This window comes from Diceros bicornis, chromosome 33 (assembly GCF_020826845.1).
Source record: "Diceros bicornis minor isolate mBicDic1 chromosome 33, mDicBic1.mat.cur, whole genome shotgun sequence".
Taxonomy (NCBI): Eukaryota; Metazoa; Chordata; class Mammalia; order Perissodactyla; family Rhinocerotidae; genus Diceros; species Diceros bicornis.
Window position 1 is genome coordinate 31,175,164 of NC_080772.1, and position 72,089 is coordinate 31,247,252.

Here is a 72,089-nt window from a genome sequence, read left to right on the forward strand (position 1 = left end):
AGTTTTCTAGAAACTGAAATTCTACTACTGAGATAATTATTGTCCCCATTCTGGTGAACATCCTTTTAAACTACTTTCCACGCTTATATTTACATACGAACTTACGTATGGGTCTAAGGACTATGGCTGTTTTGTTCAGCAACATAATTATGCCCAGTGGCCTTGGACTTACATAATACCACATCAACCTTTTTAATAGCTATCAATAATTCATTACAGACATGTGCCATAACGTATGTAAATAACCCCACACTGATGGAAGCCCAAGTTTTTTAGGCTTTTAAAGTGCTACAATAAACACCCCTGCACAGACATCTTAACAACTGTCAAGGAGAAATTCCTAGAACTGAAATTGCTGGGTAAAAAGATATATACACATTTTATATTTCGATACACATAGCCAAACAGCCTACCAGAAAAGTTATTCCTATCTACATTCCCAACTATATTCATTTTCCTATACCTCTGATGGGTTAAAAAATTACTTACCCACTGGTGTTTTTATGCATACTTCTCTGATTATTGGCCAAGTCTGCACTTCTTTTCATATGTTTACTGTTATTTCTTATGTGATTTTCTGATACATGTACTTTGCATATTTTCTTCTTCTACTAGATATGTGTTTGTCTTATAGATTGAGTCTTCTGTGATGAAATTATTAATGATATTAATGATCAATGATATTAAGCTTTTGTCTGTCATATATATTCCAGATTTCTTTTTCTTAGTTTACTTTTAAAAACCCTTGTTTATTATGTTTTTGAAAAACAAAGGTTTTATAATTTATATAGTCAATTCTGTTAATCTTCTCCTTTAAGGTTTCTGGCTTTTGTGTTCTGCTTAAAACTAGGTCTTTCACTCCCCAATATTATAAAAATACCTCCCTAATAGTACTTTCTTTTGGCACTTTTTACACTTTTGAGAGTGTTTCTGAAGGGTAGTCATGTGATACTAATAAGACTTTATTAAAATGTCCATTCCCTTTGCCAGAAATTCCCCTTTTAGAATTTATCTTAAAGAAATAAGTTTAGTTTAGTTTAGTTTCAGGGATATTCACTAAACAATTGTTTATAACGGCAAAAAAAACCACTATAAACAATGAAAAGTTCAACAATGGAAGACTGGTTAAATCAACTATCGGATATCCATAGCCATTAAAATGGTACTTAAAAACATTTAATCATATTAAAACATACTAATACTAAAAGTACAAATATGCTAAGATCTAATTCATAAACACTAAAAAACAATTTTAGCTAGGCACAGAAAAAGACAACTGTATTTACACCATGGTGATTAGTTCTGGGTATTGAAAATAATGGGTGATCTTTTTTCTTTTTTTTTTCTCCAAGAGCACATTTGAACAATAAAAAAAAAGTTTAAAATTTAGTGTAGCCTATAATTATGCAGATATAACATTGTTAAGTGTCTCATGTGTGTTTTAGTAGCTAAGGGTGCCTTAGGCTGGAGGGTATTACTGTTGTCTGCAACCTTATAAACTTTGAACAAATTGGTTAACCTTTCTGTACTTGGCTTTCCATTTGTTAAATGAGGATAATACTCCTTACCCTGATTTAACTCACAAGGAGGCTGTGTAAACTGTCTGTAATTCACTGTAAGCTACAAAGAAAATGGCGCTAATAATATAATTTTATAACTATATGATTATCATGGCTTTTTTTTTGCTTAAACTCTTTTATTGAGGTATGATTGACACAAAAAGCTGTATATATTTAATGTATATAACTTGATGACTTTGGAAATAAGTATAAACCCGTGAAACCATCACCACAATCTGTGCCATAAACATATTCATCACCTTCAAAAGCTTCCTACTGCCCACTTTATTATTTTTTTATAAGGACACTTAAGATCTACCCTCTTAGCAAAATTTTAAGTATACAATACAGTATTGTTAACTATAGGCACCACACTGTACAGTAGATCTCTAAGACTATTCATCTTGTCTAACTGAAACTTCGTACCCTTGACTATTACTTCTCCTTTCCCTCTCCCCCCAACCCCTGGCAACCACGATTCTACTTTCTGCTTCTACGAATTTGACTAGATTCCTCATATAAGGGGTACCATAGAGTATTTTCCCTTTTGTGTCTGGCTTATGTTACTTCTCATAACGTCTTCTACGTTCATCCATGGTGTTGCAAATGGCAGGATTTCCTTCTTTTTTAGGGCTGAATAACATTCCATGGTATGTATATATGATTATTGTTGCTTTTAATATAAATGCAATGGAAATATTAGCTCAATATCTTTAAAAAGAATATTTTTTTACTTAGCTACAGAAAAAAACAAGAACAGAAGAAAATGTTGCCTACCAAAAGAGACGGCAAGGGAAGTTAAATTATTCAACAATTTGAATAATTTACTAATTGCCTACTATGTGCCAGGGTGGGGTTGGGGTAGGAGAGTATAAGAGTGAATAATACAGAGTCTCTATTCTCAGGTACTTCATTCTGGTGGATGACACGTCAGTTCTACAGACAGAATCACAGGCCACTGTCCCCAGAACCTAAAGAGGCAAAGCTCTCACAGAGGCAAAGGGCCTCTCAAGGCAGTAAAGGACACTTAGGTTCAACCATTGAAAATCAGCTGAACCAGGTATAGGAGCTCAGCCTCATCACCAAGTCATAGCGGGAGATGATCAAGGTAACCTGCAATGGTTTTACATAGCCTAAAGTGAAATTAGGGGACAGACTGGTTGGGGATGCCCCATTCTTGAGGGGTTCCCCTGGTAAGTATAAAGGGGAATCCCCTTAAATATGGTAGAACCCCAACAGTAAATATAGGGGCTAGAGAGGAGAACAGATCCATGCTTGCTGGTAGGAGACTGGAAGGGGTGGGGGAATTCTTAAAAACTCCATTTACAGAATAGGAGATCCCCTTCTGTTACTCAAAGTTCCCTTGTACAGGGTATTCTGAGACATTTGTGAATACTATCCTCTTGAACTTTGTTTCTGATTCAATCTCCCTTCAGGGTCTAGAGGAAGACAACTGAATATACCTTTATACACATAAAATGATAAAAATATAAATACATACACACACACATACGTATACCCCACACTCACACTGTTTGGCTGTTAGGAGTTCAGTGGTCCTAGAGTCTACGTCATTCATTTGTACCACTTGACTCTGTCACTCATTCCTAATTAGTCCACGTTTAAACATAATTCCAGAGAGAAGACAATGTGCATCTAACAAAATACTTATATTTTGTATTTATTGTACTTATATTTTGTATATATTGTACTTATATTAAGATAGATGTCTGAGAAAAATACACTCCTGACACAATTAACACCATTATGGATTCAAACAGTTTTGGTGATTCTGACGTTCCCAGAAAGCAAAAATAATAATACTGGCATAAACTTATACAGTGCCTATTATGTACTTACTAGGCATATGAGACAAAAAGAAGCAAAGATATGAATTTAACAGTTTTGGAATGAAAACAGCATTTAAAGTTGAAATAAAAATTCTTAAGTCCATTTTCACTTCCCATCACTTTAAGCCTAGATAAGCAATTAACTTCAGTTAACTCTTACCTTCTTTTACGGGGGAAGCAGTGGTGGTTAAAATATAATAAATAATGTATTTATTTGCAAAGTGCCTGGAATTTTAAAAATGCATTAAGGATAAAGCACAGTATTATTATAACATTCTTCCATATATCACATAGAAGCACATATTATATACAGCCAAGCAGGCAGAATCCTCTCACTTCTCCAAGGTAAAAACTAGGACAATGTCAGAGATTCTGCAGTCCTAAACTTGCCAACAACTAAAACAAAGCAGGACAAAATTTTTAAAAAACCCACCAACTGTACCAATCTGAGGACCTATATCCGAATTTCAAGCTGTTGCTCACTGGTGGCCAGGTGAAAATATGATTATTACTGGAAAAATAACTCACAGCCAAAATCTTTTTGTGGCAGGTTAGTAGCATCATTTTTTACATTAAAATTACATTTCATCTATAAGGTAGAACTAATGTTTCTTGTTTGATATACAACACTGCTTATTTACACAGATATCAAAATTACAGTTAATTAAGTGAAAGTTGCTTTGAATGAATCTATACAATCAATAGTATATGCGAGTCTGGATGTGCATGTATGTATTTAGTCCATTTAAAAATAATTAAGACAAATGGTATTTTATAATATGTCTGGGGAAATCTGTTTTTTAAAGTTAATCTTGAAAAACCTACCATATTCAATATTATATATTCAAAGCTTTAAATATTGTTATTTTAAAAATAGAAATTCCTGAAGAGAACAGAATCATAAAACTAGAGGGCCTAAAAATTGTAATACATCCTTTTTACAAAACATAATATATAACTTTCCATAACATAGGTTAAAGCCTCTAACACTAGATAATCTCTAACTGTAAAGAGTTCATGTGTATTTCTCATTTTTCTATGCATATCCTTGTATTCATGAAAAAATGTATCCTGCCATATAAATATCCTTTTTTTCCACTCAATAATTATCTTGAACATATTTTATATTAGCTTGTGATGAGATGTTCAACATATTTCTTAAGAGTAACAAGACCCTTCATAGTTTGAGAACATCTTTCTTACCTGAACTAGGTTTAAATAATTTAAGATTCCATATTTTAAAACAGTAAAATGAGTCTGAACACTTTAGAATTTGCTAAATTTAGCGTCTTGAAATTTTATTGATTTATTTTTTAATTTTTTGTTTATTGCAGTAACATTGGTTTATTAACATTGTATCAATTTCAGGTGTACATCATTATACTTCTATTTCTGCATTAGCGTCTTGAAATGTTAAAAATAAGGAGCATAAGGGCTCTAAGTTGCAACACCTTTTTCTGAAAAACTCGACCAAGATGATGATGGTAGGAGTTTCATTTCCATCTTAATTTGTTCTTCTCATCATTCTAAATTCCATCTGCAACGTACACGGTTAACAAAAAACAAATCCTAAAAATTGATTCTTGCCTCTGAACACACCGTCTTCGGAGTCGCACACCACGTCCGTATCAGCAGACTCCGCCCCGCTCCTGGGGAAAACCCTAATATTTATAACGTTATGACATACTGTAATACTCACAAGGTGGTTGTAGAAGTATAAACACGACTGCGCTTATCTGATTGGCTGCTGGTGATGTAACACCCATGTCAATACTTCCCAGTGAACGCACGTGTTCGACCTTTTATTTAAATTTCCATTTCATCACAGCAATAAGACACTCGGGGCGGTGCGTTCTCTGCCAAACGATTACCGCCCGGGGCCCGAGGTGCGGCCCGGCGCACACAATGCCCCGGCCGAGGAGGTGTCCGTGGCCGCCAGCTCCTCGCGCCCCAGGCACCGCCTGGCCCCGTCTTTGTGAGGGGACGCCCTAAGTTCCCTGCCCCGGGCACCGCCACCCACGCCCAGCACCAGACGCGGCCGGAGCGCGCGCGCCGGCGGCACGGTCACCCCCGAGCCCCAGGTGAACTCGTGGCGCGGGCAGGGCGATGTGCGCCCCGGGCGCGGGGAGGTGCGCGCGGGCGGCGGGGAGGCGGCCGGCCCTGACACTCGCCAGCTGCTCGTCCTCCGCGAGCCCGGCCGCGCCGCGCACGCCCGCCCCTCCCCGGGACCCCCGGCCTGCCCGGCCTTTGTCCCCCGCCCCGCGGCCCACTTCCTTCCCCGCGGCCGCACCCCCGCCCCCGGGCCGGCGGCGCGGCCCGGCCCCTTTCCCGGTCCCCTGGCGCCCCCACCCCACCCCGGCCCAGCCCAGGCCCAGCCCCCCTCCCCCCGCCCGGCCCCCACCCTTTCCCCCTCCAGCGGTTACTGCTACCCCGGTGCATTGTGGGCGCACGGTCCGTTGTTCATTTGCCATTCGACCTCCGCCAGGGCCTGGTCGGACGGAAACGCTCCGCCGGCTTTATTGTCGGCTCGTTATGTGGCGGAGCGCGGCCGTGTAACGTGCCTCTCGGCCGCGGCGCCTCGGGAGCCGGCGGCGGCGTCGGGACTCGCCGGCGCGCCGGAGGAGGGATATCTGTCGGAGGGTCGGTGTGCGCGCGCGGCGTTCCAGCGGGGCAGCCCGGGGCCCCGCACTCCGCCGCTCAACTTCGGAGGCCCCGCGCGGCCCGGCTCGCCGCTCGCCTCCCCGCCGCCCGCCCCCCTCTCCGCGCGGGACGCTGCCCGGAGCGCCGCGGGGCGGGGGCGGAGGACGCGGAGGCGCCCGGAGGCGGCGGCCCGGCGGGCGGCGGCGGACGCGTGAGGCGGCCCCGGGGGCGAGCGCGGGCCGGGCGGCCGGGCGGGAGGGCGAGGCCGGGCCCCGCGAGAGCGGAGCGCCGGCGCGGGGGCGGGGGCGCCGCGGCGGGGAGCGCGCGGGACGCGGCCCGGGGCCGGGCGCGAGCGGGGCGCCGGGCGGCGGCGGCGGCGCGCGCCATGTCGTTCAGTGAGATGAACCGCAGGACGCTGGCGTTCCGAGGAGGCGGGTTGGTCACCGGCGGCGGCGGCGGCGGCGGCGGCTCCGCGAACAATAACGCCGGCGGGGAGGCCTCGGCTTGGCCTCCGCAGCCGCAGCCGAGACAGCCCCCGCCGCCCGCGCCTCCGCAGCCCAGTGCGCGGGGGGCCGACGAGGAAGCGGAATTGGAGGGCCTGGAGCCGCGGGACCTGGAGGCCGCCGCCGCCGCGCCGGCCGCCGACGACGCCAAGGAGCTGCTGCTGCCCGCCGACGCGGGGGCCCCCAGCTCGCTGGGCGGCGGCGGCGGCGCGGGGGGCCCCCTGCTCGCCGAGAGGAACCGTCGGACTCTGGCCTTCCGCGGCGGCGGGGGGCTCGGCAACAATGGCAGCAGCCGCGGGCGCCCCGAGCCCTCGGCGTGGCCCCTGAGGCATTTCAATGGGCGCGGGCCGGCGGCCGTGGAGCTGGAGCTGGACGCGCTGGAGGGGAAGGAGCCGGTGCCGGACGGCGCGTCCCTGAGCGACAGCAGCGAGGACGAGGAGGAGGGGGCGAGCCTGGGCGACGGCAGCGGGGCGGAAGGCGGCAGCTGCAGCAGCAGCAGGCGGTCGGGCGGCGATGGCGGGGACGACGCGGAGGGCAGCGCCGCGGGCGCGGGCGAGGGCGAGACTGTCCAGCACTTCCCGCTCGCGCGCCCCAAGTCCCTGATGCAGAAGCTCCAGTGCTCCTTCCAGATCTCCTGGCTCAAAGATTTTCCCTGGCTGCGGTATTCCAAGGAGACTGGCCTTATGTCGTGTGGCTGGTGCCAGAAGCCCCCCGAGGACGGGGCCAGCGGGGACCCTCCCCAGGTGGGGCACGACGAGCTTTCGCGAGGCACCCGCAACTACAAGAAAACCCTTCTGCTGAGGCACCACGTCTCCACCGAGCACAAACTGCACGAAGCCAACGCCCAGGTACGGTAGCTCCTGCTCCCACTTTTCAGACCTTTTAGGGCAAGATTTGTCCCCTTAAAACCACTTTCCTGGGTGAAGGCATCGTTCCCGTTGGGAGAGAGGTGCAGGGATCTTCCGCGTGGGGGTTTGGAGAGGCTGGGAACAAGTTTTCGAAAGTTATCAGCGTTGGGGGCGGGGAGGGGGGTGGAATGGCAATTTTCTAATCGCAGCGCTGAATTTGGCTTATTTTTTTATGACTCAGATTTCTTGGCCCATCAGATTAAATCAAAAGGAAAGTTTAATAAAGCGAGGTTGAAGGTTTTAACCCTAAAAGGTTGATTTTGCGGTCGAGAATTTTATTTGCTGTGATTTTAGAAAAGCTGCCTTATGTTCGTAGTCTTTTAGCGTGCTGGTGGAAGTAAAATCTGGCACATCTTTGAAGAATGAATTAAACAGTTTCCTTAAGGTTTGACGCTACCCTTTTCAGGAAAACATCCAACCGAGAAAATTCTATCATCAGGTCAGGATAATGTGAAATATGGGAGTAGTATGTAAATATAGAGGAAGCTATTTGGATAACACTCCTTTTTCTTGTGAATAATTTTACTAAATTCATCTCCGTTGAACTTCTTGTTGAACTTTCTTACCAAAGGTGTGCCTTTGGTAAATTATTGTAGTTTTTACTTGTTTCCTTCTACCCAGATTTCTGTGCTGAGATTTTCTATAATCCCTCTTTTCAAAAAGTTTCTTATAAATGCAGTTTACATTAAATTTAGCATATTAGAAATGTTTAATACGAGGTTGTTTGTATCAAGTAGTTGATTTAGACTGGTAGGGAATATATTTACCAAACTCCTTGAAATTGTAAGTTACAAAACAAGTAAGCCATATTTTAATTCTTAGTACTTGCTTTAATATTTCCAGTCTAAAGATAGTAGTCTTAGCATTTCAATAATCCCTTTTCAAGCCAAACAGATGTTGATCACTCCTCCTTTTAAGACTTGTAGACAATCTGTGGTGGTGGATGGAATTCATTCTTTTGTATTGGTAGCCGGTCATTGGTTTTAGAGAGGCAACTTTCAGATATTAGTCCCTCTGTATTTTTATTGGAGTGATCTTGCTGTTCGGAACTCTTATACTGGAGTTAATTAGGCACTATCCAGTAAGTCCGTAGCACAGATGTTTCTCAGAAGTTAAGGCTTTAAAGCATAGGGTTATTTTTCCCAGTGGACAGTGGCAATAGGTTTTGCACAAATTTTAGTTGCCTAAGCCCTAGAAGGAAGGTCACTTAAAAATATAAGGCCTAGAAAGCTTAAGTAAATTGTCCTAAGTCTTAGAGTCCTTAGTGACAACTGAGACTAGAGCCTATGAGGAATGTTGTAATGGAAAAAGAACGGGTTTTGGAGTAAATCTGGGTTCAGATCTCAGCTTTCTGCAATTACTAGCTTTGTGAGTTTGGGCAGTGGAGTGAAATAGAACTAACAGAAATAGAACTAACATTTCCTTGTCTTCCATATGCCAAACACACCTTTACCTTACTCTCCAAAGTAAGTTCCCATTTTACGGAAGAGGAGTCTGAGGCTCTAAAGGGTTAAGTAATGTATTCTTGAAGTTATTTAGTAAGATGATGGAGGTGGGGGACTTGTGAAAATGAAAGTGTACTTTTCTAAATAATGGTAGGTTGGTTATTTAGAAAATTTTAGAAACACAGAATGAATTTTCTTGTTGTACGGTGGACCAGTTTACTCCTCATATCAGCATCTTCTCTCCCTGTAGGCAAATCTGAATGGGAATGCAAATTATAATTAGCTGCTTAGTGAACCTGAAATCAGAGGAAGGGGAATTAGTTGGATAACCTTATAATAGACTTAGCATCCTTCTCCCCTAGGCATATATCTGGATCAGGAAATTCATTCCTAGGTAAAACCTTTTCTCAACTTGATCTCTGAATTATCCCTCCCTTCCCCTTTGTCTCTTTGAAACTCCCTTTTTATAGATACAATCTGCAGACCATCTTTCTCTTAGGACATTCCTTCATTAGACTGAAGACAGTATACTTTAGTAAGGCATGTTTGTCTAAGGCTATGTATTGGTTCCCTTGATTGGATTTTGGATGTTTCCACTCTGAACTGATCCTAATCATTTCTCTATTTTCATTCTAACTAACCTTAGTTTGGGGTGTTACTTTGCTGTTGACCCCTGGTACCACCTACATAATCTCTTTGTCTTGTTAGTATGAGTGACAGTTTCAACTGACTTATTTCTTCCTTTGGGCAGGGTTCAATTTTTTTTTTCCACTGCCCTGTAGCCTTTGATACCTGTAGGAGGCAGTATAACACAGTCTGTAAGAGCCTTCTTGGGCTTAAGGTTAGGAGGACCTGAGTCCTAATCCTCTACTTTCTTGGCAGGCAAATAAATGAGTTAACGTCTAGCTTCCTCATGTATGCAAAGTATATATGCCAGCACCTAATCACTTAGTAAACGATAATCATTATTGTGATCGTTACCCATTTTCATCGCAGATAACTGTCCTATAAGAAGATTGTGTGTGTGTGGCCTGGTACTTCATGTCTCAGTGTTACCAGTTCTGTCAGTTTGGGAGCCACTTTACCTCATGGAATCACTCTTGATTCTAGAGAGCAATCCAGTTCTCCTTTTTCGTACCTTCAGAGGCTTTAGCCATCCAGTTCTTTGAACATCCTGAGACTTTCTCATCATGCATGCAATTTTTCTCAGCTTCATGAAGAATATCTTGCATTAGTTTTCTCCTGCCTTAAAAGTATTGAAATGAGAGTCCTGAAGTTCTGCAGGCAAGAATTCAGTTTGAGGCCGGGGGCAGTTCATTCTATTTGCCTCACATACCCTTTTTTTTTTTTTAAATTTCAAGGAGGCTTGTTTGAGAGGAGTTGGGCCAGATCTTAGTATGTCACTAAGAGTTACCTTTCTTTCTTGGACTTTCTGTAAGAAAAGTCCTTTTTCATTAATTCCATGGAGGTAACCAAAAAATTGTAGCGGATACTTAAAAAGTTTGATATTTTTCTGTTAATCGGATGTTGGTTGTTAAGGAGTGCTCATGGGAGAGTCTAAATATGCTTTCGGAATCTGTTCTGAGCCTTCTATTTCGGAGAAATCCCTGTATTCTTTATAAGGATGTGAGTATAAGGATGTGCAGGACAACAAATAGTTTTTATTTTGAGTGACAACTGACTGTATCTTCATAGAGTCAAGTTCAGTGATTAGCTCATACAGGATTTGACCGTTTGGCTCAAAGGACTTTAAAATTGCTTTAATAATAGTGATTACCAGTGTATCTTGGTTTAGATCACTTTCTACCCAATTGTGAAATTTTTGTAGCCTAAATTACACATTCTGTCAACTCTTTGCAGTTTACTAAACCTAAAACAAGCACTTAAATGTGTTATTGTTATAGATTTAGTTATCTACTTCCCAGAAAGTAGACAGCTGAATTCAGATCAGTGATCTGATTGAAATTACAAATTGTAGTATGTTGAGGTCAGTGGCTAAAGCAAAGGTGGGACAGATGTACCAGCCCTCTTTGCATTTGGCAAAAATAAGGCTCAAAGGTTTGTTTTTAACAATTGAGGAAGAAAGTCTGAAAAACCTTCCACTAAGAAGGAGAAATAGATATTAAAGATGAGCCTATGGCCCATTAAAAACCATTTTGTCTAACTGTATAGGTTCTAACATTGATTGTGTTCGATTCAGTAAGAACGGGTTCATTCCCTTGTGTTTTTCAACTTTTTAGTAGTGTGTCTTGGACTATACCTTATAGTGTATCTAAGATTGGCTTCTTTGTGCCCTTTTAATTTACTTACTTAGCAGATGCAAGGCACTGGAGATAAACATATAAGTAAGAAATTTTCTCTGCCCTCAAGGAACTTGTAGTCTAGTGGCGAGAGACAGATGTGACAATAAAATGATAGATACCATGTTAGAGGTGTGTTCAGGTTATAGTGAGGACACTAAAGGAAAGAAGTCATCAGTTCTGCTTGTGAAGGTTAGGAGAAGCTTGTAGAATTGGCTCCTGAACTTAATTGTGTTAAATGAGAATAGGTGTTGAACAAGGAGGGGAGGGCACTCCAGGCACTGCATTTGGAAGCAGCACGAGCAAAATGGAAATTGATGTCTTGATTTGTCCGAGAAGTGGATAATTTGGTTGCTGAGCAGGATGAAAAATCAAGTTTGAATAGGTAGACAGACTCCAGGTTATGGAATATCTCTTAGACAGACTCCAGGTTATGGAATATCTCTTGTCACGCTAAAATTGGATGTATTTTATTTTGTTAACAAATGGGCAAACTATTTAGCAGTTTTAAAGAAAGGAAAATTATGATGAAACGTGTATATGTTGCTGTTTAGAAGCACCTGTGTAGTGTGTGTGGGTTTTGAGGAGAGAGCTGGTAATAAAGCATATCTTCGGTATCCAAAGTTGGCTGGATTTTATAATCGCCTGAAGATTTCCACCCGAGACCTATAGATTTAGAATTTCTGGGGATAGTACTCAAACTGCAAGAAAAGATGCCATCACTTTAGGAGATCGTAGAGGTTATCAGAGTATTGTGAAGGAGACCTTCTGTCTTTCTCTCCTGGCTGTTAGAGTTTGTTGGTACCACTAGCAGGCATCTATTGGGCATCACGTTTGCTGTGGCCTTGTTTGTCCTCATTCTAGAAATTGAATTTGATTTTTCTCTAAAATTTGGATTTGGAAGTAGAAATTGATGTTTTGTTCTTTCAATATACTGTTCCAGTGGGTTGCTGCAACAAAAGTAGTAAAGATTTTTATATTTTTAATGCTTTCAGTTTACACTTTGATATTTGTGTTGGAAATGTCTTTTTTCCTGCTAATCCCTTTATCAAAAGAGAACTATAATTCTAGGTAGGGAAGTAAATACTAATTACTTGTTGATTTTTAGTTAAATATATTTTCTTATCATTTATGGATTGACCACAGATGAGCTCATTGTTTACAACTGAAGTTCTCTCTCCCATTCTCCCCTCAGAAGTGTGGGGAGACTGGGTTGTGGTTTTGGATTCTCTACGAGTTGGTGGCGTTAGCTAGCTCCCTAAGCTAGAATGCTGAAGACTCTGTGATTCCCCCTCCCCATCTAGTTAATCCCTCAGATCCTGCTGATTCTTACCTTCCAAATATGTTTTCAGGGTCTGCCTCACCTCCTCTTCCTCCCATTAACATTGTCCCTCCTCCCTAGTTAGGGGCCTTGTTTCTGGCAAGTATGTTACACTGTTAACAGTAGCTTCCCCATGTCACAGTACCTCTAGTCTTAGTTCCCTGATATTAACCCTCCACTTTGCCACAGTCATTTTATATCTGCTAATCCAGTCAGATCACTGTGCTCCTAAAGCTCTGTAAGGCACCTATAACAGTGGTTCTTAAACTTGTGGGGAGTTCAGTCTCTTTTGATTATCTGATGAAAGCTGTAGACACTTACCTCCAAAAATATTCATAAGTGCATATTTGCATTTCTTGAGCTTTTTTTGGATCAGCTTGAAGTTCTTTCATAAATCTGAAATTGTGAGGCTGCTGTAGACCATCTTGGCTCTTTTTCTCATGCTGTCTTATGTGCTTAGAATGCTCATCCTCCCATCCCACTCTTGCATCCTTTAAGGCTTTGTTCAGATCTTTCTTCCAAAAAGCATTTCCCCCACCTCCAAAAAACTGGATTAGATACACCTGCTCTCTGCTGTCGTTCCACAGTTGTATACTCTTCAGTACCTTAAGAGTCCTGCCCAGTAGGGTACCTTCAAGTTGGGAACTATACTTACTCATTTTGGGTCCCCAGTGTAGAACCTGTTTAAGGTAGGCATTCATTTAATGCTTGTTACATAAACAAGTAAACTCAGGATTTTTCAAGCTTTAGTACCTTTTTCCTCATGAGTAAAATATTTACTATTTTTAGCCTCTCTGGAAATAAATTTGAAGATAATGTGTTATGAGGATTTTAACTAAATAGACACCTTTCCATATTCTCTTTAATTTTGGAAGAGTTAATTCTTAGATCTCCAATTGTAATTTTACTTATGGGCATCTTCACAAATAAAAAAATTGAGGACTTTTTGTATTTATAGAATCCCCAGTGTAACAAACTGTCTGATTTTAGAAGTCTGAATGTCCATTTCCTTAAAATCTCCTGGTTAGCCAGTTTAGACTAATGTCTGGGCTAAGTTGTGTTTTCCTTTTTGGGAAAGAGAATAGAAAAAGTTTCCCAACATCTGAAAGGACCAGTTCTGGAAATAGTTAAACCTTTTCATCAGTATATTTTTACTTATCGGTGATAATCTCATATTATCAATATACTAAGAGTGGACATGGAAAGATAAGGAACCAAAAAGACAGAAATGACTTGAGTTTTTTGGGACCTACTCTAAGATTTGTCTTCAGAACTAACAATTTCTTGATTTATTTGGTTCAGCAAATAATATTGGCAATTTAGTTTAGTTCTGTGTGCTTATTTAGCTCTGTTTTACCCAAATCCTCAAATAATACTCCCCTTGGAGAGTATATATACTCTTGACTTGTAAACCTTTCATTGTGAAGGGTATATTTAATAGATGCTACAGAAACATGGCATGGTGCTCTAATCAGTAGTGAAAAAGAAATTGCTGGTGTTGCTTGTAAAAGCCGGGAACATTACTGTTCTTGTACAGTAGTAATGAGAAAAAACAGTGGTTGAATAGTTGTGTTTGATTTGTATAGTTTGTGTTAAAATAGAATGGGCAGGTATTTTGATGGATAGGCTTTTGTCTGAGTTATTTTTAAAAATTAGGACATTTGGTCTGATAATGGCAAAGAATTTCAGAAATTGGGGCTGGCCCAGAAAATTCAGAACAAAGTGACCATAGCCTAAAATGACTTACTACCGTTAGACATGGCCACCTCCTTAAAGTGTTTTGAACTGCTTGATGTATAAACTTAAGGCAGTTCTTGACTTGTGAATGCTAATTCACTGCTTCCACAAACACTTCATGATGTGCTGCCAAATTTTGATCAGTGCTTACAATTTTTGCTTTTTCCGAGCTCGTACTGTTAGAGCAGTACCTGTTGGAACTTTGAACCAAGTGAGCTTCGCTGGGCAGGGACGGCACGCATGAGCAAAGCTTAGTTTCAGGCCTGCCTCGGAAAGATTCCTAGTTCAAGTTCGGAAATTTCTGTAGTGAATAGAGAGCATAAGCAGAGAGCATAAGCAAATTAGTAAAAAGTCTTATTCATATAGTCTCCTAAAAGGGAATCAACTAAACAGTATGATGCTTTTATAGAAAATTACACTGTAGCAATAATTATTATAGACGTTTTTAGTATTAGTTTAGTTCTACATCTCTTCACACAAGTCCTAAATATTTTCATTCCCCTTTGCTAAATGGTTTGAAATTTCACAACATACAGTTAATATACAAGATCTAAGGTTAAAACATCTTTTTTACCTCACTTCTTTCCTCCACCCGACAAAAGCAAAAATGTGGGACTTACTCATGAATTATTTGTTTTCATTATTTTACTCCAACCTTGGCTATTACCAGTTTTTGCTGAGGACTGGATGTTTTGGTAGGAGGATAAAATAGCTAATTTAGAGCATGGGATATTTTGGTGTGGTAGAGTGAGAATGTAGGGGAGGGAGGTGATGGAATATAAAGGCATTACGCATTTGAGGTACTGGGGGTGATAGGAGGCTGCCAAGGCTCAGTTGGAAATGAAAAAGAAATTCTCTGCTTTCCGTGCTTCGTTCTATAGTGATCATATACCCCAGATTTGCAGGGTTATCTACTGTTTCATTATCCCTGTGAAATACTAAAGTGTCCTGGAATTCTAATATTTTGGTTCTTTCAGTTGGCTTCTTATATCTGGAAGCAGAACAAAAATTCTTAGATGGACCATGTGACCTAGCTTAGTTTCAAAGAGTTGGGGTTATTATATGTATGGCCTCCTGTGTTCAGAACTCAGAATTAAACTTAATATTTTTGTAATTTAGCCATACTCATGATGAGGTTAAACAGAGTTTTGGGATTGTTTAGGAATCTCACCACCATTTAGAATATTGTTTCCATGAGAATTCTTTTGCAATCTTAACAGCTGCGTTCTCTACACCTGTCTATTTTTTTTTTTCCTAATTCCCCCTTCCTCTCTTCTCTCCAGGCATATCAGTCCTCCCAGCATTTTTACAATCTAATATGCATCTTTCCATGTTTTTCCCATGCTCATATATTCGTAGATCCGTATGTGTGTGTCATTATTTTATAGAAATGGCCCGTTTAAATTAATATTTTGTATCAAAGAAAATGCGAATTTTTAACACCCAAATAAGGTCAGCATTTTCAGTCATCTTTTCTACAGAAAAGTCTAAGCAATTTTTCTATTAGCAAAAATGATTACTTCAGTTATCTAGCTAAGTTATTAAACAGTGTGCCAGGCACTTCTCAAGGTGCTGCGAGGATATGTATCTCTGCCTTTAGGGAGCCTTAATTATAAACATTCTGGTACTGCTTTACAGTAAGAAAAAGACTCAGGGATGGTGATCAAGGCCATACAGTTAACAACTGGTGTAGACAGCATTCCGAAATCTAGATCGTACTCCTTTATTCTTGCTGTTATATCACACAACCTTTATTGTTTTATAGGACATTACCATAACTTGAGTGATGCTGAACAGAACTATAATGAATACTTACAACATTGATAAGAGGGGAAATTATAAACATTAAGAATTTTGAGTTCAGGAATTTTTACCTTACAGTTACCATTTATGACCCTAAAGAGAGAAGACATTTTGAAAGTCGATTGGGAAATTATATAACTGGATATTCTTGTAGTTGAAGCACATTTTCCTATTAGGGTCTTAACTTTATCTCTAGTTAGATTTAATTAACTTCATTGACCTAAACTATTTGATTCAATGTTCGCCAGGACTTAAAATTTGCCTTTTTAATAGTGTTAAATAGGATGAGAAGCCTGGCATATTGTAACTTGAATATTTTAAGTTCAGTCAGAAAGACTGCTGCATTCCTATCAGTTGAAGAGATAAGGCAAACTAATTTGATTCCTATAAATGAAAGTTTCTCTTATAAAATAAAATGCCCATTTTAATTTTAAATAATTCTTAATCCATGTTCTTAGCTTATATTTGGAAAGAATAACATGATACATGTTGTTTAAATGAAATCCTGCTGATCCTCATCCAGATGTGTTTGATTTTTCTTATAATAGCAATGGCTTGCACCAAGCTGTTCACTTCTTTCCTCTCGATATTTGGGATTGTGAACACTTCAGTCTCAAAATACATAATGATTACTAACAAATTAGGATATGATTAGTGCTTTAAAAAGTTATATTGATGATATTTGTTTTCTTGGTTTGGAGGCTTTAAAAAGTAAATAAAATTTAATATGTTTTCCATCCAATTACAGGAGTCAGAAATACCATCAGAGGAGGGGTACTGTGACTTTAATAGTAGGCCAAATGAGAACTCTTATTGCTATCAACTTCTTCGACAACTGAATGAACAGAGAAAGAAAGGTATTCTTTGTGATGTCAGCATTGTTGTGAGCGGAAAAATCTTTAAAGCTCATAAGAACATCCTGGTTGCAGGCAGCCGTTTCTTTAAGACTTTATACTGCTTTTCAAACAAAGAAAGCCCTAACCAAAACAATACTACCCATTTAGATATTGCTGCAGTTCAAGGTTTTTCAGTCATCTTGGACTTCTTGTATTCTGGTAACCTGGTGCTCACAAGCCAAAATGCCATTGAAGTGATGACAGTGGCCAGCTATCTTCAAATGAGTGAAGTTGTTCAAACTTGCCGAAATTTCATTAAAGATGCCTTAAATATAAGCATTAAATCAGAAGCTCCAGAGTCTGTAGTTGTGGACTATAATAATAGAAAACCAGTTAATAGAGATGGTCTGCCTTCATCACGGGATCAAAAAATTGCCAGTTTTTGGGCAACAAGGAATCTTACCAATTTGGCAAGTAATGTAAAAATTGAAAATGATGGTTGTAATGTCGACGAGGGCCAAATAGAAAACTACCAAATGAATGACAGTAGTTGGGTCCAGGATGGTTCACCTGAATTGGCTGAAAATGAATCTCAAGGTCAAACAAAAGTGTTTATTTGGAATAATATGGGATCCCAGGGAATTCAAGAGACTGGCAAAGCAAGGAGGAAAAACCAAACTACAAAGAGATTTATTTATAATATACCACCTAATAATGAAACAAATTTAGAAGATTGCTCAGTGATGCAGCCACCTGTTGCCTATCCAGAAGAAGATTTGTCGTTCATCAAGGAAGAACCAGGTAAATATTGTATATATAAAGGTATCTCATCAGTTTTCATTCTAATTCTAGTTCGATATAATCTTGAAGTATATTTTTTAAGTATTTTTTTCATTATGTAAGTAATACACATAAGTAATACTAAATGTGAATGTTAGAAGAGGAAGAATCACTCAAACAAGCACATAATTTTGGTATACCTTAGTTTTTTCTCTAGGCATGTATATGTGGGTTTCTCAAAGGTTGTGTTAATAATCAGGCATTTTCCTTTATTGTTATATGGCATATGGACTCTGTGTATAGTTCTTTGACTTTTCTGATCTTTGGCCTCGGTGCCCACTTTTTTTGCACCCAGTGGTGGGAAAAATAAAATCTTTAGTTGTAATATATATTCAGTTGGTCATTTTAGAACCTTTTTGAGACCTAGTTAACATTCTTTTTTTTTTTTTTTTTGTGAAGAAGATCAGCCCTGAGCTAACATCCATGCTAATCCTCCTCTTTTTGCTGAGGAAGACCGGCTCTGAGCTAACATCTATTGCCAGTCCTCCTCGTTCCCCCTCCCCCCCAAGCCCCAGCAGATAGTTGTATGTCATCGTTGCACATCCTTCTAGTTGGTGTATGTGGGACGCGGCCTCAGCATGGCCAGAGAAGCGGCGCGTCAGTGCACAGCCGGGATCCGAACCCGGGTAGCCAGTAGCGGAGCGTGAGCACTTAACCACGGGGCCGGCCCTAGTTAACATTCTTTACTCTAATTTTTTTTTTGTAATTAAACATTTAAGTGCTTTATATAATTTTGCAAATGATAATAGGATTATTCTTGTTTGTTTAGAGCTACTTACTGTTCTATTCTCACCATAAATCTTCCAGAAGCTGGAATATTTTAAGTTTGTCCTGCTGTCGCCTTATTTTCATTCTCATTTGCATTACTTGAGAGGCCTCTGAGACCTTACTTGTATACATTCCTTTGCGGATATATTGACAAGATTCTTAGCATATCACATTTATAGTGTGGGTTTTTTAAAAAATGGGGTAGGGGACCATTGTTGAAGAGTGTAAATAGAAAGATTTGAAACCTTTCTTTACCTTTAATTGCGTGTGCCTAAATTAATTTTATTTGAAGAAGCAGCCCAGTGGGTTTGAGGTTTTCCTATACAGACCCCAGACTGTCCACCACTGTCATTCATGATTTAATGTTTGTTTTGCCTCAAAGTTCTGTAACTGTTCAGTGTCTGATTTACATGATGTTGATCATCTGGGGATGGAGTACTTTCTGTTAAAAAGAATCATTGTTTTTAGTTCCCAAAGGGCAAAATGCCATAGTAATCCTGTGAAATGGTTCCTCTGGCTTTTTTAGGTTTGGGTTTAGTGTTCGTTGATAGAAATTTTACATACATTAAATCAGCATGCATGCATAATGAGTACTATTTACTGATCTTTTCCCTCACACTTATCAAGTCTTTAGCAATAAAACCTCAGAGGCAATTTCTTTAAAGTATTAAGGGTAGATAGACTTTCTTAACAGCACTTTATTTTGGCTTAATTTTTAATATAAAAGACCTTGAAGCAATTGTCAAAAATTTGAGCTATGTTATCTTTCTGCTACATAGATTAATCATTTAGTTAGTATGGTGGGAACCCTAAAAAACATTTAGTGTTTTTTTAAGTACATATACAACACACAATTTAAGGAATAAGCAGATTTTGGAGGGTAGTAGTTGATTGGCAAAACTAATCAGAGCTACCCCATTCTTAAAATTAATGCCCCATATAATTGGAGTAATTCAAAGAAAAGAAAAACACTAATATTGAACCCCAGTTTGCACTTTCAAAAATAATTTTACTTGCGATTACCCTAGCAAGCACCCCTAGCTGAGGTTGTATCAGTGGACTAGGTCTATCATAAATTAATTTTTGGTAGTCTAATATGCTTTCAGTTTCTCTCTTATATCTTATAATTTTAATATGTCATTGGTATCACTTTGGTAACTGATGAACCTTGCTTAACTCACAAGCTTGGTTGTATCAGTAAGGTACTACATTCCAGCTGTTAAAATTTTTACAACTTTTTAGTGCCTCTAAATCCAACTTCATTCAGTGGCAGAAAATGAGTCTTATATAAGAGTATTAGGGTTAGGACTTAATATGATATAGAGCCAGGGGTTGGCAAATTTTTACTGTAAAGGGCCAAACAGTAAATATTTTTGGCTTTGCTGGTCATAAGGTCAGTTATTTATCTGCCATTGTAGCATGAAGTCAGTCATAGGCAATATGTAAACAAATGGACATGAATGTTTCCAGTACTTTATTGCCAACCCTTGGAATAGAGCAGTGGGTCTTAATCGTGGCTGCTCCTGGCATCACTTGGGAACTTTACAGACCATGATGATTTGGTCTCTCCACTAGGGATTGCAATTTAATTGGTCTGGGATGTGGCCTGATTATTGGAATTTTTCTAAGCTCTACAGGTGATTATACTGTGAGTCAAGGTTGAGATCCACTAATAAGAGGAAAGAGTCCACACTGAGTCAGGATTTGAAAATGAGCTCTGCCGCTTACCCTCTATGTGACCATGATCAAATTAAGTTAAACTCTTACCCTCAGATTCCTCATCTTTAAAATATAGTACTTATTTTATAAGATTATTATGAAAATTAAATGATGAACATAAAAGCACAACTATCTTGGTCATCTTAGTCCCCCCCTTGAAGTTGGGAAACTATTGAGGTTATTTAAAGTCAGTTTTCCAGTGCAGTGTACTTTCTACCAAATTCTAGATAGATGGTCTCAGAGCCTCAGCTTGACATTTTGTTGAAATATTTAAAAAAATACTTTTGAAACAGCCTATTCCAGTGTAGGTTGACTGAGTATTAGGAAGTTATTTTATATTGAGCCAAAATTTGCTTCTCTTTAACTTCCTAATGCTGCCATTTTGAGTAGTAAAATCTGCGCCTAACCTCTAATCTCTCTAATCTACCTGATAACCCTTCAGATAGTAGACATTTAAAAAATTCCCCTAAAGTCCCCTCCTTCTAGGCTGAGTGCTGTACCTCCTACCTTGTGAATTCCAAACCCTTTTACTGTCTTTCTTATAGTCTTACATAGCTTGTTTCACCCTCAGATTTTGTGCACAGAATTGACTACAATTCTGCAGGCAAGTTCTGACCAATGTATAACACAGTGGGTCTGTGCTTACTAAGGTTAAGGCCTTTCTCAAGGTCATTCAGCCAGTAAAAATAGAGGCAGGTTTCATGTTGAGGACTGTCTCACATTAAAACCTTGCCATTAATAAACTAGTAGACCCAGGTTTTAAAAAAATGAGTCCCTTTTAAAACTTCAAACATTTTTATGAACCCCACATCACTGGTTATACTTTAATTTCCATTTATCGAGAAAACAGTGAAAAATTTCAGTAAAATAAATGCCTTTAAATGAATTTAAAGTTCTATACCTAAACTTCTGAAAAGTCATAGTGAATTATTCATTTAGTCTACAAGCAGTGCTTGGCATCGTATTTGGATTTGTGGATCCCTTGTAGGAACTGTGACTTCCCCAGATTTTTAAGCCTGCAGTTTGTAAACCACAGCTCTGAATGATGTTGTCTTCTTGCCACATGATGTTGAAGCTGGTGTTTGGATGCCTCATAAAGAAAGGTTTTAAGATATTGAGATAAGAAAGTATACCCACAGATATCAGGGATTTTATTCAGATGGTAGTTTTTCAGTCTTAAAGAGGCTAGCATATCTGTTATTTGACGCACCACTGGGATTCGCTTCAAATCATTTTTGATAATCATGAGGATACTTGAAAGTAGAACTCAGGAAAGGTGAGAAACTTCTTTTTTACTGTTTTATTGGGTTTATGGGATAATTGTCAGGAAAAACTAAATTCTGGGTAATAAAATAGGAAAAAAAGTGTCATTAATGAATTGCTGTGAATTTCAAATCATTGTCTTGGTGATTCACAACCGGAAAATAAATTTCAGCCAAATAAGGTAAATAAAAGTCTAAGATTAGAAATGAAATTTTAGAAGTAAAAATAATGCCTGAAATGTTTTAGAAAGTGTATTCACGTATGTTGTTGCTTTTAATCAGAACGAGTCAGATATTAATCCTGTTTTTGATCTTTTGATGCTCTGGACCCGTATGGAATATGGTTTTCTGAGTCTAGATTTTTATAATATTTATACCAGTCACACTAGCAGGTTGCACCCTTTGTAAATAACTGTACTTTGCATGTATATACATACATTTTATTTACATGCATACATAGCTCATTTTGAAACAAAGATTTTGAAATGGCTGATAAACAGACTAGCAAAATACAAATAAAATTTAGCAATAAAGAAGTTTTGTGCACTTGTTAAGGGTGTTAATATGGTGGCTCTAATTAAGCTTTTAATTGGCTCTAAGATACTAAGCAGCCTCTCAAAAGAAGGAAACACGCCAGGTCTGCAGGATGATAGACTTTTCTGGTACTGAATTCTGAAAGGAATTTATCCAGTGGGGTTTTGTTTAGTTGACACCATGTAGTATAATGGACAGTTTCCTCAAAAGCATTTTCTAGTAAATGCAGCAGTAGATTATATCATTAATTTTTATATTTATTTATTTGTTTGTTTTTTGTGAGGAATATTAGCCCTGAGCTAACACCTGTTGCCAGTCCTTTTTTTGCTGAGGAAGATTGGCCCTGGACTAACTTCCATGCCCATCTTTCTCTACTTTATATGGGTTATATGGGATGCCACCACAGCATGGCTTGACATGTGGTGCGTTGGTTCGCGCTGGGATCTGAACCTGCAAACCGCAGGCCGAAGCAGAGTGCGGGAACTTAACTGCTATGCCACCAGGCCGGCCCCTGATTTTTGTATTTAATAAAAGCTAATATAATTTTGTACAGATGATTGAAATTTTTCTTAATGCCATAAAAGTATTCAGATGCAAGGTGGTTTTAGTTGATTGAAGGATATAGAGTTTTTTGGTGTGTGTGTGTGAAGAAGATCGGCCCTGAGCTAACATCTGCCAATCCTCCTCTTTTTGCTGAGGAAGACTGGCCCTGGGCTAACATCTGTGCCCATCTTCCTCCACTTTATGTGGGACGCTGCCATAGCATGGCTTGACAAGCGGTGTGTCGGTTCGCACCCGGATCCGAACCGGCGAACCCCGGACCGCTGCAGCGGAGCGCGCGCTCTTAACAGCCCATGCCACCCGGCCGGCCCGTTTTTTTTGTTTTGTTTTGTTTTGTTTTGAGAAAGATCAGCCCTGAGATAACATCCAATGCCAATCCTCAATCCTTCTCTTTTTGCCGAGGAAGATTGGCCCTGGGCTAACATCCGTGCCCATCTTCCTCCACTTTATATGGGACGCTGCACAGCATGGCCTGACAATCGCTGCGCGCCCGGGATCCGAACCCGGGCCGCCAGCAGTGGAGCCCATGCACTTAACTGTAGCGCCACCAGGCTGGCCCCAGTTTAGAGTTGTTTTAAGTAAAAATTCTTTTCTCTGATCTACACTTCTGGTGGAAAAACAGCTTTACAACATTTGTAAATTTTTATTAATCTTTACTTTAAGTAGAGTTAAAAATCAGGTTTAAGCTTTTCATTTTCAATTTGTATAATTGCCATCTGGTTAAAGAGCATATAATTTGAGTATTTAGAAAACAAGTCTGAGAAAAGAATGCTCAAACTAAATATCCTTTAAGATATCCTTATGAGTATATTTGAAGTAATGAATTATTACTTCTAATTGCAGTAAACTCTTTAATTAGAGTTATCTACTAAACAGTACTTCTGCCTTCTGTGTTTTGGGTGATAATTAATATTTGGCGTTACTTTCAGATGTTTCAGAAACTTGAAATGCTTCCTACATGATCAAATTTTTTAAATTATTACATTTTTACAATTTTGAAAATTGGCCAGATTGATTTGAGACTTCCTAATATTTTGACCATGCCATATAAATTTACTGTATGAACTATTTAAAATATGTTTTAAAACCATGAAATTTGGGCTTTGGACTCAGTTCTGACACTTAACTAGCCTTGAGTGTATCCCGTATGATGTCTCTAATGGGAAAGAAGGAGGGAAAAATTTCATAATTCTGCATATTGAAAGCTGTAGAAACTACCCAAACCTTTTTCTTAATCATTTTGGCAACAAACCTGATACCCAGTTGGCAACAAAACCAGCTATTTGTATTTTTTACTTAATTCCTTATATATGAATATCCATATGTTTTGTTGCAGAAATACTGTTTTAGTTACAGCATGCTACCCTACACCCCACTGGGGGTGTTGCAGTTATTACTTTTCTAAAATCTGAAAATGTCTGCATTCTACATCTTACCCCAAGCGTTTCAGGAAACAGATTTATGGACCCGGATTAGTTTTCTTTCTCATGAGGGATTCCAGATGTTCTGCTCTACCTTTCAGGCGTTCTTTTGGTTGAGTATGCTATGAAGGATGAGCTACAAGTGATAATGTTAAGTCATTTTTCTTAGAAACTGTTATAGTCGGGTATTAAATGGTTTGAAGACCTGATGCTCATTTTAGAAAATAATTGTCCACCAGTAGTTAAAGGCTGTAAAATATACCAATACATAAGATTCTTCAATATTTAATCTTAAAAGGATGATAAGTAGGCAGCTACAGTCATGGGTTGCTGAACAACGGGGATACATTCTGAGAAAAGTGTCATTCAGCGATTTTGTCAAACGAACATCATACAGTATACTTACACAAACCTAGATGGTATAGCCTACTAAACACCTAGGCTATCTGGTACTAATCTTATGGGACCCCTGGCGTATATGCAGTCTGTCATGGACCAAAATGCTGTTATATGGCACATGATTGAATATGGTAGTAGGAATATTCTGCCATCTTTTTTTCGCTTCCTCTTTATTTTTCCTCTTCCTAGTGTTCCTTTCCTTCCCTGTCTGCCATATTTGACCCAAGAGATGGCTGTACTAATGATTATTACCTATAATTTAGGAACCCTAAGGAAATAGAATTTGTGGGCCGGCCCCATGGCTTAGCGGTTAAGTGCGCACGCTCCGCTGCTGGCGGCCCGGGTTCGGATCCCGGGCGCGCACCGACGCACCGCTTCTCTGGCCATGCTGAGGCCATGGCCCACATACAGCAACTAGAAGGATATGCAGCTATGACATACAACTGTCTACTGGGGCTTTGGGGGAGAAAAAAAAAAAAAGGAGGAGGATTGGCAATAGATGTTAGCTCAGAGCTGGTCTTCCTCAGCAAAAAAAGAGGAAGATTAGCATGGATGTTAGCTCAGGGCTGGTCCTCCTCACAAAAAACAAAGAAATAGAATTTGTGTGGCCAGACTAAAGCTGGGTACTGAAGAAGCCTTGTGTGGATCAGTTATAAAAGCATTTTTGTGACTTCTGCCTGCTGAGGGTATTAAGTTGTCTAAATCCTATAAGTGTCAATCTGAGCATTTTTATAAAACTGAATTTTTGATTTTTCTTCCTTTTTTTTTTTTTTTTTTTTGGTGAGGAAAGATCAGCCCTGAGCTAACATCTGCCAACCCTCCTCTTTTTGCTGAGGAAGACTGGCCCTGGGCTAACATCCGTACCCATCTTCCTCCACTTTATATGGGGCACTGCCACAGTATGGCCTGACAAGCGGTGCGTCGGTGCGCGCCCGGGATCCGAACCTGGGCTGCCAGCAGCGGAGCGCGAGCACTTAACCACTAAGCCACTGGGCCAGCCCCTGAATTTTTGATTTCTGACACAGCCTTAATATACTGGGGTGACCTGATAGTGTAAAATTTTCATTCAAAGCTTACTCTCCAGAAAAATATGTTATAACCAAATATTATTTTTCTGGGACTCCAAAGTAGCTTTCCACATCATAATATAAGAAGAAATTTGGTAATAAAATTTTTATTTAAATCCAAGAAACTAATAAGCATGCCATATGGTGTTGATGTCAAGATTGAGAAGAGTCCCTTACCTGGACCTTGTTCGCAATAGGATGGCTGTCGGGTAGAAACATACCCAGTGCAATGTGATAAATCTTAAAATAAGAAGTATGGCAGGGGGTGCAGTGGGAGGTTCCTGACTGCTCAGAAGAGTTGGAGGAAGCTTCATAGAGAAGGCAGCAACAGAGTTGGATCTCATATGGTGTAGCGGTTTGCCCAGAGAGGGAAAATGGCATTCACTGACTACAGGGTGGCAAGAAATTGGATAAGTGGTAAAAGAATAGAAAGAGGAGGGTAGTAGGGAGATGAGATTGGGTCAATAGGTTAGCACCAGATTGTGATTCTCTTTGTTTTACATGGTAATAAATTGTGAGTTTTATTTTACAGGCTCGGAGGCAATGAGGGGTTTGAACTAGAGATTCAATTTGTTTATATTTGTCTTTAACACAAAAACGTTTGGATGGTGTTGTTTATGGATTGGAGTGGGGAGTAACCTGGAGACTTGTTACGGCCTAGTAATGGCAGAAATAACAGCCTTGTTTGAGTAGTGCAAAGAACAACAGCGGAGCCTAGTCTAAGTAAGACGAGGCAGTCACTTGACTTGAGTTTGGGCGTGAATGGAAACTACTATTTGTTGAGTCTAGGCTGCTACAGGAACTGTTAAGTGTGCTTTGTATAATACATTTGCAACTGAATTTACTTTCCACTGAAAGGGGGAAAAAACCCGATCGAATGAATGAAGAGAAAACAGTCTGTACCTGTTTATGAAAAAACAAAAGACCTTAGTTCTGAAACTATTTGTCTTCAGAGAAGAGAAACTTGATGCTGGTATATTTTTTTTATGAAAGCAAAAGCTAATAGATCTTACTGTAGAGTCTCTTAAGAGTTTTTGTACAATGGCATTTTAGTTATTTCTAAAACCTTGATTTCTGATGTCCTCATATTTCATTCTTTTCATGAATATTTGTGTTTTAAGAAAATGTGGATTAGTCTGCACCTCCCTCATGTCTGATCAGGGAGACATTCTTCCCAACATAGGATGGTTAGCACTCCCAGGCAGGTGCTGGACTGCTCACTCACCAGATGGTTTGGAAGCCTTGCTGGCCCACTGTGGTCCAAGAGAATCCTGGAACCACAAGCACCAAAGTTAACCTCTCTGAACGACACCTTGAGTTACATTGCACTTTATAATTTACTCAGTATTTTCATATACTGATGTCACTTTTCATAGCAACCTTGTAAAGTGGGGAAATATTGCTACTCTTTTCCATGTGAAGAAAATAAAGTTATGATTTTTGGGGGGTAGAGACTGAGATTATACCATTCTTTTTAATTTTATTTATTTATTTATTTTTTTCCCCCAAAACCCCAGTAGATAGTTGTACGTCATAGCTGCACATCCTTCTAGTTGCTGTATGTGGGACGCGGCCTCAGCATGGCCGGAGAAGTGGTGCGTCGGTGCGCGCCCGGAATCTGAACCCGGGCTGCCAGCAGCAGAGCGCGCGCACTTAACCGCTAAGCCATGGCGCTGGCCCAATATACCATTCTTTTTAATCTCATTCTCTTTGCATTGCTTATTGATCAGGTGTTTTTAAACCCATGAGTAAAATATCATTTTTAAAAATGCAATACATGGTTAATCAGAATTATAAAAAAATGAATTCTAAGGAGGTTGCTTTAAAGATAGACAAGTGTATTACTATAAAGAACAGTGATAGCTGATGCCTAGGTACACTTAAGATTTTGGAGATGGTTTTATTAAATGAAGAGAAAGTTAATAAAGTGAATGCTGGTTTAACACACAGTATAGGTAAGGTTTAACTTTGTTCATTTAGTAAAAAAGTACATCAAGTATCATTAGGAAAGTTAGCTTAAGATGAGTGTACTTTACTTCTGCGCTCTTGTTTGCAGTACTGCAAATTGTACGGTTGTTTTGATTGCCTGCTGTGTGGCAGGCACACAGGTTTTGTGCTCATAATATATTATCAGGAGGCAGTGTAATACAGTTTGTAAATAGTGCAGCACTCTGCCACTAGCTTAGCTTAGTTTCCTCATCAAGTTGAGGATAAGAATTGTCTTACTTTTATTACATCAATAGATAGTGAAATTTAAATGAGATAGCGTGTACAAAAGGACTTACTGCTTGATGCGTAAAATCTGTGTTTTGTTAGCGTGTTCTTTTGGGGAGAGGTCTGCTTTTACCTGTTCCCTGGGGAAAGACCTTTGTAAAAATGAAAGAAATTGTATGTGGCTGATCATTTAGCCCTGATCATTTCAGTGGTATTACATAGCACACATATACCTGCTACCATTCAGAAAGGTAGCTGTTATCTTGTGAGATTAATGTTTTAATAGCTCTTCGAAAAGGTCTTTTGTTGTTTGCAGAGAGATCTTAGCCTTTTTTGCTAACTTTAAATGAAGTGAAAAGTTGCCATAAGAAGGTCATGAGTGTCACAAAAGCAAGTATATTAGAGTTTATTTTTTAATCCTATAGTTCTAGAGAAAAAGATGATTAAGAATTAACTGCTTTTGCTTCCTAGTGAAGCAAAATTCATTCCTGTATCAAGTTAATGGTTGGTTGCCTGGCTCTACCCACTCACATCAACATAACTGATAAAAAATGAGTTGCTAGGTGGTTTGGCGGGTTTCACATAAGGTGCAGCAGTGATGTAATTATATGTGTTGATTCCTGAGTTAAGCATGCTGTTATGTATTGTCATCCTGGAAGAGCTCGCCTATTTTGAGATTTGTTTTTGATATCAAGAGCCAAGTAGTTGGTACTGTTCAGAGATTTAATATCTGTTGCATGGGTGTGATTTTGGTTTAGAGAGGAAATATTGTTCCCAGGAAGAATACATTTGCCATCTAGTACGCTTTTATGTTGAGATGCTCTGTACTTGGTGTCTATGTAGGATTAAACATCACAAATGAATTCTAATACTTTAGAGGTAGAGTAGGAGACAGGAAATGTCTATGTTAAGAACTAGCTGAGGAACACCCTGTATTTACAAACTTTCTTGGCAGAATTTTAAGAAATATCTTTTGAACAGACTCTACACTTTAGAATAATGACTTTTTAAAAAAGATATTGGGAAACCTAGTAAAATTTTTGGATAATGATTTAAATGTTATTTTTTGATTATTGAAATACATTTAACTTTTCATAGGAAAACAAAGCCACTAAATTTCAGTTAACTGTTTTCAGTTTATGGATATGTTTTAGTGTTATCGTACACCAGAAAACTGAGAAATTAGTCTTCAAATACCATTAATTAAAACTAGACTAGTAATACAGGTTGCAAAGGGCAGAATATTCAAGCCAACATCTGACAACATTTGTTGAAGAGCCTTTTATTTGTCATGCATTGTGATAAATACTGGGAAAATAAAACCTAAACAGTATCCCTGCTCTCAAGGAACAGGTGAAGGAGTCTATTTACTGTTCCTGCTTTCCCCTTCAACTCCTTGTTCATTGTCCAGACTTCCAGCCCATTTACTGCAGGCAGTGACCTCCCGTTCCACTCTTCTGCTTTACAGAGAGTGTAAAAGCCAGTAACTGGAATGTCCTCAAGTGCCCGTCTTCACACTTCCCTCTCTCTATACTGGTTGTCTTTGCTGTCGCTCTGAAGTGCTCAAATGTATGCTTCTGGATACCAGATTGCCTAGGAATCTTACAAAATTGATAATTCCTTCTCTTTGCAGTTTCTTCAATATCTTTTAACTTCTCGTTTTCTTAGTGACTTCTTCCTTTCAGTATTTAAATATGTTTCTTACTTTCACCTTAAAACTCTTTTTACTCTTATTTCTCACTCTTTTACAGCCAGATTTCTCAAATTGTCTGTTTTGTATCTGGTAATTCATCATCTTCAATTCACAACATAAGCTACTCCTACTCTTTCACTTGCCCCGCTGATCTGCCAGTGTCAGTCTCCCTGAGATCACCAGTTGACCACCTGGGTGCTCAATATTTACTGAATGAAATGAGAGGAATGCACATTTCAGTCCTCATCTTGAATTTCTGGCAGCATTGTCACAGTGGATTACTTCTTGAAATACTCTTTTGCTGAAGTCTTTTTATATCCTTTTCTAACTTATGCTAGGATTCCTCAATGTATTTGTCATAGGCTTTTCCTCACGGTCTTATCGGCTCATTCCATTGCTTTATTTACCATGTATATTCTGGCAACTCAAACATTTTTATTACTACCTCAAGCACAGATCTATAGCCTTTGGTACTGAATTTCTCCACTTGGAAGCTTAAACGAAAAAAAATAATTAAAATTTTGAATGTTTGCCATATGCCAGGCAAAGAGCTAAGCACTTTTCATTTATTATCTCATTTGATCCTTTAAGTTTAAGGGTCAAATGATGCTGCTGGTCTAGGGACTACACTTTGAGAACCTCTATGTTAGAGAGGCAAAATAACCTGCTTCACAGCTGTCACACAGCTGGGAAGTGGCAGAGCTGAGATTTTATCCCAGGCGGTATCTAGAACTTATGCTTTTAACACCATCCCTACCTCAAACATATCATACTACCTCTTTCTTAGGCATGTCAGACTCAATAAGTTCATAAACTAAACTTCCTAAACCTCCTATTCCCCCCAAAACTGGTCCTCTTCCAGGGTGCCCTAGCTGCCATTAGAATAGGCTAGAAACGTCCCTCGGTACTATCCCCCCCCCCCAATATTCAATCTGTCGCCAAGCCCTATCAGTTCTTTTCCCACACTTCCCAAGTTCATCCACTTTCCTCCACTTGCCACTGCCATCAAGCAAGTCAAGGACACCATCTGCTCTCACCTGAAGCTTCCTGACTGGTCTCCCTATATCACCTCTTGCCCTCCATTAATTCAATTATACAATACGAAGAATAGTTTTTAAAAGCAGATGAAATTAAGTCCCTGTTGAAAATCCTTTTACTGCTTTTAGAATAAAGCCCAAATCCTTACCATGGCCTATGGGGCTCTATATGACCTGAGGATCATTTTATACTGTTCTCTCTCTCAGTTGTTAAGCAATTATGTAATCCTACTGGCCTCTTAGTATATAAGTGCCAGATCTGTTCAGTGATTTTGTGTTTTAAACTATACACTAGAAGCATTGCTGGATAGTATTCCATTGTATGACTATACTGCAATTTATTTGCTGCACCATAAATTTTTTTGTCTTTTGTGAGGGAGATCAGCCCTGAGCTAACACCTGATGCTGATCCTCCTCTTTTTTTTGTGCCAAGGAAGATTGGCCCTGAGCTAATAACATCTGTGCCCATCTTCCTGCACTTTATATGTGACGCCGCCACAGCATGGCGTGACAAGCGGTGCTTTGGTGCGTGCCCAGGATCTGAACCCGCAAACCCCGGGCCGCCACAGCGGAGTGCATGCACGTAACTGCTTGTGCCACTGGGCCGACCCCATAAATTTTTTTTTAAGTAAGTATCTGCTTATGTAAAGATGAGGAGTATTTTTTTGTTTTTGTTTTTTTACCTCGAGTGTTGGGAAGCTAGAGCAGCAGTACAGGATGGTGATACCAAAGATGAGTCTCGAATGGGAGGTGGAGGAGAGAGAGTCCATAAAAAAGTGGCATTTTAAAAATATCTTGAGAGACTTTTAATTAATTTGAGAGAGAAGATAGGGAGATGATAGTACCAGTGGGGTGATGCTAGATTTGTAAGCAGAAACCTGAATATGACTTGTGTTCTAAACTAAGGTATTTGAAGATTATACTGAAAACTGTGTGAATCATTGAAGATTTTAAGTAAAGGAGCAACTTAAAATATATGTTTTATGAAGATCTCAAATACAGCAAACGCTGTATTTTGGAAGCAAGGAGAGCAAGAAACGGTTTCAGTGGTTCACGTAGCTAATCCAGGAGAGTAGTGATGAGTGCTTGAGTTAAGGCAGTGGTAGAGAAATGGAAGGGGTGGAACAGATGCAAAGGAAATTAGCAGATTAGAACCAAAAGTATTCATCTCATTAGTATGCCTTTTTTATGCTGCCTCTCCACATCCTTTCCATATTTCAAGATTTACCCTTGGGAATTACCTCTTCTCTGAAGTCTTCCTTTACTGTTCTAGCTTTAATTGGTCTTTTTCACTTCTGAACCAATACAGGAACAGTAATGTTTTATGTATCCTTTTTCAGCCATCTTTTGGGTGCTAGACACCATAATTGTAACACTTGGCTTGTATTACCCAATTGTCTGTATCAAATATATGATATAGGTGGATACATATGAGGAAACTGAGGCACATGCTCACAAGTCAGTAACAGGTGGAGCTAGGGCACTAAATCACCCTGGCTCTAAAGTTCATTCCTATGTAGTGCACTGTACTTACCGCTGAGTGTGCATGTGTTCTTGTGGTTGAAAACCATGTTTGATGCTTCTGTGCCTTGTAGCATTAAATACACAGTAGATATTCAATTCTTGGAGATACCCTCTCTACTTAGTCTGCATAAGAAACAATTCCGAGAAAGGAATGGTGTTTTGGGTGATGGCTATGGTGTGGTTGTAAATAACAGATTATTCTGTATCTCCTTTTCAGATCTGGATGGTGCTCTACTCTCAGGGCCAGATTGTGATAGGAATGTGAATGCAAGTTTATTGGCTGAAGCCAGCTCCGGTCAAGATGGAAGTGATGCTGGTAGGTACAGTAGAATTTTAACAAGAGTACATTCAAGAGAATTTGAAGATTGGGCAATATTTGTATACATGTTTATTAAGGACCTACTGCAGTTTCTTTCCCTTAACGAAAAGTATTATATGTAAATACTTTCAATCTGTGGTAGACAGATTATGTTTATGATACACCTGGGAAGCCTGGTAAGTACAAATGGATAGGTGTTTCTGGTTTGTTTGGGGAGTCATTTGTTTCGAGTTACTAAAACTCTTAAATATCAAAAGTAATTAAACTACTAGAGCTTGTGGCTTCCTGCTAGTATATAGATGGAACGAGAAGGGTAATTAGGAGAATGGTTGGCTAATGTATTTTAATTAGCTTTGATGTAAAATAACAATATGGTTGTTGATGGCTATAGAAAATGTTAATTCTAAATAGTAATATTTGTATCAACTGTACTTTGATCAAAGTGTCCTGCACATAAAGGCAAAGAATCTATGAATATTCCAAAGAATAACATGAGTATGTGATGAGTGAATTAGAAAGGTGAAAGCTCTCTTTACAGAAGAATGCCAAGCTAATAAATATAGAATGATGAATTGGAAAAAGACCTATTTTGCAACCCCACAGGAGATAATTCAAGATCATCAGTGGATGTTAAGCCACTGTTGATGCACTTATCCCAAGATAACTGGACGAAAGCTTATTGTAATAGCGCATTCACATGGTCTCAGTATCATACAACAGGTCACTTCCAATTACAAGGGGGAAAAGATACCTTTACAATGAAGAGATCTGATGAACGTTACCATAACCAAGTGAATAAACTTAATACTAGTAATAAAAGAAACTGAAGTCACGTGCCTCCTGACATGATGCACTAGCTGGCACACGTCACCTATGTAGTTTTCTTGCCAAAATGTTTCTCCCAAATCTAATCGTAAGGGAAAAAAACAGACAAATCCAGCTAGCCCAGATTCTAAAATGTTAATGCCGTGAAAGGCAAGCATAGGAACCACTAGATGCAAGGAGACCAACTAAATGCATTATGTCAATTAAAACTTGATGGGTGGGGGACAGCTAGGGGTACTCTTTACAGAAAACTGCCAGGGGCTTCTGAATACAGTATGCGCTGACCAAAATTAAGCCATAATTCTCAAGGAACTGCCTTAAGGTGAATTCTCCTAACCGTCGAAAAGAATTTACAAAAATAGGTTTTGAAATCAGCAGTTTACAGATCAGCTCAGTTGAATTTTGAAGACTTTTTGCTTGCACAGAAAATCACTAATAGTGGGAGATTAAAATATTTTATCACATTTGCTTTCTTGGTTTAGAAATCTGGTTCAAGAATGGGTTTGTTGGGCTATGTGAATTCATATGTAAAATTTTAAATTTGTGCATATAAATGTTTTCAGTGGAGAATCATCCATATAATTTATCTCATTCTCAAAAAAGTAAACCCTTGATTTAGAGTCATTCTCTTTAGGGGACATTTTGATCCATTATTATTTTTGCATAAGCCTTTATCTTATGATTGTGACTTCGAAAACATTGCTTTCTTCTTAGTTTGCCATTATGGAATAATGTACCTAGGAGGGTATTACTGAACAGTAAGCACAATTTTGAAGTAGATCTTAATGATCCTTCAGTGTATTGAATTAGAAAGGCAATACCTTTGTTCAAATTGCTCTTATACTTCCTACAAGTAATCATAAGAATTTGGAGAGATGAAAGAAGTTTGGGATGAGGCTTTCTTAATTTGGGTTAGCATTTGTGTTCCAGATATGGTGTTTCTGGCTTGTTGATGAAAGACGAAAATTTTGGGATGAGGCTTTCTAAATTTGAATTATCATTTGTATTCCAGATATGATGTTTCTTGCTTGTTAACATGGATGCTTTTTATTACATCTTTATTGTACATTATCTAGAGAGATGGAATTTCAAGCATTAAAAATCTTGAATCCAGAATCTCAGATTATCAATTCATACCTTGTTTTAGGGCTATTCTTCTATCTCTCTATTGTTATATGTAGTGAATAATATTTAGTTGAGGATATAAGCATATCTAACATGATTTCTAATGTTAGCTTTCCAAGTATTTTGAGTAAGTCAAAAATATTGTGTGCATGTTAGCATTTGCTAGGTACCTTTATTCAACAAGTGATTGAAGGGGCTATGTTTTGGACCTTGGAAGTACTAAGGTAAATAAGAGAGGCACAGACAGTCCTTGCTCTCAGAGCTTTGTTTTGCCCTGATTTGGACATGAACTGTGAGTCAGAAAGCTCAAACTTTATTTGGAAATGTGAAACTGAAAATTGATAGATTCACCTTCACAAGCTACCACCCCATCCCAATCTCCAGCCCACACGTAGATATGGTGCTTCACTTTAGGATTCTGAAAACTTTCCCCCAAACAGTAATACATTATAGTTAAATTATGTAATTGTGGATTCAGAGGATTTTCCTAACATTAAAAAAAGTGGGTGAAGGTATCCCACATACAAAACAATTTGCATTAATAGTAATGAAGTGCAATTTTTAAAATACCTTAGAGACCTTTTTACATTGTTGGGTATTGATATTTTCACCAAAGAGGAAATCTTAATTTCTTTTTATTTTTAAGAGAGGCAATGTATCTGGCAAATAGACAAAGGAAAATGAATTCTTAGAAAGCCCATTTTGGCAAGCATTCTTTTATAAAATCCATGGTGTCCATAGGAGGAAAATTAATAAGTTGCTGCATGAGTAAGCTATGCATATATTCTGGAAAGGAGTGTTCCAGGCAGAGGAAAGAGTAAGTACAAAGGCCTTGATGTGGGAGCCACCGTACCATGGAGGAAGAGCATCAAGGCCAGTATGGTTGGCATAGAGTCACCAAGGGGCCAGTGGGAAGCAAGGGCTAGATCAGATAAGGCTTTTTGTAGGCTATGGGAAGCCTTTGGCTTTTACTGTGAGTGAGACGGGTAGTCCTTGCAGGGTTTTGAGCAGAGTGGTGCCAGGCTCTGATTTCAAGTTTTAAAAGACTCTCTGATTACTTTGTTGAGAACAGACTCCAGGAAGGCAACAGTGTGAGCTGAGAGACAAACTGATGACTACTGAAAATAATGCAGAGGCAAGAGTTGATGGTCAGTTGGATCAGGGTGGCAATAGCTATGGAGGATTCCGGATATATTGACACTGCCAAAGGACTCCTGGATCCAAGGAAATACATACATATTCGAGATGAAATTAACTCCAGAGGAAGATAATTCCTATCCAGCTAGTCTGAAGATCCTCAGGCACAAATACCCTAAGGGACATGACTATTCTATTTTGATTCTACCTTATGGATTTTCATTTATTTTAGGATGGAGTTAGAAAGAGAGGTTTTGATGAACGCCCAAGAGAATGTTCAGTTACCTTGCTGCAATGTGTCTGAAACAACAAACGGGTCTAATAATAATACAAGAACTTAGTTTCCCTTAGGTATTTATATTCTTCATCCTTAGTCCATTTTTCTGAACTACTTAGTCTTAAGATTATGTGATTGTTTTGGGGACAATACGGAGACTGTCCTAATTCTACAGCTGGGCGTCAGGGTGGTAGTCTCAAGTGTTGGAATAGTTAGGGATAGCAACTATTAAGAGTGAGTTCTGTTTTGAAGGTGTTTGAAATACAGTGTTTAAAAGGGTGGTTGCATGTGGCCTCCACGAAACCATTAAATAGTATTCAGATTTATTTCACTGAATTTTTTTCCTCTGGTTGCATTGTATTTTAAACTTTAGTTTATTTTCTATTTAAGGTGCCTGCCAATCAGGATATTGTAATTTGGATTAAAAAGTATGAAGACATCTCATTTTTAGACTAAAATGTAAAGTTTTTATTTAACTGTTTTATATTAAGCTGTTCTGTCATTATGCTCATAAGATATAAATAAACATTTTCTGTTTTTTGATTCTAATAAGAGACAGATCTTTATTACCATCATTACATCAAAATCTCTTCTAAATTGTATTAGGTACTTCACATGATTTCAAGTATGGTCTGATGCCTGGCCCTTCAAGTGATTTCAAGTATGGATTGCTACCAGGTACTTCAAATGATTTCAAGTATGGATTGCTACCAGGTGCTTCAAATGATTTCAAGTATGGATTATTGCCCGAATCTTGGCCAAAACAAGAAACTTGGGAAAATGGCAAGTATTAGTCAACTAAGCGTCTACAAAATTCTTAAATAATTTTTAACAACTAAAAGCTTCCATATTCTGGGTTTTAAAAACATTAGTGGGCCGGCCCAGTGGCGCAAGCGGTTAAATGCGCATGCTCCGCTGCGGAGGCCTGGGGTTTGCCAGTTTGGATCCCCGGCGCGCACCAACGCACCGCTTGTTAAGCCATGCTGTGGCGGTGTGCCATATAAAGTGGAGGAAGATGGGCACGGATATTAGCCCAGGGCCAGTCTTCCTCAGCAAAAAAGAGGAGGATTGGCATTGGATGTTAGCTCAGGGCTGGTCCTCCTCACAAAGAAAAAAAAAATTAGATAGTAGTAGCCATATAACATCCCCTGTTCTCAGAGATAGACAAGCTTTTGATAGCAAGATTTTTTGTTTAATATATAATAAGTGCTTTTTTTTTTTAATTCTCAAAGGTGAATCATCTCTAATCATGAACAAGTTAAAATGCCCTCATTGTAGCTATGTAGCCAAATACAGACGAACACTAAAAAGGCATTTGCTCATTCATACGGGAGTCAGATCATTTAGCTGTGATATTTGTGGAAAACTGTTTACTCGCAGAGAACATGTAAAAAGACATTCCCTGGTAAGTAACTTTAAATATAAAGTGATCTTTGAGATAAATTATATTTATGTCAGTGAAGTTTAAGGTTTTTTAACACTGTTTCCTGCAAATTTAAGGAATATTGATTATTAAATTGCTTTAAACAAAGAATGTGATTTATGAACTGGTACTGAACTTCATATATTCACTCGTTGTTAAATGGGTGGTTTAAGCTAATTTGAGTGGTTCAAATGCATTATATTGTCTATTGCTATCCTTATATTGGATTTTTCCCCCCTTCAATTAGGTGCATAAAAAGGATAAAAAATACAAATGTATGGTGTGTAAGAAGATCTTCATGTTAGCAGCCAGTGTTGGAATAAGACATGGATCTCGACGCTATGGTGTTTGTGTAGACTGTGCAGATAAATCACAGCCAGGAGGGCAAGAAGGTGTAGATCAGGGACAGGACACAGATTTCCCTCGGGATGAAGAATACGAGGAGAACGAAGTGGGAGACGCTGATGAAGAGCTGGTTGATGATGGCGAAGATCAGAATGAGCCATCTCGATGGGATGAGTCAGGAGATATTTGCATGTCTCTAGATGATTGACTGACCCACTATACTCCTCAAGGATGCTGCATTTGGACATAATATGAATCAACAATTTGAATTGTTGAACTCGAAGGCTTGCAAAATATGGTACATGCTGGATGGTAGTTATGTTGCTGTGAAAACTGTAGGGTCAAAGCCTTATAGCAAAAAAAATTTTTTTTATATTTGCACAGGACTGTACAGCAAACAACCTTGTGGTTGGATTACATGGAGTCCCCACATCTTCAGTCAGTTATCAAAGTGAAAATGTTTTTTATTTATAGGATCTACAGTAACTATTTGGGTCCCATGAAAATACAGTACTTGTCCTTAAAGAGCTTCATTCATGTGCCACTTGAACATGAATGAGGAAGTCCATTTATGAGAGTACAGTGACAGCTGACCCAATTGCTCTGTCCATCAAACCACTCAGGCTAGTTTGTACTAGTAGAGTTTTGTTTCTATTTTTATTTTTATTAATTTTATTTTTTTTAATACAGATTTTCAGTGAGGGGCCTTTTCAACCCCATTGGTTCTACTTTTCTGTATTTTCCATTTTAATTTGCTTCATAACTTAAACCAAGTCTCTTCTAGTCTTGGGTATTATTTCTCGATTTTGTGCTGATGGACATGTTTGTAAGAACTGGAGAGGTAATTTATTGGAATGAACTGACTGACTCCTTCTGTTCCCCCTTTCCTTTCTGACATGAATTTTACTACTTCACAAATGAAGAATGATGTTGCAAAGTGACCGTGGCGAAGTTGACAAATACCACTAAAATGATTATGATTTAGAAGTAACTTTCTCCTGCTGCTCTAATCTGATAAATGGTTACTATATGACATTATCTGACATGGTATTCGGTTTGGGTATCTGTTACTTTGGCACTATTCTTGTTTGCCTCTTTTTATTTTTGCCAGTGTACTATACCTCAGTCCTATTTGAAAAGACAGAAATATAATCGAAAGAAAATTCATAGAAACAATAAGTAAAATGATTTGTTTTATAATTTATCCTCATGTCCAGTTTGGTTAGCTTGTTATGCAATATAAGTGAAATATCAGGTTTTTACTCCTGTGCCCTTTTTATCATTAAAATGAACACAAAAAGTGCATTCTCTTTTGTTTCATACTTACCGGGATATTGAGTGTTTTGAAATTATGATAGATAATTTTTTTTTCAATTATTTAAAGTCACTACACCTTGATATGTAGTCTTTCTAGTAGTCGCTATGATTCAACAATCTGCAAAAATCTTACAAATAAAATATTGAGAGGCTTTACAGTTTATTATTCTATTAACTAAATTCTTCAGGGTAAAAGGGGTGATATATTATGTTGAAATTGTCAGATTTATTTAGCCTGATGACAGATGAATTAGCTGATTGTTAAACTCACAGCAACATTTCACATAATCAATATTAACATGCACGACATTTATCAGGAACATAATTGTATATTATATAAGATTGAGGGATATCATATTTTCAGCTTTCTTTTAAATAGAAGTTGAGTATATTTTCCTATTTTATATCAGGTAACTAAATTATGCTGGTTGTGTGGGAAAAAATGCAAAGTACACTTTGACAGACATAATCCTTTTGGTGCTCCATCTGATCAAAGTTAAAAAGTTGATATGTTAAAGAGACAGCCTTCCTCATTGTCTCTGATTTCAGTAGAACAATGGTCTAATGTTAGATATTGGTGTTTTTCTGCTTGGCTGAATCAAAGTACAGTTACATGGTTAGATGCAAGTTTTGTCATCTAAACTTTATTGTAGTTTCTACATAACTGTAAAACTGACATGAATAGTTTTTTTGGTTTGATTTTTGTTTAAGACTGAAGAATACATCTTATTCTCAATGTTCTAGACAAATGAGTAAAATGTAATTCTGGTGGGGTCCAAAGTAGACGTTAGTGGGGCAAAGATACTATGAATGAAAAAGTATTTTAAACGTAAAATGTTCTGCTTTGTGAATATGTAAGTATAGTATAAAGATTTCTTTCATCCCATTTATCCCCCTCCTTTAAAAAAAAACCATAGTTTACAATTGGTAGATCTGTCTATATATAAATATATATTAAAGAGAAAAGATATATATCTGAAAATCACCTAAATCTGCTTTATTAGACTACAGTTCACTTATTGCATAGAAACTGGACTTGGCTTTACATTCTTAATGTACTTTTACTTTTTCTCAAGATATGAACTTACTCTCATTAAGCTGAATTTTCTTTTACTACTTAAATCATTTATGTATATCTGGTAAATTATGACCAAATTTTTGTTAGATTGCATACAGTAAATTGAAATACACACTTGGTACACTACGGGATTGTTGTGCTTTTGTTTTGGTTTTAGTTGGAAACAAGGTTTGATGTAGATGGCTTGTTACTGTTAATTTAAAATATTCTATAATTGTCCATTACCTTTTATGTTGTGTTGTGACAGATTTGGCTATATTTTTTAGTCAACTGAAATATGATACTTTAAAAGTTTGGTTTTAGAAAGGTAATCCAAAGGAAAAATGTTTATACTCTTGAATATATTAGCCTCAGCCTATATAAAAATTTTCTTCTTTAAAGTAAACATGTACCAGAAACAGAATTGACAGATTTTTCTACTTGCTGACTGCCTAACTTATTTTGTTTCATGGTCTTGAGGGACTGCCTTTTTCCTTCTAGATCTTTTTAAAAAATAGTTTTAGTACTAAGGTATACTACTGGACGTTTCTATTTTTTTAAGTATATTCTTTTTCTGACTTACAGTACAATTTCAGGAAGTTGATAGATACTAAGAACTTATGATTGGTCTCAGAGAGGTAACAATGGAATACTCATAATTTTGTCTGTGGAGCCCTGGCAGAATTATGTGTTACACATTTGCTGAATTTTTCTCTTGTAACTTATATTTTAAATGAAAAATATTTTAGAGCTTTTAATTTTAATAAAGGGGAAGAGTATAAACTGTTTCTTTCCTATTCACTCTGTAGTAACAGGATAGACCCTCTCTTATAAATCAAGATCATGTATTATTTCTTAGGATTCTCAGACAGTTACTTCCTAATGGTCCCTGCTTTGTCGTTGTTATTGGCCCTCATTTTTCATATTCACTTGATGTTTTGCTAAATATTAGTACCCTAGCAATTAAGAGCTAAAAAAAAAAAAACAGTATAGGAAGGGAAAACTGAACAGTAAAGAATAGCTTTGAAATTTTGGGGGAAAACACTCGCTGGTTTTGGTAGAGCCATCCTGATGGAGTGAGATGAATGAGTTAATTCATGTAAAGCGCTTAGAACGCTGGTACATAATAGGGGCATAATACACCTTAGTTGTTTAATATAGATGTGAACCAAGAGGAAAAGAAGAAATGAGAACGAGAAAAGAGGGAGAAAATAGGAAATGAAAGGATCACGGCTTGGAAATTTATATAAATATAGCGTAAAAGGCTTGAAGATGACTGGAGTAGTGTAATATTGGGGGAAATGTGATGTGATGAAATTTGAGAACTTCGATAAGCTTTATTTATATTGTTAGGATTTTGTCAACATAGAATGACGAGTTGATTTTCTGGATCATGATATCAAAAGCTATTGGGTTTCTCAGTGCCTACACGTGCCATTGCGCTTTACCTTATTTTAACCAATCCCGTTAGGTGGGTGCTCTTGTCTCCGTTTTCTGGAAGAGGAAAGGTTCCAAGAAATCTGCCTCATTTACCTTGCCTAACGGAGCACAGCTACGAGGTGGCAGAGCTGGGCTTTTCCAGGTCCGATTCTGAGGCCCCTGCTCTTTTTAGGGGGCTCTCTTGCTGCCTCATTAAACAACTTTTGTAAGGTTGCAGCTCTTTAAAGGAGTCCGTCTGTGGAGACATACTTCCCCTGTCAAACAGCTACGCTAGGAATTTGGGTGTCTGACCCTTCCTCCCCCAAACACCCGTTACTCGTGCCTCCTGATGCCACGGTGGTCTTGTCACTTGACTAAACGAGATAGTCCACCTCAGTGGAGCTCACGCTCTTAAGTGGCTGTGGCGTTTTCATTTTTGAAAGGACGGTTTTTAACTGCAGAACTAGATGTGAACCCCAGTTTTTGTGCCGTTCAGTCACCCAGATCCTTAAACTTAACTATGGTACATAATATACGTGCTTAGAACTAACAGATATTTTTTCTTAGTCACTTTAGGATTGAAAGTGAAAAGTTTTTTTCCTCCTGTATCCCTGCTTTCAAGTAAAATTGAACAGTTCTAGATTAATTTAAAATGTGTTTGGGATAAGCACACTTTAAAGGATGTTTTCTAGCCCTGAATTTTATGACATTGGGTACTTAAATTTGGAGTACACTGGCTATTGAGAAGAAATTTGGGGTTGAGGAGAGGGATGGTTGAGGCCATTATGAAATGGGAGAATCAGCATTTTAAACACTGTAAACAAAAAAGAACACTTTCTTCTGCCTGCTGTTTGTAAAAGCTCTTTGGGAAGATCTTTTACGAAGACCAATTTTTTAATGTAATTTACCTACCTAGTATAAATGTCCTAAGACATGTATGTAAACTTCCAGAACTGTGTTGTCTGTGTATTTAGAAAATACACAAGAATCTTTATCAAACCTAAAAATATAAACTTGTGAGCACTAAACTGCTTCTGGCTTTGTGAATTTTGTTGACTCTTCACATTTTATTCAGATTTCTTTGCATTTAAAGTGTACTAACTTAGACTAATTCGGCTAGGGGGACACCTTTGTAAACTTTGACTTAACGTATAATTCAGATATCTTTGTACTTAAGGTTTACAAGTTTGAATTATAGAATGTTATAAGGATTTTTTGGTTTGTATGTTTTTATATGAAGTACGTTAATGACTCAAACTACCTCTTAGTAATGCTTGGAGAGCTGCTTTAATTAATAGATAGCGGTGATCTGTAATCAGCATATCATCTGTTTTTCATCTTGATTACTTTTGGGATTGTCGACAGGTTTTAGAAAACATTAAAATATTTCCCCTGTAATTTACACATGTGCATAATTTTGGAAATGGGTTGAAAAGCAAAGGTAAACTACTTCATCCCATATATACTGCATATTAGTGGACTAATGGGTTAGAAATAAGTATATAAGTTTCAAGTCTTTGAAACTTTAATAATATAGAGAAAACACTTAACTAGTTTTTTAAGGTTTTTGTGGTGGTGGTGGTAGTAATAGAACAAGGGAAATCATAGAATGACCAGATATTTAGACTTTACTAAAGAAATGAAAGTTTCGATTTAGCTTAGAGAAAAGTGAATTAAAGGAGGGGAGCGGGGTGCTCATAGCATATAATGCGTCCTGTCTTTAAACTCGTGAGAGAACTGTCACGTGGCAGAAGAATTCGATATATTCTATATGGTTCCAAGAGGGTAAGGTTGGGTCTGCTTGGCTCAAGATTAAAAAGCAGTTTTTGGGATTGCTTCAGAAAAAATCCAAATCTACCACTGGAGATGTTCTAGATAAGGCGAAAGGTTACCTGACAAGCATTTTGGTTAAGGCAGTATTGACCAAACATTTCTATTTAAAGGTGCTTTTTTTAAAAAATTTTTTGGACTATTGTAGTTACCAACTTTTGTCTTGCTTAGTTAAGAAAATTCTGTATGCATAAGTATCTCAGGATGTTTTGACACCAAAAAAGGACACAGTTGAAATTTAGGAATCACATTTAGCTTTATGGAAAATATTGCTACTTGAGCTTTTTTCTTTTTCAGTACAGATCATCACAGACAGTGTTTGGAAGCTAGTGTAAGGAAATTCAATTATTGGATCTCTGGTTAGATAAGAAAATTAAAGGTCCTTCAGATCTTAGTCTATGTCATAACTATCTTTCTGACTTTTGAACTAAAGAAGGAAATAAAAAAATAGACTATAGGAAATCAATTCAGTTAATTAAAGTGAATAAAAACTAGGCTCCACAGCCGCATGGTGCCTTACACGCTATTAATACTACCTTCTGACCATCAGCTAGATTTTTTTTTCCAACACAACCAAAGTTTGGCAATAAGAAAATACTAATCTTCCAAGCTTGGTTAGGTATGTTTTAGAATCTAAGTGAAAGATATGCAAAAGACAATCTTTTACTTCTTGGCACATTGTCCCAACAGTTGGTGACATAACAATACATAAAATGGTTTCAAGAGAAGTGTAGAATTTTTTAGGTTGAAAGAAACTTTAAGTGTGTCTAATAAAGAATTGATCCCCAGCAACATTACTACAGTGACTTTGCAGTCAATTTTAGGATCCAGGGCTCCTGACCTTCCATTTCAGTATTTATTTCCCTGTATTAAACTCATTCAATAAATATTTAAGATTTGGGAAAGCTCTGAAGTTAGGGACTACAAAGTATATTCAAGTACAATTCCTGGCACATAGTCTGAGCTCAAAATTATTTACTAAGTGAGTGATTATTTAAAGACATCAGCAATCTCAGGTTTTTGCCTGCTAGTATGTAATGGCATGTAGCTATCAAGCTAATTGTATTTAGAAGTAGTTTGTGTTGCCAAGCAGAGGATATGTGGGATCACACCAAGCCCTTGGGACCCTTTCTTCCAATATACCCAGAGGTGACCATACCAGAAGACAATGACCAAACCCAACCTAGAGTAAACATTACTATACAGATCTCAATGCAAGTAGTCTTTTGTGATGGGTTTCTTTTGTTGGTGGTGAGGAAGATTGGCCCTGAGCTAACATCTGTGCCCATCTTCCTCTATTTTGGGTGTGGGACACCACAGCACGGCTTGTTGAGCGGTACGTAGGTCCGTGCCCAGGATTTGAACCTGCAAACCCTGGGCCGCCGAAGCTGAGCACACAAACTTAACTACTATGCCACCTGGCTGGCCTCGTGATGTCTTTTTAACCTACACCATCTCCCTAACTCGGAATAGTTAGTGACAAGATTAAGTATTAGCTATTTGCTGCAAAATACTTGTTTTAAAATAATGACTGGCATAGCCACCACTAACATCTAAATGTCTAATCAGTGTAAGATGAAAAACTAGCGAAAAACTAGACAGAAAACCCTCTGGAGTTTATTCCTTGATGTAGAGTGCAACAATGCATCAGTAAGATATTTGGATCTGATGTTTTAGTTGCCAATATGGTTTTTGTATTTGTGAAGAGGCATGTTGGGTGTTGGGATTTATATTTTACCATATGAAAGACAAATAGGTGTTCATGTGAAAGGTACCTGGGGCCTAGTACTTCAGTCACCCTGTCCCCTGTTCTTGAGTCATCCACTTGGATTTTGGTGGCACCTGGATTCCTAAACTGAGATGGTGGCATTTACGTAGAGACATGGGTAATTCTCTAAAGCAGGTTTTACACACTAATTTCTCGAGTAATTGACACCTAACTCATTAAATAAAACAATGAGCTCATTCCAGAGAATGGCAATTATAGGAAGTGGATCAGCTTCCAAGAGTACTAGTCCAGGGCCTTATCCTTCTTCTATTGCAAAGGAAATTTGAAGAAATTATTTTAAGGCTTTAGGTAAACAAAGTCTTACATATGTCATATATATATTTTTTTCTTTCCTTGGTATTCTTAAATTTGCCTCCTTTTAAGATTTTATTTCACAGACTTAAGATGTTTATTAGAATCCTGCATTAGAGTTCAGACCGTTTTTGGAACCATTAATCATTCTAAACTTTTGCCCTATTAGTGCCTTCTGAAGGGAGCTCTTTGGCACCCTCATCTGTTTTCTGGCCGTTGGTTACTACTGGTGACTTACACCACACTCAACATGTGAGCTCCCATTCCAGTCTATAGTCTTTCCTCTCTTGTCATACATGCATTTAATGGATGATATATTGAATACCCATTTGTGAGAAATTGGTTACCTGTATTGGATAAGAGAGCACACTGTATATTCTGTTCTCAGTTATTTTTACTACAAGCCATTTGGGATGGGAAAAGATGCAAAATTAGACAGGCAGGGAACGTAGTCAAAAAGGCCCTTCATTTCAGCAATTTTAAAAAGCAGGAGTGATTGGAAGGAGTGGACAAGTAGGATGATTAAAAACATAAAATGGTGCAGATTAAGTTGAAGTAATGCACACACAGCACCCCGCATTGTCTCCCTTAGACATAATAACAGTAGAAAAAATACTTTCACCTGGAAAATATATCTTAATAAAGTCTTTGGGAAAAAAGATTTGTTACCCCTATAATTTTTGCATGGACCTTAATATTTTTGTCTTAACTAGCAAACAAAAATGTTTCTATGAGCCATTCGTATCTTTTTCCGGGATAGCAATATATTCCTTTCTAGATGCCTCCTAGTTCTCTGTCAGCTATATTGGACAAGTCTGTAGGATTACACAAGCTCTTCTGTTTTCAGAAGACCCATTTATGTACTCAGGGAAACTGACACCTTAATAGAGTCTACCTATTATTTGGGGGGCCTGGATGATGAAGGGACTTTTTTTTATTTTTTGTGAGGAAGATCAGCCCTGAGCTAACATCCATGCCAATCCTCCTCTTTTTGCTGAGGAAGACCGGCCCTGAGCCAACATCCATGCCCATCTGCCTCCACGTTATGTGGGACGCCACCACAGCATGGCCTAACAAGCAGTGTGTCAGTGTGTGCCTGGGATCCGAACCCCGGTCGCCAGCAGCGGAGCGCGCGCACATAACCGCTACGCCATGGGGCCAGCCCGATGAAAGGACTTTGACCTAGAGTTTTCCTATCCGATAAAGCAGTTCAGTAAAATTGCCTGCACTTGGGATTATGTCCATTCCACATATTTTTTGGGTAGGGAAAACGTCACTTTTCTCAAAGGATGAAACCACAAGCTTCTGTAGTCTCTCATCCCAGCCCCACCCCAAGTTATTCTTAAAGAAAGTGATAGCCTAAGTATCTTTACTAAATTTTGATGTGTTTTTTTTAGCATAGCATATTTACATATTAAATTAATCTCAATATCAAATAACTAATCACTTCAGATTTCCAATTGTCTCATTCATGTTACGCACGTGTGTGTGTGTGTGTTTGTATTTTACAGTTTGCTTTCCGTCAGGATTCTAATCTATAGTAGAAGTCAGCGTGCTTTTTCTGTATAGGGCCAGATAGTAAATATTTTTGGCTTATGGGCCATAAGTTCTCCATCACAACTAGTTAACTTTGCTATTGTACCACAAAAGCAGCCATAAACAATACATCAATGAATAGTGTGGCTGTGTTCTGATAAAACTTTACTTCAAAATTAGGCAGTGGGCTGCAGTTTGCTGACCCTTATCTATAAGTTCTCACTCCATCCATCCATCTCTCTGTCTCTCTCTTTGTCCTTGTAATACGTACATTGAAGAATGATGTGCCTTCTTACCATCGATGAATTATTTTCTTTCCGGAATTACAAATCTGGAGTAGCAACTAGATTTAACCCTCTTAGTGGCACCATTTTAGCCGAGAAGAATGAAAACCTTACCATCTTGGATCTAAGTAAACAATAAGACCTTAATAGGAATTCAGTTAAATACCGTATCCCAATACACAAGGTGTCCTCCTCCCCATTCCCTGGTTCCTAAATAAGAGAAATAGAGATTACATCCAATTCAGACATACATTCAGAGCTCAATAAGAGAGGCTTTCACTTGCTGATAAAAATATATAACTTTCTAATCTAGACTCTTTTGTTGCCACTTTTTCCTCTGTTAAAAGATTCTTTTATTTTACATTAGGCCTCAACCTTAATTGAGTACTATGAGATTGACTTTCCATAGCCTTTAGAATGTAAGCTATTTGGGAGTCTTTCATTAATATCGACATTCATAAAAGGTGTCAGTAAATTAGACTTGTCAGTTATCTTGGACATTGCTTGAAAATGCTCAACTTGTGAGTAATTGAGCCCAAGTATCTGAGCCATTTCCATCAAGCCCCTGAAGAAATAAATTCCCAATACTGGGGCCGGCCCCGTGGCTTAGTGGTTAAGTGCACGCGCTCCGCTGCTGGCGGCCCAGGTTCAGATCCCGGGCGCGCACCGACGCACCGCTCCTCTGGCCATGCTGAGGCCGTGTCCCCTGAAGAAATAAATTCCCAATACTGAAGACCACCACACTGAATCAGAAGTCGATGTCATTGTCTCAAACACACTAATTGTAAGCCCTCTTGAGCACTACCGTGTGGTCTCTGTGTTGCTCAGTCTCTTGCAATAGTTGGCTCTTATTAAGTATATGTCAAATGAAACAAGTAGTGAGCAGTTCTTCATAGTCAAAATTTCTATTTAAAACAATTTCAACATTGATCTAAAATAGTTCCAAGAGTTTTTCTTTATGATTAAGGTTAAAATTAATCAGAACAGGGCCGGCCCCGTGGCTTGGCAGTTGGGTGCGCGGGCTCCGCTGCTGGCGGCCCGGGGTTCGGATCCCGGGCGTGCACCGACGCACCGCTTCTCCGGCCATGCTGAGGCCGCGTCCCACATACAGCAACTAGAAGGCTGTGCAACTACGACATACAACTATCTACTGGGGCTTTGGGGGAAAAAATAAATAAATAAAATTAAAAAAAAAGTTAATCAGAACAGATGGTCTGATTCTAAGGGATTTAGAAAAAGTTTTGTTGCTCTCTTGTCTAATGAGATGCTGTCTTATCAGGAGTGTCAAATATGTTCAGAAAGGACATAGGATGGAACTCGGAGAATAACGTAGTCACTTAAGCAGGGTTATTATCTGGGCATCCCATTCACTTCTTAACCCACTGCAATCCAGATTGCAACTTCAAATTTGAATGAAACTACCTTCATAAAGGCCACCAATGACTAGTTGCCAAGCCCTCCCCTCTGCAGCATCTGGCACTGTTAATGACTAATTTCCTCCATCCGACTCTCCTCCTACTGGACCCCATAAGCATTGGTGTTCCCTTAATTCTTTGCTGGGCACTCTTGCCCAGTGTTCTTTCACTTGGTGTTCTTACTCTGTCCCAAATGATCACAATGACTTAAACCTTGGTGACTTTCATTGCTGACCTCTCCAGAGTTTTCAAATATTTGTTTAAATGACACCATGCAGTGTTCTTTGATGCACAAAGGATTTTTGATCACAATCCTAATCTGGATCACAGTTCTTTAATTTTTCTCTCAGACGACCTCAAGAGTCTTTGAATTTATATTTTACTGTGTGGAGTCCCACCATGAGCTGATATTGCATAGCAAAGTCATCTTTAGAAAAATTATAACCTTGATTTTTCTGAAGATATTTAATGCATGACAGCCATGTTAAAACTTTATTTGATAAGGTGGTGTCTGGCTGGCTTTATCATGTCATATCAACATGTATATATCTCTGTTAACTATATACAGATTAATCGAATCTTCGAACTGAAGGACGCTTAGAAACAACTACTCTACACGTTTATCCAGCCTCTGCTTGAACTCATTCCATAAATATTCATCTGCAGCTCATTACCTCATATAGCAGGTTATATTAGCTTGAGATCTTCTCTACACTGAGTTGAGTTGAAATCTACTTATTCCGTCTCTCAACACTACACATTCTCATCCTTCCACACAATGGGCTATGTAACTGGAAATTGCAAGCGGGGAGACTATATTTGAGGAGTCCTTAGGGCCTTAAAGTTTTTCTCTTCCTAGAAAACAGTATTCTATGTTTTCATTCCTATAAGTATAATCAGAAACCCATGCTATTCGCCCTTTTCCAGTTTAATGTTTCTTCATTTTAAGGCTAAGAATCAGATATTTAATATGACAACTGATGCCCAAAAAGAGATTTTAAAGAAAAGCATCTTGAAATATTTCTTATAAAGTAGAATATTAATTTGCTGGCACTGGTATGTAACACTTAACATAAGATTAAACTTGCTTCTCCAAGATAAGATTAAGTTTGCAGCTTGATATAAAAATTTAATGTTGCTTAATCCTAGGCTTTCAAGAATTTCATAATTAATTGATTTCTTAAAGCAGTATAATTTTAACACGTATAAATTTAATGATTCAACTCCCTTTAGAAAATGTATTACAAGGAAGATGAGAGTTATTTTTCCTTTAATTGCATTTTGGATCACATTCTAAAAAAAGTAAGAAATATTTTGTTTTTATTAAATTCTTATAAAACTTCAGATCCCCCAGGCCCAAGCCATGACTCTCTTTAAGCAGCAGGATAGATGTATAAGTATGACTGCTTTGTTACTTTTATACTTATTTTGAAAAAGATTGTGAGTGCAGTCCTTCTGCATTTGTGTCACTAAGACGGAAGAATGGGAATATTATCCTCATTAGGTAGTCAATTTCAGTCCTAAAAATTATTGAATGCTCATTAGCATAATTTTTCTCAGGGTTTGACCTTTAAAAATACGTCAGGAAATTCCATAAAAATAGTTACCAAAAACACATTTTCTAAGAGTTTATTGCATGCTGTTTGCAAGTTACCACCATATCCTTCATCTTTGTCTCAGCACAAAATGCAAGGATGTAAGAGAGGTAAGAGTCCTAGGACATTCTGCCTGTGTAGGTGATGAATTTCACTGCCATTTTCAGCTACTTATATGGATATGAGAGAAAAGAGGGGATGTTTTTACTCTTTAAGCATTTATCCCTCACTGACAACATGCCTGTTTATATGTTATAACTTTAATGTAAGCAATTTCTTTATAATATCATTGTGACTCTAATCTAGACCTCAAAATGGCCATTTTTGGGAAACTAAGCATAAATGATGCAGGCGTATTTTTTTGCAAACAAAAAATGAATATATTTGCATTAGCTGGTTTGCCACGGTAAAGGTTCGTTTTCTGCATATATAAAGGAAGTGACTTGAAAATTCAGATTTGAGAATTTTTCCAATATATCATACTGTCATTAAAATCTTGCTTTTTAATAGAATCTTTTTTCATACATTCCTACCTTTATTAACATAATGCATTGTTGCAGATGATTAATGAGGCAACTGCAAAAGCCAAATCTGGAATTTTATATGTCCTATAAAAGAGACTGTCAGTTTCATTTTTTAGCCACACAGAAAGCAAAACTTAATCATGCCATTAAAGAAAAATCTTAAGCAATTGAAACAAAGGATTAACGTACTCTGTAATTGAGTCCCATCCTAATAATTTAGGTAAGTATGTTTAAAGTATTCTCATTGAATAATTAGAATATGGTATATATTTAAGACCTTTAATATTTTAGTTTCAGAGTTGAACGCTTTCCAAGACTTCTAAAAAGTAAAGTTATACTCATTTATGTGGCTCTCTCATTCATGGACACGGGAGAAGGGACTTAGATAAGTCTCACGAAGCACAATATATTGAAAAGAGGATTCCTCAAGCAAAAGTTTTCCTGATTTCTAGATGTGATTTAGAAAAGTTTCAGAATGAATGAGAGATTTAATATGAACTTATTTTAGCAGGTAAATTTGGTGAATAATTAAAGAATGTTTTTCTTTAATGTGTCTAGACCACTTGGTATATTAGATCATTATCATCATTCAGACCATATATATTTCTTTAGCTCTGTTAAAGACCTGTTGTTTTCTCTTTAGTAAACAGTGATCTAAGTTACCGTATAGCTGTTGTATTCTACACTAATTAGCATAAGCTATTCAAATACACCAAGGCATTTCTATTTTAAAATCCATCCTTAAAGAGAAAATACACTCTATAGGATAATTGCTAGAAACAATATTCATTTTTTATAAATAATCTAGTTAAATTATTTATAATGTGAATTTTAAAAGTAAATGCTGGGGTCGGCCTGGTGGTGTAGTGGTTAAGTTCGCATGCTCTACTTTGGCAGCCCAGGGTCTGAGGTTCCCTGGTTCGGATCTCAGCGCGGACCTACGCACCGCTTGTCAAGCCATGCTGTGGCAGGCGTCCCACATATAAAGTAGAGGGAGATGGGCACAGATGTTAGCTCAAGGCTAATTTTCTGCAAGCAAAAAGAGGAGGATTGGCAACAAATGTTAGCTCAGGGCTAATGTTCCTCTCTCACACACACACAAAATGAATGCTTATTTGAACATTTTATTTTCTCTTTTTGCATTTCTGCTTGACAGGTATTCCACACATTCTTCACATTCATCTCTATGAGTTCCTACTTTTGCCCCTTGCCTACCTTCATCTCATCTTTAGCTAACTCTTGGGAGTTATTTTTTCTGGCTAAATTCTTTTAACTAAATCTAGCCATGTTTTAGATATAAATACAAAGCTAAGGATCCACTTTATCCTCAAGCTAACCTAAAGTGAATTTTAATCCCATTTGATTTGCCAAAAATAATCTCAATTTTAAAATTTTTATTCTAATGGTAACCACGTAAATTTACTGCCTTGTTTTGTATACCTTACTTCCAGGAATAGTTTCTTCATAGCGTATTTCTCTCTGCCTTAAATTTGGCCATTTTGCCCTGACTATGACCTTTCTTATTTAAGCCTAACTGGCTAACAAATGCAGAGCAAACCTCAAAAGAGGAGCATTGTTTTCACTTTCTAAATAACCTTCTTCAGGGATTTTCAAACTGTTCTCTGGGGTCCTAGGGGTTCTTTGAAGATGTCTCTCTGGGTGTGGGGTGAGCTGGTGCAGAGTTGGTGGGGTCCCGGGCCTTCACCCAAACCTCTATAACAGTTTCACTTTTATCTTATTTGTTATGCTTTCAAGGCCCAGTGCTTTAAAAAAATTTAACCACCAACTTCATTTAAAAACATTCATGGATGATAATATTAATAATAGTAATAGTAGCTTTTGTTTATTGAGTGCTTGTCATGTGCCAGACCCTGCTTTAAATATTTTCTAACAATCCGTTGACCCTTTAAAAAAAACAACCCAGTAAGATGAAGCATTTTTATTATCTCTATTTTCCAAATGAGAAAATTGAGACAAGAGGGGTCACACCTACTAAGTGACACACTTTGGACTCAAATCTGGGTGTGACAATTAATGTCTTAGTTTAAGTGAGGAATGGCAGATAGAAGGTAAGTGTGCCACCACCCATACTCCCACACTTGAGCAGACAGAGCTCCTGGCTAAAAACAGTCTCCCTGCTGATCACCAACACAGCCTCAGAGTCCTTCTCCCCAGGTGCCAGGGGAGACTTTAGCCAGGAGCTCTGTCACTCCCAATCCAGTGGTGTTGGCCTTCAAGATGAGACCTATTTACTTCCCCTACTCTAAAGTGAGGTGTCTGTGACCTCACACTTCTGATTAGGATGTCTCCCCAAGTCTAAAAATGTTGCCAATTGCTTGTCTGGATAGTGGCAGTAGAAAAACACCATGTGGGCCAGCCTGGTGGCACAGTGGTTAAGTTCCCGAACTCTGCTTCCAGCAGCCCGGGGTTTGCAGGTTTGGATCCTGGGCGCAGACCTGCATGCTGCTTATCAAGCCATGCTGTGGCGACGTCCAACATATAAAGTAGAGGAAGATGGGCACAGATGTTAGCCCAGGGCCAGTCTTCCTCAGCAAAAAGAGGAGGATTGGCAACAGGCGTTAGCTCAGGGCTAATCTTCCTCACAAAAAAAAAAAAAGAAAGAAAAAGAAAAACGCCAAATTGTTTTTGATTCTAGACGTAATTTTTCAGAATGAAGCTATTCTATGAACAAAAATCCCTAACTGTATCATCCTCATTCTCACCAACTTCTAATAGGGGATTTTTGTTTCTGTATTTATATATTTGTAATTTGTATAAATTTGTAAGTTGATAATTATAAACACTATACAATCCTCATTATCAGGATAGTTAGGATTTTTAAGCTTTTCTTTGAGTGCCTACTGGAATAAAGACCTAAAGTAATTTACATTCTGAAACCTAACATTTTAGATGTGGGGTGGGGGTGGAGGGGGAGAGGGTGGAGGACTTCTGCCTGGGGTGAGTCTGCCAGTTTCCATATTGTAGAGTAGAGAATTTAGTGGTCTGAATAACCTTCACTATTTCCACTACCAGCAGGTCCTGCCCAGGAATGTCACAGCCACAGGACTGGGTGAATGCCCAAACATTTAAAAAAGGAACACACACACCCAATCCCCAGCTGATTTTTCAATTGCTCTTGCCAGGATGTAAACAGCGGTTCCCGTGCTGTGCCCATTCTTACCAGGGAAACCTGGGTGCAATTAAAGTTTTTCCTGTTAGGTGCAAGACTTTTTAAATGACTCATAGTAGTTCCTGCTCAAGACACGTCAAAGAGGCCCAAGGCTATATTTAGGAACTTGCTATGAAATCACCTGTCAGTTCCAACCAATTTCTCCCATACAGTATATATGGAGAGTTGGTAGCCAAGTAATTTATAATTTATAATTATAATTATAATGAAAAAATCTTAAGTCATTTTTTTGTTGTAAACTAGTATTGAAATCTAAATTTCCTTAATGGATGGACATCCTTTCTGTGAAGTTATTTAACATTCATTCAGCATACACATTAGTATGTTGGAATGATCTTCATATGACCATTATCATGGAACCCATTAAATCCTTGTTCATAATGGTGTTTGAATATGTCTTAAAATGTTCTCTAATATGAATAAAAAGTTTCTTCCTAAAAGCTATTTCTGATGTGTTCTTTTTCCAATTATTTGTAAAATTAGAAATTGCTGGGCTAAGGGGAATGAATCATATTGTCTGGGTCCAAGGACACTTGGATAGTGCCACTAACTGGGAAGTTCTCTGAAGAGAGTATGAAGAACCACCTTCTGCTGATGAGGATGTTGGAAAGTTCTATGGTTGCAGTGTACGGTATGCTTCCCATGCCTCTTTTTTCTTGCTTTTTGCTTTTGTCAATGAGAGAAAAGAATAGCCAATTGTAAGTTCCTAACCCTAGCTGATCAGGGCTTATTGAAAAAGACAACCAAAGCCACTGATTCAGTTGCATGAAAGAGTTTTAATTAGGTTTAGCAGCCCATATGAAATGGAGACAGAAAAGCCAACTCAAGAACTATGGAATTCTAAGATAAGAGTCTCAGAAATGTAGAAAGGAACATTATCATTAAGACGAGAGATGATACCAGGGTTATGTTAAAAGGTGATTGTAAGCAGTTAAGGTTTGGTAAGAAAAGTTTAGTTATGTGTGTTTCTTTCAAGAGCTTGTTCCCCTTGATAGTTCTAAGTCACTGTTTATTAAAACACCTGAGCCTAAACATTAAAAGTTAAAGTTTTGTGCTTTTTAAGTAAACAAGCATGCCTCACAGTTACCTGATGCCACCACATACTAACTGCATGAAAAATATTTCACAGAAATAAAAAGTCCTTTTGAATGTTAATTTACAAACATATATCAATGGCATATATCATGAGGTATAAATTGAATACAGTTCTTTTCTCCTTAATGATTTAGTAGAATGGCTATGATCTAGGCTTAATGTGAATACTAAAAATTCTATGCCACTTTAACAACTAAAATTAAAATACTGTAAGATCAGAATACTCCATCTTGTGGATTCACAGAAGGCCAGCACTTTTTTGGAAAAAAAAATTCTACAGAAATGAGAGTCATAGATAAAGTTCTTCCTTAAAAACCTATTGTTAAAAAAATTTTTTTAACCTTCCAATAAAATTTCTGGCCCATAATTCATTTATTGGATAACTGTCATCAGTATAGTGCTATGATAATAGCGCTTGCCATCAAAATGCCATTCATGTGGCAAATAAACATATAAAAATAATTCAATGCGACTAGCTTTCAAGTATAAATTAAAACGTTCTAGAAAATGGATGATGTTATTTTTAAAAATGGTAATACTCTAAATTGACGAGTGTGAGGTGAGTTGAGACTACTGGCACTACCAGAAGAGGCTCTCTGGAAAGGAATTGGATAATACATTTCAAGAGTCATCAAAAAATGTTCATGCACCCAAAATACACTCCTAGAAAACTGTTCCACAGCAGAGATGATTTTTATACAAGGATGTTTTTCAAAGTGTTATTTATAAGAGGGAAAAATAAAAACCTATATTTCCAATAATGTAGGAATAAATAAATTACAGTAGATTCTTATTATACTAGGTACCCATTAACAATATTTTAAAAAGACCTTTGATAATATCTTCTAAATATTAAGAAAAAAAGACAAACTATAATATGCTTCTAATTTTGTATAAAAAATAAATACACCAAAATGTTAACTTTTAGGATGATTTATTATTTTATTATCCCTTACTGTATTTTCCAAATTTTTTTCATTTAACAATAGAGTAACTTTTTTACCTTAATAAACATGTGGGTCTACTTCATTTTAACAACTGCACTGTATTTGATTGTGTGCTTAGAAATGCCTTCTCCACTTCAAAATTATCAAAATAGCCATCTTTGTTGCTTTCCGGTTAAGCTTATCTCGAGCTCGGTGGTCAGCATTTTCTGTAAAGGGTCAGACAGTAAATATTCTCAGCTTTGTAGGTCATACAGTCCCCATCACAACCACTCAACTCTGTTGTAGCAGGAGAGCAGCCACAGACAATACTTGAACTTCAAAGCTTTCATATCTGCTGTGAAGTGTATCAGTGTCACACCTCAGTTCCCTTTGGTTAGATGCTAACCTTTTTGGGAAATGTTCTTTTGATGGTACAGAGAATCTCAGAAAAACAGCTTACTGTTTTTGTCACACGTTTCCAATACAAATCCTAAAACCAGAGGTAAAATTCAGAGGTAGGATGATCACCTTCATTTATATTTTAGAATCACAACTGTTTTGTTTTTCCAGAAACTGAATGTGTTCACTGAATTCACTTGTATTGAGTATTAATAGTGACCATGTATTTACAAATGTTTTATTTGCCAAGTATTCTGCTAAGGGCCTGATTACATTATCTCATTTAATCATCATATAAACCTTGTGCGGTAGATATTTAGGTCCATGTCACAGATTAAAAAACTAGGGGTCATGGGGCCAGCCCAGTGGTGCAAGCAGTTAAGTGCTCGAGCTCCCCTGCGGCGGCCCGGGGTTCGCCAGTTCGGATCCCTGGCACGCACTGACGCCCTGCTTGTCAAGCCACGCTGTGGCGGCGTCCCATATAAAGTGGAGGAAGATGGGCACGAATGTTAGCCCAGGGCCAGTCTTCCCCAGCAAAAAAAAAAAAAAAAAAAAGAGGAGGATTGGCAGATGTTAGCACAGGGCTGATCTCTTCACAAAAAAATAAATAAAATAAAAGATATTAAAAACAAACAAACAAACAAAAAAAAAACTAGGGGTCAGAAAGGTAAATAACCTGCCAGCTAGCAAGTGCAGGATCAGAATTTAAATCTAGATTTGTGAGTCTTCAAAAGCCACGAATGTTCTTGAGCAGTGCTAGCCTTGTAATTTATTTTCCACCCCAATAAAGTATGGTTTTTGGTATTCAATAAAAATCTTGTTAGAGGTTCTTTTGATGTAATTGCAAAGCCTGTCTCTACGAGATCCATATTCCACCCAATAACAAATTATAACTTGTTTGGCCAGCATGGTCACTGGCTCAGAGTGCAGTAAGCCCAATAAATTAATTACAATCAAAGAACCCCAAAGTGGATAGATGCATGTTCTTCCGTGATGTTGACACACACACAAAAACTTCTTAACATTGTTTTATCTATTATCTTACCTTTTTGCTGTATAGATTTTTTATGCAAATGTATAGACCATTTTTTTAACATGGTCAAATAAATCACTTTTATTTTCTTTATGGTGTCTGCCTTTGGTGTCTTGTATAAAAGGCCTTCCCCAATCCAAAATTATTAAAATAGTCAATTATTAAATTAAATTAATTAAAATTAATTTAAATTTATAATATATTATATATAATATTATATATTATATATAGTGGATCTTTATATATTTTTATATATAAATATATATTTTTATATATTATATATTATTATATATAAAATTAAATTAAAATTATTAAAATACTTTCACTATTTCTCTTAAAGTAAACCAATCTCCTAACTGTTGGTAAGATTGCTTGGCCATTGATTTAGAAGAAATCCATCAGAGAATCCAAGTTGAGTCTGCTTTTGCCTTGATGTCAGTCCCAACAAGTTAGACAGTAATTTTACTGTCACATTGTCTTCTCCATTGCACGTTCAGATTTAACTTCACTTTCAACAGATTCAGTTACCTTTGAAACTGTGTTTCCTGTTGATTCATTGCAGAGAGACCCAGGAACTGTGGACGGGAACTCCTATTGGTAGAGATTAACCTCGGATTCCTGTCTAAACAGCTCACATCTCAAATGATTTCTTAAATGGTCTAGTTCATTTCCCATGAGAGAGAAACTTTAATTCAGAAACCGCCTGTGTATAGATTTATCTGTGCACTTGTGATACACAAATGGATGATCCATATGTTGCTTTGTGGAGGAATTGGCTAAAATTTCAATCTCTCTGAAAGATCCACTATATTCCTTTTTTTTTTTTTTTGAGGAAGATTGGCCATGAGCAAAGATCTGTTGCCAATCTTCCTCCTTTTCCTTTTTTCTCCCCAAAGCCCAGTACAGAGTTGTATATCCTAGTTGCAGGTCCTTCTAGTTCTTCTATGTGGGATGCGGCCTCAGCATAGCTTGATGCTCGGTGAGTAGGTCTGCACCCAGGATCGGAACCAGCAAACCTTGGGCCACTGAAGCAGAAGGCACTAACTTAACCACTACACCACCAGGCCGGCCCCCATTATATTCTTTAATTGAGATTATCGTCCACCAAATGAGCTCTCTTGGTTTGCAGCTGGGAGTTGGCCATTAGAACTTTGTAGTACCTTTTTTTTCTTCTTTTTTTCTTTTTTCTCCCCAAAGCCCCGGTACATAGTTTCTGATTCCACAGAGAGAGTCTAGTTCTACAGCCTTCCTCTTCTGCTCAAGGTGAAATACTACTGAGTAGCGTGTGAATGTAACATGCCTTACATTTCTTGTGACGTGTTTTTCTGATTAGAAACGCAAAGCCATAAGAGCGTAAAGGTAAGTGAGACAAAAGCAGTTAATGTAACTGACAGAGGTTATGAATTTTGTGAAATGAAGAAACGTATATATTCACAGAAAGAAAAAAAAACCCTGGAAAAATCTTGTTTGTGGTGGTTATTCCTGAGCGGTGGGATTATGGATGATTTTCATTTTCTTTTTTTTTTTAATTATTATCATTTTCAAAATCTGACATGAATATATATTACTTTAACACTGGAAAATAATTATTTGGGAAAAAACGTAGACTTATTTCCTTTTACTAAAATATATTGGAATAGAGATTATTTGATATAATAACTATTTCTGAGTAAAAGCATAAAAATAAAAATACAGCAAAATATAAAAACAATTATCAATTGGCTTATTCTACAGCACTGTAGAGAATAAGGACATGAAGAAAACTCCAGAACGCGGGAACAGAAAGCAGACAGGTGACTGACAACAGGTGAGAAGACATACAGGTTCTGAGCATTGTTTCACATCCTTTTCCTTCCTTTCTTTTTCTTTAAAGGAATACGTCTTAGAATGAGAGAAAATTCCCCAAAACCAAAAGACTGTCTGTATTTATTTAGAAGAGTAAATGAACACTTTGATTACGAGCAGTGGTGATTATAATTTTACCGTTTTGAGGAAACATTTATTGAGTTAGCCTATACAGAAAGCTGCCTGGAAAGGGTCTCAAAGGAAGCCAGCCAAGACCTAAGTGAACTTTTTAAGAATTCAAACGTTAGGTTTCATTTCTTGATCTTGGTGATGGTTATACGCGTGTTTTCACTTCGTAAACATTCATCAAACTCCATACTTAAAATTTGTGTACTTTTCTGTATGTATTGCACTTCAATTTTAAAAATTTATCTTGGAAACAGAAACCTCACCACATGCCCGCCTGCCTCTGTCTTCCATGCATCGTGGTAACCTCTGTGTCTGGTTCCCCAGAACATTCTCTCCAACTCAGGATCTGGCCTATCCAAGCAGCCCACCTCCCGGCCTCAGTGATTGGTGGGTATGCTTCTCAAGCGGGGCCAATCAGTGTCCTTCCTCCAGCCGCTCTCTGCGCGTTGTGGGAGGGAATCCACGTGGTCGAGTTGGTGTTAGCATGTTAATCCCTGTATATAATTTAGAAATACAGTCTTCGTGGGTATTATCAGGACATGTGGTCTGTTTGCCTCATGGGCTTCTACTTGCCTCTAACTTGGAGCAAAGCTAGATTGTTCTTAAAGTATGGTAATAGTGTATTTTACTATTTCCTCAGATTTTCTTTTTTCCTTCTTTTCTTTCTTTTTTTTTTTTGATATTTGGCTATTTACAAATTTAACAATCTGGAGAGTCAGAAAGTTATTCCTCTCTATCTCAGTCCCTCCTCTTGTCAGCCCTCTGTGGGGCAGAAAGGGAAGCTGATAGCCTTTCATGTCCTCAAGTTATCATGCTTCTTTTCTTGGGTAAAATGGCAGGTTCTTTAACCTGAAGATGAGGGAAAGTTTCCCATGACCCCTCTTTCTTTATGGGATCCATGTGAGAGAATAAGTTTTAGACCTATAAAAATAAAAAAAGATCAAGATTAAAAAAAAATTAGTTTCTACTGCTCCGTTAACAAGCACTCAAATAACAAGGTACTGTTAGCTGTATGTCATCTGTGTTTGTAGAATCACTTGCCATAGGCAAAATGAAATTAAATAACAAGTCTGAGCCAATTCTTAAGCCTTTGGTCCCCCAACCGAGCCTCTAACCTTTTCTGAAGCTTTCCTTTCTAATGTTTTCATCCTATCCTTAACGTAGTGATGGTGGACCTGGGAATGATTTATGAAAGGGGCCCACTGGGCAGGACTGTTCCGTTATGGCACTGCCTGTAGGCCTGGAAATGGACTAATTCATCTGGATCCTCTTCAAAGGACTAAGACCACATTAAAAAATATGTGTGAACACATTATTTACTCAGTTCTGATTGCTTTAGCCAGAGGGCAGAAAGGAGGGAGTAAGGAAAAGAAGATAATAGACACGGTGCTGCATGTGTCTAATCTTGTTTATCTCAATTGTATTTAATATTTCTTCCTACACATAGCCGTCCTCTCTTATCTCAGAAAAAGTATTCATAAATTTCTTAGCCTTCATTCATATTTACCTTGTGGTAGCTTGAATAAATACAAGCGTGGAATATTTTGTTGATGTATTGTGCATTTGCTAGTTCCTGGGAAAAGCACATTTCATCATCTCTATTAATAAATGTTTTATTTAAATATTTAAACACCAAAACACTTGATACAAAAGTGTGTAAAAGTATATTCGGAATTGGAAATTACTCAAGGAATTAAGAATTGTATTGATTCATATATATGTCTCTAACCAAACATTAAACATTTAGTTCTATAACCAAATGTATTAAGAGTGACTTCCTTCGTTTCTGGCTTTTTTATACTCTGTATGTCTTTCTTTTTTTTTTTTTTGTGAGGATGATCAGCTATGAGCTAACATCTGTGCCAATCCTCCTCTTTTTGCTGAGGAAGACTGGCCCTGAGCTAACATCTGTGCCCATCTTCCTCCACTTTATATGGGACGCCGCCACGGCATGGCTTGACAAGCGGTGCGTAGGTGCGTGCCTGGGATCCGAACCTGCGAACCCCGGGCCGCCATCTGCAGAGCGCTCACACTTAACCGCTATGCCACGGGGCCAGCCCCTGTATATCTTTCTAATATCTGCACATCTAACCCTCCATGGATGGGGTCCAAAGTAATTCTGTGCGTATCTAAATGCATTTTCCCCCAAATCATTAGGAATGGAATGCACGCCGTAAATAATTTCAAAGAGCATTAGAAATTATTCAGTCCACATAAACCTTAAACCTTCTAAATTTGAAAAGCCATCATAAAAAACAAAAAGGCAAACAAAAATTGCAAATTTATGGCAGATAAAAATTTACTATTCTTTGAGCATAAAGAATTCTTAGAAAACAGTAAGGAGAATACAAATACACTAACTGAAAAATGGGTACGGGGCCATAACCTGGCAATTCACAGAAGAAGAAATACAAATGGCCAATAAATGTGTGAAAAATATCCAACTTCATTAGTAATTACAACATTGCCATATAACACAACAATGGGATGCATATTTTCATGTAAAATCAACAAAATCAAGATTTTTAAATTAAGTATCACGTGATATCTAGAAGGTTGGGAAATGAGCACTCCCTTTTGCCGTCCATGTCTGTAAAATGCTATAAACTTGCAGGAAGGCAATTTGACCAAATGCATCAAATTCATACCTCTGAGCAAGCGATGCAGCTTCTAGGAATCTCTTCTAAATAATCCTAAATTAACTCAAGGACGTATGTACAGATATTGACACAGTATTGTACACAATCGTGAAAAATGACAACCACCTCAACGGCCAGCAATCACAAATAAGGAAAACGGAGGCGAAGTATTTAGGCAAGTTTCCCAAACTCACAGCAAATAGAGTGCAGGGCTGAATTTAAGCCCAGGTCTGCCTGCCTCCAGCGCCTCTTTAAGCCCTTTAAGCTGGTAGCTTTCCTGGAACTTTCTTGAGGTGCCTCTCAGATTCTGGAATTACGAGTTTGTTTCTCTTGTTTCCTGAGCTCAAAATTAGATAGTGGTTTTCAGCCTCTCCTGTGGCCCAGCCTCAGGGCTCTGGGGTCCAAGCAAGTTTTCTTGGGCTGGGGGTGGGGAGACGGGGAGTGCAGTAATGCTGCCGAACAGCAAAACAAAACCTTTGGCACCTTCTGTCCCGTTGGATTTGGTCCCTCTCTGCACCAGTGTGAGCTCAAGAGGCCGCTGGGCTGGCCTTCACCCAGTGCTGTGTCATCAAGATGGCTTATCTCGGGAGGCTGGCGGCACTGAGGCTCAGGTATCCCCCGCTCCTCCAGGAACCAAGGCTCCAGCCCGCCCCGCCCGCCCCTTTCCTCTGTCTTATTAGCACGCAGTATTTTCTCACTGAAGAAGTGTTCCTGCTAAAAGCCTCTGCTGTAGTTCTTTTGCTAAACATTCTGACATGGAAGGACACTGGTCGCGGTGTTTCTGTCACAGCCGAGAAAGCACCGGCAGAACCAAGATCTCTAAGGTGGATTTCAGGGTTCCTTGACATCTGAATCAGCCGCTGTGGCTCAACAAGCCAAACATCTTCCCTCCCCCCTCCCAGCTGGAATGCCAACTCAATTTAATTACCCCAAGCCAGTGACTTTCAAAGAATGCATCATCACCTGAAACTTAGATATGCAAATTCTTGGGCCCCACCCAGAATCCACTGGGTCCCCTGGGGGGCAGGGGGGAGGTGCAGGAGGGTCCTGTCCTTCTCCCCGCCCCACCTGCTCTATGTTGTAACAGGCCCTGCGGGGGATTCTGATGCACCGAAGTCAGAACCGCTGCCCGAAGCTCGCAAGAGACGTCCTTCCACATCGCCATACCACACATCGTATCTGTACCTTAAACTAACCTGTTGAGAAAACCTTTTTTTTTTTTTTTTTAAGTTATATATTTACTGAGCCCCAACCAAGTGTCGTGCAAAATCCTGGGTGGAGGGAGGACATACAAGAAGCCAAGAGAGGTTCTTCCTCTTAGGTGACGGCAAGATTAACAATATGAGATTTGGTTAGTAGCCAAAGCATTGCAAGACTACAATTAACCACGGTTCAAGATTAATTTCCAAGTGAATGACGTGGAGGAAGATGAAGAGAATCTGCGGTTAAACACCGACTGTGGAATCCTTTGCACAGCCTCAGCCTTGCTGGGATCCATTCTAGAAAGTCGGAGCAGTTCATGCAGTGTTTATGCGCCTCCTTCCCCAGCTTGTCATGAGGTAGGCAAGTAGTTGATGCCGGCACACTCTGATGACTTGTCCGTGCATATTTACTGTATTTCTGCGGAATGCGTATATTCGTGCACGGAGGGCTTGCACTGGAACCAAATGGTGACTGATGACATCTTGGTCCTGTTTTTCACAAGATACTGAAAAAAGTGAGAATCACTGTCACTGTCTTCTACACTTTGTCCCCCAATGCTGCTCCTCCTCCACTGAGATGCCTCTGTCTTTCAGACCTGAGTCTCTCCAGACGGCATGAGTAAGGAGGGGTACTTGGCTCTGGATAAGACCTAAGGCTCTGGAGAAAGAACGAAGGCGGCAGGTGAACTTGGTCCTAGACAGGGGAGGCGGTGAGGCCCAGGAAAAGGGATGGGAATTGGGCCTGGGGACTTGCTTCCCAGCTTTCCTGCCCGCTCTTTTCTACCAGGCCTTCCTCCTGTTCACCACGACGGTCAACGTGCGCACGCGCACACACAAACGCGCGCACGTCAATGAAATATTACGCAATGTAATACAGAATGCATTTCAAGTGCCTGGTGCATGCTAGGTCTTTATTATTATTAGCATTATCATTATTAATTTATTTTAAAAGTAATATTTTTTCTTTTCCCTTTCATCTATCTTTTTTCCTGCTGTTTAGTTATCCGCCTGGCAAACTCCCACTCAGAAGCCCATTTGAAATATTACTGCTTGTTCTGGGAAGCCCTTTCCAGCCCTTCCGTCCCTAACACCAGCTAGACAACATTAATCACACCTCTTCTCTATGTGGCCACTTATGTTGCGTTGTGTTATGCTGTGTTGTGTTATGTTATGTACCTGGCACTTATTAAATGTGTGTTAAATGAATATTGAATAAATGGATTCACTAAGAGAAAAGGGAAAGTCGGAAAGCTGCGTGTCTTAGTGTGAGAATGCTATCCATCAACATAGTGTATGACCACCTAGTGTCATGTTCTCAGGTTTCCAGAAGCTGCCTCTTTTGTATTATCGTCCATTGGTTTCATTGTCTTTCTTATTGCACCTGAATTTTTAGCAAGTTTCCTTATGTGCAATATTTCAAGGGATGATTTGTTCCAGTTTTGTCAGCTTTGTCACATCTTCCACAGAAAGTGTTTTTCTTTCATGTTGGAAATCTGAGACATTGTTAGCTAATATTTACTGAGCCCTTACTATTCATTTATTCAACAAATACGTATTGAGTGTCTACTATACGCCAAGCACTGTTCTGGGTACATTATAAAATAGAAGAGACAAAAATCTGTGCTCTGTGTCTGGCTCAGGGCTGGATGTTTTCTACATATATCATCTCATTAAATCTTATGTTGTGAAAATTAACTTTCCAAGCGTCATGGTGCACTTCAACCTAGACAACTGGGAAAAGTTTCTAATCTACATTAATCTCTTTCACTCTATTTTGAGTGGCAAAAGAGACCATCAAATTACCACTAACTATGCCATATACCTTTATATATTGTAAAATTTCCAAGGTCCTTTTCTGGCTCACAGCTCTTCATTATTTAGCATTGAGCCAACACTCAGGAAAGCTGCATCCTAGCCCATGGGCTACATCCTTTGAGATGACTGATAGTATTTTGCATCCAGGCAACAGCTTAGATAAAGACGTTAAAGCTCCTGTGTGCCTGGGTTCTGGTAACTATTATTATTATTAGTTGGATGACAAGTATTATTAGTTGGGATTATTATTATTATTCATGACAAGCACATGGCACAGAACTTGGAAACACCTGATATGATTTGTAATCCCTTGTTGAATCTAGGGACTGTTGAAGAGTAATGAAGAGATAGTTTATTTAATTTTCCTCCTTAAATAGTATTTTAAAAACACACACTATGAAATATGTCTTACTGTGGTAAGAAAGACAACATAAAATGTAGTATCTTAACCATTTTTAAGCATTTAGTTTAGTAGTGTTCAGTATATTCGCATTGTTGTGAAACAGATCTCCAAAACTTTCTCATCTTGCAAATTTGTAACTCTGTACCCATTACACAACAACTCCCTTTTTCTCCCTCCCTAAAATATTTTTATAGAGCTTTATATACAAGCTAATAGAGTTCAATCCTTTTGCTTGTATAGGTCACCAAAAGCACAAGAAGAAAATGGTACAGGCAAAAGAATTGCTGTCTGTGTTTCCCTATGAGTCATTTTTTTTTTTAATTTTATTTATTTTTTTCCCCCAAAGTCCCAGTAGATAGTTGTATGTCATAGCTGCACATCCTTCTAGTTGCTGTATGTGGGACGCGGCCTCAGTGTGGCCGGAGAAGCGGTGCGTCAGTGCGCGCCCAGGATCCGGACCCCAGCCGCCAGCAGCGGAGCGCATGCACCTAACCGCTAAGCCACGGGCCGGCCCTCCCTATGAGTCATTTTATCCATCCATAAAAATCAATGGCTGTCAGAGGGCTCCCTGAGTGGCTTCAGGCCTTTAACAGATAACTCTGGCCCCGAGTGGTGCCAGGGAATTGGAACGCCTTTTGCTTGTTTGTGTGCTTTGGGAGACCTTCTACAATCGGGTTCTAGGAGATAAGATGGCCTTAGAGCTACTGGCTTATCCCCAGCTCCCCAGTGCTGGCATTCTCTCCCTCACATCTCCAACCATAATCACGAGGCCGGCATTTAAATAGTTCCAATGACTGGAATCTCACCGCATCCAAGGTCAATGTTCCTTCATTGTCTTCCCTTTACAATTACTATAGATTTTGAGAAAACGTCACAGAACTGTTCTCTCAGGTGCCTGAAAGCATTTGAAGTTACCTGCCTGGTCTGGTTCTGCGTTTTGACTGCTTCAGGCTTGCTTGCTTTCCTCCTAAACATAATCTGGATTTAGGAGATATTAAAAGAAAATATGTTTAATAAACAGAATGTTAATATGCGCCAACTGAGCCTTCCACATCAGTATGGTTCATTCCCGCAGTCAACAGGCAGCAGTACAGGGAACAGCTTGATGCAGGATGGAGCCTGGAAGCTGGGGGCCTACTAGGCGGAAGCTTTGCTTGTTTTGTTTGGTCTCTTGTCTTCTCAAAATCTCTGCTGTCATCCTTTTTCTCATTCTTACTCCATGTGGTCCAGGTAGGGCTAACCCACCCCTGCCTTTACGGGCAAGCATGGCATCTTGACTATGGCGATGATGGAAGCCACTGTGTTACCCCTCATCTCTGGATGGGGCTCTGGAAATTGCCTCCTGCCAGACATGGGTGTCCAGAGCAAGATCCAATAAGAGGTGCTGTAATGTAACTTTCAACTATGGGGTAACATGACCAAAGAGACTCAAAGTGAATAGGTCACAACGAAGGTCATTGGCTCAATTTGAATGGAAGGATGGCTAGGAAATTAGAAATATAATATGAAAATAAAGTGAGATTTCATTAAGAAACTGCTAATGAATTAAGAAAATGTAAAGGCAGACCCAACCCTGAGAACATTTTGAGAATTGAGAATCAAGTAAAAATATTCCTAAACTATATCAAATGCTGTATATCTCTCTATATATCTGAAATGTACTGAAACTTTATTTTTTGACAAAGAAAAAAAGTAACGCGTGCTATTTCCACACTGAGCCCTGTGTAGTGTGTTTTTGCGACATTGGTACATTAATATATTCTATACAGATAGTTGATTTATCATCTCCTATTTCAAGAAGTATTTCTGGACATTTGGAAGTGAACTGTGCCTTTGAGTTGAAGATTAACTTGTTTAGAAGACTTTATGCTGCCAAAAATACCAAAAGATAACAAAAAATAATAAAGAAATAAGCAGCTCAAACCTTGCTGATCTTTATGGTAACCTAGTTTAGCTTGTGGCTGTCTACATTTTGAAACTCCATTAACTCTATCCTGCACAGGCTACTAGAGCAGTAGCTTTCCAATTTTCTTGACCCTAAGGCATGTAAGAAATATTTAAATTGGGAATCTAGAACAAGCATTTACATGTATATGTATATATACATAACTGAGAAAAAGTTTTATGAAATCTTGCTTTCCCTTACCACCTGCAATTCACTGGTATTTTCTTTCCTGTTCCATTCCATTCCATCCTATTCCTCTATTTGTTTTGTTCTATCCTTTATACTTCATTTAAAAATGTCAATTGTGACTCACAAAGTTGATTTCACAACTTAAACTAATTGATCTTTTTTTGTGTGTGTGTGTGAGGAAGATCAACCCTGAGCTAACATCCATGCCAATCCTCCTCTTTCTTTGCTGAGGAAGACTAGCCCTGGGCTAACACCCGTGCCCATCCTCCTCCACTTTATATGGGACACCGCCACAGCATGGCCCGACAAGCAGTGCATAGGTGGGCGCCCGGGATCTGAACCTGGGCTGCCAGCAGCAGAGCGCACGCACTTAACCGCTAAGCCACGGAGCCAGCCCCTAAACTAATTGATCTTAATGAGTGGTTTGAAAAGCACTGCTCTGGTCAACGGTACAGCAAAGGATGATAACTAGAAATGTCTCCTCTCTGTCCCAGTCCCAAAAACTTTGCCAATCTACTGCAGACTCACTTTCCACACTTCTTTTTCATTCATTCATTTATTCCTTCATTTCATTTATTAAGGGAGTATCTAGGAAGCCCCTGCCATGAGTCGAGCACTTGGCCAGTGATTGGGAATACAGTTGAGGGCAGGACAGAGTCCAGAGCTTACAGGACTAACCAACTCTAAGGGAGCTTGAGTCAGAAAGAGCTAAGCCCCAAGGTGGAGGCAGTGGGGGGGGGGGGAGAGTGAGAAAAGTGGTGAAATCTACTCTTGTATGGTGGCACTGGGGGAGTTGTTTACTCAAGAGTTTCCTGGTGGTAACAATGAATGCAGTTTTCAGAAAGAAGACGTTTTACTTGGTTCTGCTAATATGATGATGAATAAACACGGTCACTTCACTGTTGCTAGTCTGAGAGTGTGGGGGTGGGTGGTAACACATAAATGATTGCAATACAACAGAATAATGCAATAGACCAACCTAACCATTTTTGAGTTGCACGGAGTTAAGGGACAGTTAGAAAGAGAGGAAATGAAGGTTGTTAGGAGGGAGGAAATGACAAGAGATGAGGGTAAACCCTGGGGAAGGAGCCTGGTGATGGGGAGATATTTTCCAGGACAGGAAGAGACTTGAATATGTTTTACAGGTTGAAGGAAACGACCCAGTGGAGAGACAGAGACCCAGCATGATTGAAGGATGCAGTAAGGTGTTGGTGGATTTAGGGGTGGGGATGGGGGATCAAGTGCGGGGCAGAGGGATTCACCCGGGAAAGAGTCGCTAGCATGGTCCTTTATGGATAAAACAAAGGAATAATAGTCAAAGCCTACAATATTATTAAGTTTATTATGAAGAGCAAAACAATATTATTTGACAGGATGGGAATTTTGTCATTAGCTACATTTTCTCATTTTCTTGAATGATATATAAATAGCATTTTGTCCAGAAACTACTTCTTAAGTTACAAGTTCTTGTACCTCATCCCTTTATTTCATTGATTTCTTTGGGCCTGCCAAAATGACATCATCTTTCACTCCATGGCCTTTTATTTATTTATTTATTTTGTGAGGAAGATCAGCCCTGAGCTAACATCCATGCTAATCCTCCTCTTTTTGCTGGGGAAGACCAGCTCTGAGCTAACATCTATTGCCAATCCTCCTCCTCCAAAGCCCCAGTAGATAGTTGTATGTCATAGTTGCACATCCTTCTAGTTGCTGTATGTGGGACGTGGCCTCAGCATGGCCCGAGAAGCGGTGCATCTGTGCGTGCCCGGGATCCGAACCCGGGCTGCCAGTAGCGGAGCGCACGAACTTAACTGCTAAGCCATGGGGCTGGCCCCAGTGGCCCTTTATTTTTTAACTTTACTTCAAGAATAACGTACATATAGAAAACTGCAGGAAACAAAAGTGTACAGCTTGATGAATTTTCACAAAGTGAACAGATTTGTGGTGTAATTTGCACCTCTTTTTTTTTGGTAAGGAAGACTGGCCTCGAGCTAACATCTGTTGCCAATCTTCCTCTTTTTGCTGGGGAAGATTGGCTCTGAGCTAACATCTGAGCCCATCTTCCTCTATTTTGTATGTGGGATGCCGCCACAGCATGGCTTGACGAGCGGTGCATCGATCCTCGCCCTGGATTCGAACCTGTGAACCCTGGGTTGCCAAAACGGAGCATGTGAACTTAACCACTATGCCACCCAGCTAGCCCCTGCACCTCTTTTAAGAAACAGAATATTACCTGCACCCCAGAAGTCTGTCATCCCCAGAGACTCCTTCCAGTTACTCTCTCTCCATCTAGGGGTAACCACTATCTCGACTTCTAACAAGCAGTGCACTTTTACATGAGAAAATAATCTAAGCTCTCCAATTGATAAATCCACATGCAGGAAGGTATTTCTTTAAAAATTGTCCAAATAAGAATAGTATTTCCAACCTGTTCTCAACTGTTTATCCAAAATGTTTCCCTTTGTCCTATATTATTTGCCTAGTCGTAGTAAAAGTGGAATGAAGAATAGGCCAATCAGAAGGCTTTTTTCTGGAAGACTCCCCTTAGAAACAAACATTTTGAAATAAAATGGCAAGCAGAATTAAAACCAAATGTGAATCTATTCATATAATAAGTAACCTGTCTCTGGGTGTCTTATGCATCCGATACATTAGTATCTTTTAAGAAACCCAAATATATTTTTCATATTACTTACAAATAAAATTTTGGAAAATACAGAAAAGTCAAAAGAATCCACAGTCCATCACCCAGAGGTACCATTGCTAATATTACTGTGTATTTCCTTTTTGTATTTCTTATTGATTGCATTATTTATTGAATTTATTGAATTGTGTATATTGAACATACACAAGATGGTCCCTATGGCATTGTTCCTAATAGTGAAAAACTGGAAATATTTTAATGTCCACAAGTAAGAAAAGGTTAGATTATGGTACATACATATCAAGACACCCTGTGTACATGGTTAAAAGAATGAAGTAGAGCTATATGAACTGACAGGGGAAATATCCATCATCAGTCTGTAAGTCTTAGAACCGTATGTATAAAATTATCTCTTTTATGCTAAAAAAACGCATAGATGAAAAAAAGATTTGGATGTTTATTTTTTTACCCAATAACATCCTCTTTGGTCTCACATAGGCACAATTTACGTTTGTTTTAGGAGTAATTAAGGAACACTTTATACTTAAGACCTAACGCTATTTGAGAACAATGGCAAATGGCTATTTATTCAATACATATTTATTGGTAAATAATGGTTTGGAAACCAATACTCAAGCATCTTGTGGAAGTGTCAGATGTTTAGAGTTATTACATTTATAACATGTCCTATTATGTACTAATTCATGATTTTTAGCATGTCATTCTCTTTCGTGAGATATTAAAGTATCACTAAGCCAAGTATGAATTATTCAGATATATTATATGAGAAGGTAAACTCAAGATGCAACCAGAATGACCCAAGTACAGGATCATTTATTCCCAATTGCCCTGAAGTTGGTGTCCTCATCAGAAATATAGCTGTGGAAGTATCCTGTTTCTACGCCTATAAATGATTCCCTCTCTCCCTTTTTTTATTACCACACTTTTTAAGGGCCAGCATAAAGGGGTGCTCCTCTGTGAAGGCATCAATGTTTCACTCAGACAGAATGAGACAGAGTTTTCTTTTCATATATGTATCAATACTTATCTGCATTATTGCATTTATCACATATAATTGTAATTATTTACTTCCGGGTCTCTCCCAATAGATTATACACTCCCTAAAGGCAAGAATGATGCTTTATCCCTCTTTAGAACCCTAACCCTTAGCATAGTGCTCGACACATACCAATACCATCCCTTAGATACTGCCAACATTTAGATAATGGTACTTAGATATCAAAGGCAGTACCTACATATTTTCAAACGCAGGTCTTTTTTTTAAATGAGTATTTCCATCTGAATGATTTATTTAGCAACTGTGGAAGATTTTATTTTCCAAAGATGGCCCCCACAATATATCCCATCCCACATGCTCCTTGTACAATGAGAAGGTGACACTCCTCCCATCAGGTAGTATGGCCTGTGTCCCCTCCTCTTGAACCTGGGCAGACCTCTGTGACTGCTTTGATCAGTACAGTCCAGTTGCAAGTGATGCTGTGATTTCCAAAGGTAGGTCATACGAGTGCCATGGACTTCTGCTTTGTCCTCGTAGGACACTTGCTCTCGGAACCCAGCCACTATTGGAGGAAGTCGAGCAGGCACGTGGAGAGGCCGCGTGCAGGTGTTCCAGCCAACAGCCCCAGCTGAAGTCCCAGCTTTCAGCCAGCGTCAAGTGCTGGACGTGTGAGCGAATCTTCGGACGATGGCTCCAAGCCCCAGCTGTCGTCACCAGCTGATGCTGCAGGGAGAGGAAAAAGGCTGGCCCTGCTGAGCCCTGTCCAAACTATGGACTCATGAGCAAAGTAAACAATGGCTGTTGTTTTAAGCCACTAAGTATAGACAGCTAGTTATGAAGCAACAGATAACCAGAACAGCCACCACTACTAGCTCAAATGCCAGTGGAAATGCAGGGAAGGGCTAGGGCCCCAGAGCCCTCTCTTCTATCTCCTGTTCTTAATCCAGGTGCAGTGGAAAGCAACACGGTCAGATGGAAGTGGATTAGAACCAGCAGGATGACCCCAGCTAGTCCCTGGAAAATTAATTAGAGCCCATTAAATTTCAAACAGAAACACTAAAAATGCATTTGTGATGCCCAGATTTTTATTTTTTGAGGAGGCACAAAAAAATATTTTAAGCAATTACAGAATGATTGGGGTAAACTCTTCCAATATCTTATCGATGTG

At 38.7% G+C, this 72,089-nt stretch overlaps 1 protein-coding gene across 1 annotated transcript; it reads left to right on the forward strand.

The window, feature by feature from the left end:
• The first annotated feature begins 6,358 nt into the window (after positions 1-6,358).
• Positions 6,359-39,913, forward strand: ZBTB10 (zinc finger and BTB domain containing 10). Its single transcript, XM_058528935.1, has 6 exons — positions 6,359-7,400; positions 16,815-17,703; positions 32,159-32,257; positions 36,231-36,407; positions 36,857-37,029; positions 37,295-39,913. Exons 1-6 carry the CDS (start codon positions 6,435-6,437, stop codon positions 37,598-37,600), a joined length of 2,610 nt encoding a protein of 869 aa, XP_058384918.1. The 5' UTR covers positions 6,359-6,434; the 3' UTR covers positions 37,601-39,913.
• Positions 39,914-72,089: the final 32,176 nt, after the last annotated feature.

Coding starts and splice junctions, on each gene's coding strand:
- ZBTB10 (XM_058528935.1), top strand. CDS start 6,435: ATGTCGTTCAGTGAGATGAACCGCAGGACGCTGGCGTTCCGAGGAGGC. Junction 7,401..16,814: donor TGCACGAAGCCAACGCCCAG/GTACGGTAGCTC, acceptor ATCCAATTACAG/GAGTCAGAAATACCATCAGA. Junction 37,030..37,294: donor ATGTAAAAAGACATTCCCTG/GTAAGTAACTTT, acceptor CCCTTCAATTAG/GTGCATAAAAAGGATAAAAA.